A 72,089-nucleotide genomic window follows, 5' to 3' on the forward strand; every position below is an offset into this window, starting at 1 on the left:
TGTCATATAATGTGAGCTGCGGTTACTGCAGCAGATACTATTTTCACTTGGGGGAGGGTGTCTGAGGAAGGGGAGGCGGCTGAGAGGAAGGGACACAACAAGAAGCAGGCGGAAGCACGTCTGCCCTGATTACTTCCACCCAAGTGAGGCATCCCCTTGACCCTCAGACGGCGCCCCAGCAGGAACCACAGCTGAGAGCCACCCAGTTCTCTCCTGAGGAGAATCTCCACCACCTTGGGCAGATTTAGCACAAAATGAGAATCCCGGTTTGCCTCCTCAGGGATGACAGAGGCTTTTGCTCAAGGATGGGGAGAAGGCTGGAATGCTCTCAGCCAAAGACCTCAATTTATCTTCAGGACAGTTTTAATTGGAAACCTCGCCTCACTGCTGCCCACTTTTTCAAAAGTAATTAGAATGCTAATCTATAAGAAAGATGTCGATTAAAAATAAATTAATAATAGATAATACATTTTGGCTTACAATTTTGAATAATATGGCCATCCCATCTTCAAGTAAAAATTCATATATTTTTAATAAGCCTGAGACATGTTTTCCAATGAACCACAGATGTTTCATTTTTATTATCCTATAAAGAGACATTATGGGCAAATCTTTGAAAAAATGGTAAAACATAAGGGTGGTAACTAGCTGTGTCCCAGGACTGGTCATGGGGATACCGACTTACAACAGCCAAAGCTAAGTCGGCATTGTGAGGGCGCCGGTGGTTCAGTGGTAGAATTCTCACCTGCCGTGGGGAAGACCTGGGCTCACGTCCCAGCCAAGCAACTTCATGCGCAGCCACCACCTGCCTGTCACCGGAGGCTTGTGGGTTGCTATGATGTTGAACAAGTTTCAGCGGAGCTTCCAGACTAAGATGGACTAGGAAGAAAGGCCTACTTCCAAAAATCAGCCAGTGAAAACCCTGTGGCTCACAATAGTCCAATCTACAACTCATCACAGGGATGATGCTGGACCTGGCGGTGTTGTGTTTCATGATGCACAGGGTCACCATGAGTTGGGGGCTGACTGGATGACTGATTGGATGACAGCTAACAAGTCAGCATTAACCAAACCCATTCCCTGTAACATTGCTGGGGTCAGGGTACAGAGAGGAGAAAAGCAGGACACACCTCCCAGTCTGTCCATCCACCCAATTCCTCAAGCCTCCTGAAAAATCATCCTTGTCACTTCCTTCTCCCTTCCCCTCACAGCCCCGCCCAACATCAGCAAACGTGATGCAGTCTCTGCCAAACAAAATCAAAATCTGTCTCCTCGAAAGTTAATATCATCTCTCACCCAGACAGCTGCAACAACACCCTGCTAGCAGGTCTTTTTGCAACTACTTAAAATAAAATGAAGATTTTTATTGAATGTGTACTTTTAAGTAAAAAGCATGATGAATTTTCACAAAGTGAAACCAGCACCTATATGGCCAGCATCCAGATTTAAAAAAAAAAAAGAACATCACAGCATTCCAGAAGCCCACCTTCTGCTGCATCCCAGTCACGACTCCCCGAGGGTAGCCACTCTTTAACAAACAGCATAACATAGTTTGCCTGGTCTTGCACTCTCTCTTCATCCATATTGTCAGATGCTTTTGTACTCATTTCATGCTTACCCTGTGTAGTATGTTGCTTTGTGAATATGCTGACCATTTTTTTGTCCACTCTATTGTTGATGGACATTTAAGTAAGTTTCCAGTTTGGGGCAATTACAAACTTGATACTTCTGTACCCCCTTGCTTTAAAGATAGAAATCCAAACTCCTCGTAAGACAGTTGACTGATTGGCCAGTTACCATCCTATCTAGGTCATTCTATGCCACCACATTGACCTCCACTTTGTTTCTCAAAAGACCAACGTTCTCTCATCTCATAATTCTTGCACATGCTGTTCCCTCTCCCCAGAACTCTTTTCCTGCCACTCTTTATCACCTTTAAGCTTCAGCTTGTATGTCACTTCCCCACATTCTTCCTTCTCCTACTTTAGGTTCCTTCCAGTTTCTCTTACTCACACTGCCCTACTCTTTCCCTCCATGGTACTTAAGACAATGTGTAATTACAGATTCATTGGTATAATTATTTGTTTAATGTGTCATCCCTGCCAAATTTGCCTGCCCTATTTGTTGCTGTGTTCCTGGCACCTGAAACAGTGCCTGGCACAGAATAGGAGCTCCATGAATATTTGTTAAATGAGTGATTGAACTTACCATGCCCTGGTCTGGTGAGAGAAGACAGAAAAGCCTTTTGGTATTTGCCATGCCAGTGCCAGGGGCCCTGACACACTGATACTGTCTGCAGAAATCAGGAAGTAGCCCTCGAGAGCCTTGATAGAGGGCTGCTCATTGTACAACTCCAGGGGGCACCATTTGCATTGTTGTCATTAGCCATTGAGTTGACCCTCCACTCACAGTAATCCCATGCAAAACAGAATGAAACTCTGCCTGGTCCTGAGCCATGTCCATGATCAATTGTGGATCTGCCCATTGCTCTCCACAGGGTTTTTATCTCAGCTTTTATTGGCTGCATTTTGGAGCAGATTGCCAGGCCTTGCTTCCTAGTCCAGTTTAGTCTAGAAGCTCTGCTAAAACCGGTCCAACTTCATAGCAACATGCAAGCCTCCACTGACCGATGGGTTGTGACTGTACATGAGGTGCCTTGGCCTGGAATTGAACCTGGCTGCCCAGCATGGGGAAACCCTGGTAGCATAGTGGTCAAGATCTGCAGCTGCTAACCAAAAAGGTTGGCAGTTCTAATCCACCAGCCCTCCTTGGAAACCGCATGGGGCATTTCTACTCTGTCCTATAGGGTCACTATGAGTCGGACTGCATGGCAATGGGTTTGGTGGTTCTTTGTTTTTTTTTTTTTTTTCGTCCTGCATGGAAGGCCTTGAATTCTACCACTGAATCACCACTGTAGTCTGTGTAAATGGTGCCCCTGGAGGTGTGCAATGCAGTGGGACTAGACTAGAAGGAAACCCAGAAAATAAAGCTAGCAGAGAGAGAAAGAAATCAAGCACCAGACAGGGGCAGGCGTATGTGCAAAGGCATGGAAGTGTCACCCAGGAGGTCATGTTTAGGGAAACATCAAGTATTGCTAGAATGAGAGTGTATGTGTGCAGAGGGTGATGATAGGAAGGAAGGAGAGAAGCAACAGACAAGACCTGAAAGCTAAGCAGGGGACAGATCATCAAGAAACTTGAATGCCTTATTAAAGAGTGTGGCCTTTTCTTGCAGGCAATGGGGAGCCATTGAAGGCTTTAATGTAAGGGACATAGTCAGATGTATGCCCCTTGAATACACCTTGTTCCTCCTTTCCCGGATACCCTTTGCATAAGATATTCTTCAAAAGCACCTCCCTCCCCAGAATATCATACATACACACACACACACACACACACATGCCTTTTTCCCATCTAGTGACCTTCCACTCCTCCATCACTGCTCACGGAAACCTTCCCTGACTGCCTACACTATACCATGGCTCATGACTCCCTGCTACCCACCTCTTATAGCACCAAACCCCTCTCCTTTGCAGCACTGCTCACAATTGTAATTTTACATTTGTGTCTGTGATTCTTAGGTTAAGTCCCTTAGTCACAAAACATCACCTCACTGAGGACCAGAACCACACTTGTCTTTGCTCACCATTACAATCATACTACCTGTCGAAGTGCCTGGTATGTGTTAGTTGTTAGCTGCCGTTGAGTCAATTCTGACTCATGGCAACCTTATCTACAACAGAACAAAAAGTTGTCAGGTCCTGCATCATCCTCACAATTGCCAGCATGTTAGAGGCCATTGTTGTGGCTATTGTGCCAATCCATCCCATCAAGGGTCTCCCTCGCCCTTGCTGGTGCTCTACTTTACCAAACCTGATGTCTTTCTCCAGCAAATGATCCATCCTGATGATCTGTCCAAAGCGAATGAGTTGGACAATGTTCTGTTGTGATCCATAGGGTTCTCATTGGCTAATTTTCAGAAGTAGATCACCAGGCCTTTCTTCCTAGTCTGTCTTAGTCTTAGTCTTGAAATACTGGTAGCATAGCTTCCCGCATCATAGCAACACGCAAGCCACCACAGTACGACAAACTGACAGATATGTTAGGCACTTCATAATTATGTGCTATGTGAATTGCTGATTTAGAAAGGTCTTTTTAGTTGTTAACACAGAGAGCTTCTAGGTAGGGTTGAGCATTTAGATGGAGGCTGGAGATATGAAGTCATCCTGGGGAGAAACATGCTGAGTACTTGAAATTGAGTTCAAGGGAGGTAATGCCCAATGCTCCAGATTGTTGTTCTTGTTAGTTGCCATCTAGTTGATTCTGACTCCTGGCAACCTCATGTGTGCAAAGTAGAACTGCTTCATAGGTTTTTCAAAGTTGTGACCTTTCAGAAGCAGATCTCCAGGTCTGTCTTTCCAGGCACCTTTAGGTGGGTTCAAACTGGCAACCTTCTGGCTAGTAGTTTTACATTTAACCATTTGCACCACCAAGGGACTTCCTGTTCCACAGCTGGGAAAGGCAAAAGAGGCTTTTGAACCCAGGCCTGTCTGACCACAGAGTACAACCTTTTAACCTGCTTGGGTGTCCGAGAGTCCTAACTCCTTGAGGAAGTGACAGCACCCTGAATGTTATTCTAATCCTCAGGGCTCCCAGCCTGGCAGCCAGCACTTAGAAGGTGCTCAATGAATGTCTGCAGATAATGAAAAGGAAGCTCTCAGGAGCCTCTCACCTCCCACAAGTCTGCTTTAGCCCCACACCCAGGCTCAGGCATGAAGCTTCTCCAATGGCCTCAGGACCAACCAGTTTTACAAATTATCAACATCTCCCCATTAGCTGTTGCAATATTAAATTGTGTGACTGGAAATGAATGAATAATCCCACGGGCAAGTGAGGGAGACTGAGCAGCGGGGATTTAATAACAAGTCCTGCCCTCTCTCCAAGCGGAAGGTCTCTCTAATTAAATATTAAAAATCTATCCACACAGCTACAGCAAAAAAATTGCCTTTTCAGCAGCACAGTTTTGAGATGCTGCCTCAGAAGGCCCAGGAGCTGTGGGAATGCACTCTTGGGGACCAGGGCGAGGGACTAAGGGAACCAACATGTGATAAGCACTACGGGTACCACACGCAGGGTACACCCTGGGCTTTCATATGCCTTGTCACATTTTGTCCTCATGAGGACCACAGACTTGGGTGAGGTCACACTCACTTCTCCACTGGGAAGATGATGGCATAAACAAACCATCATTCTGACCCTCCCCCACAAATACAACAAGAAACACAAGGAAATGGTGCTTACCTTTGAGGGACTCTGAATAAGGGAGCAAGCAAAGCAGTAGGGAACTGCAGAGAGGCAAGAATTAACAAATCAACAAGCCATATACAGTAGGAAAATCACTTCTCCTAATGTCTCTGCCCCTCCCCCAGCCACATGGGCTGCTGGCTACTATAAGCTGGGGTAGTGGCCTCAGAAAAACAGCCTGCTTCCCCAGTTGCCACAGCCCCTGCCTGTTCAGAGACGGTACCCCAAGATTCTGCCCTAAAAGCAACCAGGAAGACCTCCCCAGGGGGTTGTTTGGAGTGTGTCCACACCTCCCCCACCCAGAAACTGTCAGCTGCAAGCCTTTTGTGACTTGCTAGAGAAGGCCCATGCATTGAAGTCTGCTGTCACAGTCAATATTCTACCTGCCTCCCTGCACACCCCATAGCTCAGGCATCTGAAACCCACAGAACAGACCTCCCGGGGAGTCAGTTCTGGTCTGCCTGCTCCCCCTTTTGGTCAGTACTGAGAATTGCTCATTGAGGCTGCTGTGTGCTAAGAAGCAAGCATCTTTTGTGGAGCCTACATCCACAACCAACATCCTCCAGCAAAGGGGGGGGGGCTCTGATAGTAACAAAGCAGACTTCCCTAGGGGTCCATTTGGAGTGTGCCAGCACCTTCCCAACCTGGACACCATTGCCTGCAAGCCTACTGCAAATTGCTACTGAAGACCCATGCAGTGGAGTCTGTTCCCATAGTAAACACTCTACCAGCCTCCCTGCACACCCCATAGCTCAGGCCTCTGAAATCAACAGTACAGACCTCCTGGGGAGTCTCTTCAGGTCTGTATGCTCCCCCTTTTGATCAGCGCTGAGGACTGTTAACTGAGGCTCTGTGAGCTAAGATGCAGGCATCTTCAGTGGAGGCTACACCCACAACCAACAATACTACAGGGAGGGCTCTGATAGCAAGAAGGCAGACCTCCCTGGGGGTATGTTTGGAGCATGACAGCCCCTCCCCCACCCATTTTTACCTGCAAGCCTGTTGTGAATTGTTACAGAAGGACCCCGCGGTGGAGTCTGCTCCCATGGTCAGCACTCTACCTGCCTCCCTGTGCACGCCATAGCTCTGACCTTTGAAATCAACAGGACAAACTCCCTAGGGGTCATTTAGGGTTAGTCTGTCCCCACTTCCAGTTGGCAATGAGGACTGCTGACTGAGGCTGCTGTGTGTTAGGAAGCAAGAGTCCTTATTGCAGGCTGCACTCACAGCCAACAATCTACCAGGGGGACTCTGATAGTAATAAGGCAGACCTCCATGGAGGTCTGACCAGAGTGTGACACCCCTCCCATACCTGGTAATTGTTGGTTGCCAGGCCTTTGCAAACTGCTACAGAAGGTCCCCTCAGTAGTGTCTACTCCCATAGTCAGCACTCTACCTTCTGAAACCAACAGGACAGACATTGCTAGGGATCAGTTTCAGTCTGTCTTCTCTCCCTTTCAGTCAGTGCTGAAGACCGCTGACTGAGGCTGCTACATGCTAGGAAGCAGACATCTTGAGTGGTGACTACACCCACAGGCAACATACTACGGTCTGGGATAGCAACAAGGCAGACCTTCCTGGGGGCCCATTCAGAGTGTGACTACTCCTCCCCAACTGGTAACTCTTGGCTGTTGGACTGATATGGACTCCTACATATGGTTCCCTACAGTGGAGTCAGGAGGTGGGTCACCTAAGGGGAGACTACTCCCTCAACCACCATGGAGCCACTGGGCTCTAAAACCAAAAATACAGATCTCTCAGAGGTCCTTCTGGAAAGTGCCAGCCTCTCCTCCTCCTGAAGAAAGCCTGCCTGTGCTTCCCCTGAATGCCAGCTCAGATACAAGCAGCACCCACAGAGCAGGGAAGGAAACCTCGGGCAAAAGAAGAAGGCAACACCCTGCCCTAAAAGGAGCTCACCGGGTGTGGGTTTTCTGACTAAAAATGTGATTGTGGAAACAGAGAAGAGAAGGGAGTAATAACCAGAAAGAGTAGACTGCACTCCCGGTGAACAAATTGATTAGTACAAGATATCTTGCCAGAGAGATGGTACCTACAGGTGGACAGATTGACCACAGCATGTTCTCTGGTGTGTTTGGGAGAGACTGAAAGTTGAAACATGAGATCTGGAACTTTTGAATCCCAATTAAACCAGGGAGGGAGAAGGAACTCTCACAGAGAGGGAGATGAAACAATAAGCAAAGGCCAAATGCTCTGCTCACCTAAGAGTTTCATGCAGAAAGCAGTGTAGTCAAAAACACCAAATACAGGGGAAAACTGAGAAAGTTAACACCCTTCAAAATCCCAATGCCCCAACAACAAAAATCCCAAGACACACAAAGAACAGAGACACAATGGCGCATCCAGATGAACATGACAAAGGGAGTAAAGCACATCTAGGGATGACCAAATAATGAAAGGAAAAACATGAAAGAATATACTCCAACAGCATAATTAAAGAACTAAGGGAAACATAGACAAAGAGGTACGAGAAATAAAAAGAACAATGCAAGAACAAAATGGCCATCTAAAAAAAGAAGATATTGCAATTGAAAGGGACAATAACTGAAATGAGAAACCCAATAGAAGGACTTACCAATAGATTTAATCAGGCAGAAGAAAGAATCAGCAAATTAGAGGATAAGATAGTTAGAATTACAGACACAGAGAAGCAACAAGAACAGAGCCTCAAGAAGGCTGAGCCTTCTTGAATTATGGAATTATGGTGCAATAAGAGATCTAATATATGCATCATGGGAATTCCAAAAGGAGATGAGGAAAAGAAAGGGACACAAAGAATATTTGAAGAAATAATGACAAAAATTTTCTCCAATCTAACAATGAAGGACATGGTCTACAAATCCAAGAACCTTGAAGAACCCCAAGCAGGATAAACCCAAAGAGATTTACACCAAAACACATTAAAATTAGGCTCTCAAAAGTTAAAAATAAATAGATAATCCTGAAAGCCTTGAGAAGCAGTCATATACAAAAGATACTCAGTAAGATTAAGTGCTGATTCTTCTTCAAAAATGTTAGAGGCCAGAAGGCAATGGAATGATATATTTAAAGTGCTGAAAGGAAAAAAAAAGCTGTCAACTAAGAATACTATACCCAGCAAAACTATCCTTTAAGAATGAGGGTGAGATTTAAACATTTCCAGACAAACAGAAGCTGAGAGTATTCATATCCACCAGACCAGCCCTACAAAAAATACAAATGAGAGTTCTGTAGATGGAAGGGAAAAGACACTAGAAATTCAAAATTATACCTAAAAAGAATGGTCTCTAATTAAGGGAAATGCATGGACAAGTATAAGGGCTAGTAATAAGGTATTCTCTCATGAGAATTCTAAATATTTTGTTATTTATGTTTTTTAATAACAAATATATAAAAGGCAAGGATAAAATTATGTTACGGGGCACAAGAAATATAAAGACGTAATTAGTGATAACAACAACAAAGCAGGAGAGAAACAGTATAGATATATATTTCCTGTATGTTACTGAAGTTAAGTTGGTACCCACTTACCCTAGAATGCTATAAATACAAGCTCCTAAATGTAATATTCATAGTAACCACTAAGAAAATATATTTAAAAAATACACAAAAGGAAAGGAGAAGGGAACAAAAAGGGCTCACTACAATAAACAAAACACAAAAGCAAGCAGTATTAAAGGACAAAGACAAAGAAGGCTTAAGACACACAAAAAGCGTATAACAAAAAGACAGAAGTAAGTCACCTCTTATCAGTAATTACAGTAAATATAAATTGATTAAATTCTCCAATCAAGAGGCAAGGTGTAGAAGAATGGATAAAAAAAACATGAGCCAACCATATGCTATTTACAAGAGACACACGTTAAACCCAATGATACAAATCCATTGAAAGTGAAAGGATGGAAAAACTATTCTATGCAAATAATAACCAAAAGACAGCTGGGGTGGCAATGTTAATATCAGACAAAGTAGACTTTAAAACAAAACCTGTCAGAAGAGTTAAAGATGGCATTATATAGTGATAAAAGGGTCAATTAATCAAGAAAATTTACCAGTTATGGATATATATGCAGCCAACATAAAAAAAAAAAAAAGGGACACCTAAATATATAAAGCAAACATTGATAGAATTGAAGGGAGAAATAGTGCTACAATAATAGTTGGAGACTTCAATACACCATTTTCAATATTGGACAGGACACCAAGAAAGAAGATCAACAAAGAACTTGAATGACCCTATAAACCAACTAGACTTAACAGACATAGATAGAACACTCTACCCAAAAACATTACAATATATATTCTACTCCAGTACATATGAATCATTCTCCCGGATAGACCACTTTTTAGGTCACAAAACAAGTCTTGATAAATTTTAAAAGATTAAAATCATATAAAGTATTTTCTCTGACCACAACAGAGTGAAGGTAGAAATCAATAACAGAAAAAAAACTGGAAAATATACAAACTTACAGAAATTAAACAACACACTATTAAATCAAAAGAGAAATCACAAATTTTTTAGAGTCAAATGAAAATGAAAGCACAACATACCAAAACTTATGGAATGCAGTGAAGGCAGTACTCAGAGGGAAAATTATAGCAATAAATACCTACATTAAAAAAAAGAAGAAGGAAGATCTCAAATTAATATCCTACTCAACAACTCCAGGAACTAGAAAGAGAAGAACAAACTAAGTAAGCCTAAATCTACTAGAAGAAAGGAAATAACAATGATCAGAGCAAAATTAAATAAAATCAGAAACAGAAAAATAATAGAGAGAATCAATAAAAGCAGAAGTTGTTTCTTTGAAAAGATCAATAAAATTGACAAACCTTTAGCTAGACTGACAAAGAAAAGAAAGATGCAAATAACCAAAATAAAAAATGAAAGAAGGGACATTCCAACTGACCCAACAGAGATACAGAGAATTATGACAGAATACTATGAACAACTGTATGGCAACCTAGATAGCCTAGATGAAATGGGCAAATTCTCAGATACACGCAAGCTAACCAAACTGACTCAAGAGGAAATAGAAAGTCTCAGCAGACCTATAACAAGTGAAGAGATTGAATCAGTGATCAAAAACATCCCAACGAAAAAAGTCCAGGACCAGAAAGCTTCACTGGAAAATTCTACCAAACTTATAGAGAAGAATGGACACCAATACTGTTTAAACTCCTCCAAAAGATGGAAAAGGAAGGAATACTCTCAAATTCATTTTATGAAGCAAACATAACCCTGATACTCAATCCAGACAAAGACACCAGAAGAAAAGAAAAGTACAGGCCAGTATCTCTTACTAATATAGATGCAAAAATCCTCAACAAAATACTAATGAACAGAATATAACAGCATATTAACATTGGCATAAACAGTATGTCAGCCACTTTTTATGCCTTGGAGCCCTGGTGGCACTGTGCTTAGGTGTGAGGCTGCTAACCAAAAGGTCAGCAGTTTGAATCCACAACTGCTTCTTGGAAACCCTACAGGGCATTATTGACTCAATGGCAATGGGATTTTTTTATGCGTCTGGACCTCAGAGGTAAGGTGTTATTCCAGTTCCAATGCACTTAGCATCAAGACAGGTCCCTTTTCAAAAGTGTGAAGCTCAACAGACTGGAGGTGGAGCCTCATTGTTGTATAGGTTAAGCATTCTATTAGGTGATGTTTCCTGGATGTGTTAGTTTTGTAAACTTTATCCTTTTTTTTTTTTTTTCATTTATTTCTGTGAGATAAGGCTTGCAAGCACAATTATGCTTTCTTGTGTGATAATTAGGGAGTCCTGATGGGTTTGTTTTGATTTTTCTGTGTCCAGAGGCTCCCCATGCAACCTAATGGAAAGGCACCTACAATGAATTACTTATCTAGCTCTCATTGGTATATTGTCATACCACAGATCAGTGGCACCAGAGTGCCACTTGCCTCATTGGTGGCTTGTATTACCAGATCATATTTCTCAAAATCCACGTTACCAACAAAAAATATAAAGACAATTAATTAGTAAGCATCCATTCCGATACTGAAAACACATGCCATCAAAAAAAGAAAAATACAGTAACAAAAGAGTTAAAAGACAGTCATACACCATGACCAAGTGGGATTTATTCCAGGAATGCAGGGATGGTTCAACATTAGAAAATCAATCAACAAAATACACCACATCAGTAGAACAAAGGACAAAAATCACATGATCATCTCTATAAAAGCAGAAAAAGCATTTAATAAAATCCAACACCCTTTCTTGATGAAAACTTTAAAGAAGTTTGGAATAGAAAGGAAATTCCACAATATGATTCAGGGCATATATGAAAAGCCAACAGCCAACATTATATCTAATGCAGTAAGACTGAAAGCTTTCTCCTTGAAATCGGAAACAAGACAAAGGTGCTTATTCTCACCATGGTCTGTTCAATATTGTATTAGAAGTCCTAGCCAGAACAATAAGACAAGAAAAAGAAATATACGGTATCCAGATTGGAAAAGAAGTAAAATTATCTCTGTTCAAGGATAATATGATCCCATATATACAAAATCCCACAAAGCCCACAAGAAAACTTGTAGAGCTAATTGAGGAATTAAGTTGGGTTTCTGTACACTAGCAATGAGAAACCTGAAAGTGAAATTGGGAAAATAATTCCATTTACAATAGCATTTAAGAGAATAATATAAACCAAAAAAAAAAAAAAAACCAAACTCATTGCTGTCAAGTTGATTCCGACCCATAGCAACCATATAGGACAGAACTGCCCCATAGGATTTCCAAGGAACAGCTGGTGGATTCGAACTACCAACCTTTTGGTTGGCAGCCAAGTTCTTGACTACTGCACCACCAGGGCCCCAAGGGAATAATATGCCTAGGAATAAATCAAACCAGGGACGTGAAGGACTTATACAATGAAAACTATAAAACTGCTGAAAGAGATTAAAGAAGACTTAAATAAATAGAAAGATGTTCCATGTTCATGAGTTGGAAGACTTAATATTGTTAAGATGTCAATACTACCCAAAGCATTCTACAGATTCAACACAATGCCAATCGAAATTCCAACAGCCTTCTTCATAGAAATAGAAGAACCAGTCCTCAGCTTTATATGGAATGGCAAGAGGTTCTGAATAGCTAAAACAAGGTTGAAAAAGTAGAAGGACTCACACTTCCTGATTTTAAGACATACTATAAAGCTAGGTACTGGTATAACAGTAGACACATAAACCAATGAAATAGAACTGAAAGTCCAGAAATAAACCCACACATTTATAGTCAACTGATTTTTGCAAGGGTGCTAAGTCTATTCAACACGGAAAGAAGAGTCTTTTCAATAAATGGTGTTGGGAAAATTGGATTTCCACATGCAGAAAAATGAAACAGGATTTATGCCTCATACCATATGCAAAAGCAAATTCAAAATGGATTAAGGACCTAAATATGCAAACTAAAACATAAAATTCTTAGAAGAACAAGCGGAGACAACACTGTCAGGTCTAGCTTTCAACAATGGATTATCTAATATGATAACAAAAGCACTAACAGCAAAAGAGGAAATAAATAAATGGAGTCTCATAAAAATAAAAAACTTTTGTTCATCAAAAGACTTTACTAAACAAGTGAAAAGACAAGCTACTGACTAGGAGAAATATCACTGAAAACCATATACCTGACAAGAATCTAATAACAAAAATATAACTTAACAAAAAGACAAATAACCCAATCATAAAATGGGCAAGGGAATAGACAGTTGAATAGACAGTTCACCAAAGAGGTATTCAAATGGTCACCAAACACATGAAAAGATGCTCAATATCATTAGCCATCAAAGAGATGCAAATGAAAATCACAATGAGATACAATTCCACTCCCACTAGGATGGCTAAGATTTAAAAAAAAAAAAAACAGAAAATACCAAATGTTAGTGAGGATGTGGGGAAATTGGAAACCTTGTCCATTGCTGGTGGGAATACAAAATGGTACAACTATTGTGGAAAACATTGTGGTGGTTCCTCAAAAAACTAAAAATAGAACCCCTGAGGGAGCAGGAGAGCAGTGGGATAGAGACCCCAAATTCTCATAAGACCAGACTTCATGGTCTGACTGAGACTAGAAGGACCCCCGTGGTCATGGCCCCCAGACCTTCTGTTGGCCCAGGACAGGAACCATTCCCAAAGCCAACTCTTCAGACATGGATTGGACTGGACAATGGGTTGGAGGGGGATGCTGGTGAGGAGTGAGCTTCTTGGATCAGGTGGACACTTGAGACTATGTTGGCATCTCCTGCCTGGAGGGGAGATGAGAGGGTGGAGGGGGTTAGAAGCTGGCAAAATGGACACGAAAAGAGAGAGTGGAGGGAGAGAGCGGGCTGTCTTATTAGGGGGAGAGTAATTGGGAGTGTGTAGCAAGGTGTATATGGGTTTTTGTGTGAGAGACTGACTTGATTTGTAAACTTTCACTTAAAGCACAATAAAAATTACATAGAAAAAAACCTAAAAATAGAATTACCATATGACCCAGCAATTACATTCCTAGGTATATAACCAAAAGACTTGAAAGCAGATACTCAAAAAAGACTTGTACAACAATGTTCATTGCAGCATTATTCACAATAGCCAAAAGGTGGAAAAAACTTAAATATCCATCAACAGACGGATGTATAAACAAAATGTGGTACAAACGTACATACAGCCAGCAGGAGAAATAAAGTCTTGATACATGCCACAGTATGACTGGAGCTTGAAGATATTATCCTGGGCTAAATAAGCCAATCATAAAAGGACAAACATCGTATAATCTCACATAAAAAGACAAGAAAAGTCAAATTTATAAAGGCCAACATTTATTGGTGGTTACCAGTGCTGGGAGAGAAAATTGCATTGATTAAGGGTAAGGTTGCTCAGCCAATTATCTTAATTGTTGTCAATAAGTTGTACACCTATAAAAAGTTGAATTGGTAGAAGTTGTGTGATATATTTACAACAACAATGACATAAGAGTAGCTGCTGAGGCTGCTTATGTACAACCAAACACCTCATGGGATTTGGTTCCTTGGTTTGGAGATTTAGGGTCATGGTCTCACAGGACATCCTAGTTAATTGGCCTAATAATGTGTTTAGTGCTTCTCTTCTACCTCCTAGGACCTGGGGTATTAAAAGCTTGTAAAAGTCCATCCAAAGAACAACACTTAGCCTGTATTCTGGAGCAACAGAGGAAGAAGGAGAGTCAGGAATAAGAGGAAGATATGGAATGTGTGAATAACTGCCTCCATCAAAAACTGCCTCCTTTGCCGTGAGACCAGAAGAACTGGATGGTGCCCAGCTGCCCCTACTGAACATTTTGATCAAAGATTTCATAGAAGAATCTGGATCAAAAGAGGGGAAATGCAGGACAGAATTTCAAATTCTCATTGACTAGCCTTTCTGGTACTATGGATTGTAGATGAACCCATGAAACTATTGCCCTGAGATAATCTTTAAACCTTAAACCAAAAATATCCTCTGGAAAAAAAAAAAAAATTTTTTTTTTTATCCTCTGAAGGCTTCTTAAAACCAAACAATAGTTTAACCTAACTAGTAAAAAAGGTCTGCCTTGAGCATTAAGCTCTTTTGAGAACTATCTGTATGGGATAAAATTGACAACAGCAACTTGAAAGATTAGATAACAATCTTAGGGGGCAGTGAGTTTATGCTAATAAGGGAGGAACAACTCAAGAAAGATGAAAATGGTTGCACAACTCGAATTATGTAAACAAATTCACTAAATTGTACATGTAGAAACTGTTGAATTGATATATGTTTTGCTGTGTATATTCTCAACAACAACAACAAAATAAAATTTGGAAAAAATCTAACGAAAGGGTTAAATGACAGAGTAGATATGGCTAAAGAGAGAATTAGTGAACTGGAAGACAATAATAACAGTTAACATTTATTAAATGCTTAGTTTGTGCCAAAAAAAGATCACACCTACAGTATGAATGAGCAAACTGAGGCTCAGAGATATGGAGCAGAGGTCCCTTATCAGCTAACGAAGCATAGATTTGCCATCTGGACTCCAGTCAGAGATTGGCAGACAGGGAGTATGGGAAAGCAGCTTCCCAGCGCTCCCAGCAGGAGACAGAGCACCCAGTAACCAGTGATATGTGCTTCCCACCCCCCGACCCTTCTTACCTGTGCTCAGCCTCTGCCACTTCCCAGCAGGCTGAGGTCGTTTGGCTGGGAGGCTTGGGCTCTGTGCCATGTGGATTCACCCCATTCATACCAGCCGGCTCCTTCAGTGCCATTTCTTTGTTGCTGGTATTGCTTTTTTTTTTTTTTCTTTCTTCCCTGTCTCTCACCTCCTCCCCCTCCTTTCTCTCGAACACCTGACTCTGTGTGCCAATTTTCCTTCTTCTTGACAGGCCATGAAATGCCACTCAGCTAAGGAACTGCTTCCCCAGTCAATGCCACCACACTGGGATCCCTGGGGCCTTTTGTTTGTTTGTTTTCTTTTTCTTTTTTGTTTTTCTTCATTGCTCAGTTTCTCATCTCTCTCTACTTTCCTTCTTTTCCCGTCTCCTGAATACCTGGCTCTGTGTGCCATCTTTGCCCCTTCTAGACAGGCTGTGCTGTAAGACCTGGGAGCCACTTCCCTGATCGCCAGTGGAATCACTGGGGGCATTTCTTTCTTTTTTTTTTTTTTGTATGTTTTTCTCTTTTTCTTTTTTTCCCTTTTGTTTTTCTTCATTTCTCAGTTCCTCATCTCTCCACTCCAATGTCAGGCTCCCTCAGCACTTTTTTTTGTGGGGGGGGGGCTGCTGTTTCTCTATCATCTCTCTAATCTTTTCCGTACCCAACATAGCTCCATCACAACCTCCCCCCTGCCTATCTGCACCGTGGACTGAACATAGCACCTCTAAGCAGCATAGTCAGCCTACTGGAACCTGCCCCGCACTGACCCCTGGCCCACCCAGTCAGCCCCAGTACATGCCACCAAAAAAAAATCCCAGCCCCCCCCCTTCAGCTGAATCTGCCATGCACAAGTCCTCCCCTTCAGCTGGACCACCATAGCTACATGACTGGCCTTGCCTATTGGACAAGGTGATGAAAATATCATGCCCACAAACGAGAAAACAACAAAGACCACACAGCCTGCCTGCTCAGACATAAACAAATAAAACAAAAAAGCAGGGTGAACAAACAAATCTACAATCAATAAACAAAGAAAATAACTATTAAATATCCCTAAGACAGCAGACAATATTAAAACATATTTTTTTTAAAAAAGGACAGGATGGTTCGGTAGGCATCCAAAATAAAACACCAGATGATTTTCCAGTAGAAGAAAAGGCACTAGAACTAACTGATAGAGAATTCAAATCTCATATATTAAAAGAGCTATCCAAGTGTTGAAGCAAAAAGCAGAAAAAAATGAGGAAAAAATAGACAAATTAATGGAAAAGGCAGACAAAATCATGAAAAAGACACACAAAACAATGGAAGAATTCAGGAAAATAATACAAGAACAAAATGTCAACATAAATTCACACCTAGAAATTATACAAACCCCATATAGGATAGACCCCAAAAGAAAATCACCAAGGCATATCATAGTCACACTCACTAAAACCAAAGACAAAGAAAGAATACTGAGAGCAGCTTCAGAAAAACAAACAGTCACATACAGAGGGGAAACAATAAGGCTAAGCTCTGATTACTTGGCAGAAACCATGCAGGCAAGAAGGCAATGGGATGACATGTATAAAACCTTGAAAGAAAAATTTTGCCAACCGAGAATAATATATCCTGCAAAACTCTCATTCAAATATGATGATAAAATTAGGACATTTCCAGATAAACAGAAATTAAGGGAATATGTAAAAACCAAACCAGACTTACAAGAATTATTAAAGGGAGTCCTTTGGTTTGAGAACAAACAACATCAGACAACAGCCTGAATCTAGGATGCAAGATGACACCAGCCAGATACCAACCCAGGAAATGAACTCTCAAGGGTTTTTCAAAACTAAGAGATTTACAGCAGGGAACCAGAGAGGTTAATCTGTAAATGACAACAACGTCAGAACAATAAAAGAGGGAATAAATGGTGTAGGAATAGAAATTTCTAATGGAGAGGAAGGCAAGGTGGTACCAAGTAATAAAAGACTGGTTCAAACCTAGGAAGATAAAAGTAAATTTCAAGGTAACCACAAAGAAAGTTAACAAACCTACTCATCAAGATAAAGAAGAAAAATATATATTCTCAGTAAAAACAAAATTTACTGAAAAAAAAACTACAAACAAAAGGAATTCAGCACAGAAGAGTAAGAGGAACAAAGAAAATGTCAGCACCACAAAAAAAAAAAACACTACAAAATGACAGCAGTAAGCTCACACTTATCAATAATTACACTAAGTGTAAATGGCCAAAATGTACCTATAAAGAGACAGAGAGTGACAGAATGGATTAAAAAAAAAAAAAGAAACAGAACCCATCAATTTCCTGTCTACAAGAGATACACCTTAGAAACAAAGACAGAAATTTATTAAAAACCAAAGGACGGAAAAAAATATATCAAGCAAATGGCAACCAAAAAAGAGCAGGAGTGGCAATATTAATCTCTGATAAAATAGACTTTAAAACAAAATCCACCGTAAAAGACAAAGAAGGGCATTATAATGATTAAAGGGATTATTCATCATGAAGACATAAGCATAATAAATATCTAGGCACCCAATGACAGGACTCTAGAATACATAAAAACAAACTCTAACAGCACTGAAAAAAATTAATTGACAGTTCCTCAACATAGTAAAGGGCATCTATACAAAACCAACAACCAATATCATTCTTAATAGAGAGAGGCTGAAAACATTCCCCTTGTGCACAGGAACAAGACAAGGATGTCCTTTATCACCACTCATATTTAATATTTTGCTGGAAGTCCTAGCTAGAGCAATAAGGCAAAAAATAAATAAATAAACAAAGGGCATCCAAATTGGCAATGAAAAAGTAAAACTGTCCCTATTTGCAGATGATATGATACTGTACATAGAAAACCAAAAGACTCCATGAGAAAACTACTGCAACTAACAGAAAGACTCAGCAGAGTAGCAAGATACAAGACAAACATACTAAAATCAGTTGGATTCCTATACACCAATAAAGAGAACAATGAAAAGGAAATCACAAAAACAATACCATTTGTAATAGCCCCTAAAAATATAAAATACTTGGGAATGAATCTAACCAGGGATGTAAAAGACCTATACAAAGAAAACTATAAAACACTACTGAAAGAAACCAAAAAAGATCTACATAAATGAAAAAAACATACCATGCTCATGGATAGGTAGACTCAACATTGTGAAAATGGCAATTCTACCCAAAGCAAACCACAAATACAGTGCAATCCCGATCCAAATACCAACAACATTCTTTAAAGAGACGGAAAAACTTATCATTAACTTTATATGGAAAGGGAAGAAGCCCTGGATTAGTAAAGCACTACTGAAGAAGAAGAATAAAGTAGGAGGACTCGCACCACCTGACCTCAGAACCTACTATACGGCTACAGTAGTCAAAACAGCCTGGTGCTGGTACAACAACAGACACATTGACCAATGGAACAGAATTGAGAACCCAGATGTAAATCCATTTACCTATGGTCACCTGATCTTTAACTAGGTCCCAAAATCCATCAAATAGAAAAGACAGTCTTTTTAACAAATGATGCTGGCAAAACTGGATGTCCATCTGCAAAAAAAAAATGAAACAGGCACATACCTCACACCATACACAAAAACTAATTCAAAATGGATCAAAGACCTAAATATAAAACCAAAAACTATAAAGATCACAGAAAAAAAAAAATAGGATCAACACTAGAGGCTCAAATACGCGGCATTAACAGAATACAAACCATAACTTAAGAACACACCAACTCCAGAAGATAAGATAGATAACTGGGATCTTCTAAAAATTAAACACTTATGCTTATCAAAAGACTTCACCAAAAGAGTAAAAAGAGAAGCTACAGACTGGGGGAAAAAATTTGGCTACGACAAATCCCAAAAAGTTCTAATCTCTAAAATCTATGGGAAAACCCAACACCTCTACAACAAAAAGACAAATAATCCAATTAAAAAATGGGCAAAGAAAATGAATAGGCATTGTGCCAAAGAAGATATTAAAGCGGCTAACAGACACATGGGAAATGTTTGTGATCACTCGCCATTAGAGAAATGCAAATCAAAACCACCGTGAGATACCATCTTACCCCAGTATTACTGGCACGAATCAAAAAAACAGAAAATAGCAAATATTGGAGAGGCTGTGGGGAGATTGGAACTTTTATGTCCTGCTGGTGGGAATGCAAAATGGCGTGACCATTTTGAAAAACAATATGGCGCTTCCTTAGAAAGCTAGAAATAGAAATACTATATGATCCAGCAATATCACTCCTAGGAATATATCCTAGAGAAATAAGTCATCACACTAATAGACATATGCACGCCCATATCCATTCCAGCATTGTTCACAATAGCAAAAAGATGGAAACAACCTAGGCCATCAACAGATGAATGGATAAACAAACATACACACAATGGAGTACTATGCAAGGATAAAGAACAATGATAACTCTGCGAAGTATCTCACAACATGGATGAATCTGGATGGCATTATGCTGAATAAAATAAGTCAATCACAAAAGGACACATACTGCATGAGACCACTACTATAAAAACCCATGAAAAGGTTTACACACCAAAAGAAACAATCTTTGATGATTATGAGGGAGGGGAGGGGTGGGATTGGAAAAACACCAAATAGGCAATTGATAAGTAGTAACTTTGGTGAAGGGTACGACAGTACACAATACTGGGGAAGCCAGCACAGCTTGTACGAAGCAAGGTCATGGAAGCTCCAGAGACACATCCAAACTCCCTTAGGGACTAAATTACTGCTGTGGGGACCAAGTTCTCGAGGAACATCTAGCTCAATTGGCCTAACATAGTTCATAAAGAAAATATTCTACTTTGGTGAGTAGCATTGGAGGTCTTAAAAGCCTGTGAGCATGTGACCATCCATTTAAGTTATTCCACTGGTCTCACCCCTTTGGGAGCAAGGGAGAATAATGAAAACTAAACACACAAGGGAAAGATTCGTCCAAAGGACTAATGGACCACAACTACCATGGCCTCCATCAGACTGAGTCCAGTACAACTAGATGGTGCCTGGCTACCACCACTGATTGCTCTGACAGGGATCACAATAGAGGGTCCCAGACAGAGCTGGAGAAAAACGTAGAACGAAATCCTAATTCACAAAAAAAGACCAGGCTTACTGGCCTGACAGAGACTGGAGAAACCCTGAGAGTACGGACCCTGGAAACCCTTTTAGCTCAGTAAAGAAGTTACTCCTGAGGTTCTCTCATTAGCCAAAGATTAGACAGGCCCACGAAACAAACAAAAAAAAGACTAAAGGGGCACACCAGCCCAGGGGTAAGGACTAAAGGCAGGAAAGCTGGTAATAGGGAACCCAAGGTCAAGAAGGGAGAGTGTTAGCATGTTGTGGGGTTGTTAACCAGTGTTTAAAACAGTATGTGTACTAACTTTTAATGAGAAGCTAGTTTGTTCTGTAATCCCTCATCTGAAGTACAATAAAAACTTCTTTAAAAATAAACAAATAAATGAAACAGTTGCCACAACAACAAAATGCTGATTACACAAGACTAGACTCGCCAAGATCATTCACTTGGAAACAAATGGAATCTACCTGTCTTAGTCATCTAGTGCTGCTATAACAGAAATGCCACAAGTGGATGGCTTTACCAAAGAGAAATTTATTCTCTCACAGTCTAGGAGGCTAGAAGTCTAAATTCAGGGTCCTAGCTCCAAATGCTTTCTGTCTCTGTAGGTGCTGGGGGAAGGTCCTTGTAGTCAATCCTTCCCTGGTGGAGGAGTTTCTCAGGGCAGGGACCCCGGGTCCAAAGGATATGCTATTCTCCTGGCTCTTGTTTCTTGGTGGTGTGAGGTCTCCATGTCTCTCTGCTTGCTTATCTCTTTTATATCTCAAAAGCAACAGACTGAAGACACAACCTAAGCTTGTAGAATGAGTCTTGCCTCATTAACGTAACTGCCACTAATCCCACCTCATTAACGTCATAGAGATAGGATTTACAACACATAGGAAAATTACATCAGATGACAAAATGGTAGACAATCACACAATACTGACAGTCATGGACTAGCCAAGTTGACATACATTTTGGGGGGGACACAATTCAATCCATAACACTACCATCATCCCACTCAAGTTGTAATATTTTTAACCACTTTTTTTTAAATTATAAAAGCAGTTCCTACTCATTGTATTAGCTTCCTAGGACTACTATAATGAAGCACCACAAAGTGTGTGGCTTAAGGCAACAGAAATGTATTGTCTCACAGTTCTGGAGGCTAGAAATCTGAACTCAGGGTGTCAGCACGACCATGTTCTCTCTGAAGTCTCTAAGGGAAGATTCTTTCTTGTCTCTTCCAGCTTCTGGTTCCTTGGCTTGTGGCACCATAGCTCCAATCTCTGCCTCCATCTTCCCATGGTCATCTTCCCTCTGTGTCTCTTCTCCTTTTTTTATAAAGACACCGCTTGTATTGGATTAGGGCCCATCCTACTCTAGTGTGACCTCATATTAATAATGGATAACTCAGAGGCCCTATTTCCAAATAAGGTCACCTTCACAGGGTCGCTGTGCATTGGAACCGACTCAACGGCAACGAGTTTGGTTTGGTTTTTTCACAGATACCAAGGATTGGGACTTCAACATATCTTTTGGGGGGATATAATTCAATATATCCCCCACCCCATAATTCCAAAGAAGTGATTGTTGTAGACAAAAAAGTGTTGCAGAACTTGAAATGAAGCTTGGGAGGTCTGGGAAAGCCTCACCTCGAAGGCATGACTTGAAAGTGTTTGCATTTCTTGTCTGCGAGATTTAATTTTGAAAGATCCCTCTGATCCAGCTTAAGCTTTATGGTAAGCCACTTTGAGACTTAACAGATGATGAGAAGCACAGCTACCTCACAGCAAAGTCTCTGAAAAGGCCAGGAATTCCAAGCCAGAGCTCCAATCTGGAAATTTCCATCAAAACCTCACTCCAGGTTCAGCAGTCACTGCCCAACACTCCACAGATTATACAGCTTCAGAGCCCTGCGACCCACTAATGTATTCACAAACTAACTTGGCTAATGAATCCTGGCTCGTTCATCCTCTTAAACTACAAACGTCTCCCAGCTGGCCCTCCGGCTTGCTGCCCTGGCTAACAGAGTGCTGTGTGGGTTCTCCATGGGTTGCGCCCCACTCACAGCCAAGCAGAAACACTCATTAGGAAGCTGAGCCCCAGGGCTCCCTCTCCACCAAGTGGAGAGAGAATTTTTTTGAGTGTCTTTTGCCACTGCCCTTTCTATGAAATGGTTCCTTTGATCCTAATAGACTGAGAAATGGGTGTTATTGCTAATGAGGGAGCCCCTGGGTGGTGCAAACAGTTAAGAACCAAGAGATTGGCAGTTCAGTCTTACCCACAGATGCCTCGAAAGACAGGTCTGGCAATCTGTTCCAAAAAAATCACCACTGACACACGTGGGGTCTACTTCCTCTGAGACACGTGGAGTTGCCATGAGTTGGAGCTGCCTGGTTTACTATTGAAAGCAGTGTGCCTTGAAGGGTGGGAGTGACTTGCTCAGGCTCACAAGCTGTTAAGAAGCAGGGCTGGGATTCAAGCCTATGTCTGACTGCACAGCTCACCATCTTTCCCTTCCTGCTGATGCTCTTGCCTTCCCTGATGACCATGTATGAAATAGGGGTCTTCCCCACCCCATTTCTCTCTGATCCTCTAACCCTGCTTTATTTTCATTCTTAGCCCACATCACCACAGCTTTATCCCCAGTGCCTGGAAAAGTGTCTGGCAGCTAGTGGGCTCTCAATACAGGTCGTCCCTGACTTACAACAGGTTCTATTCTGAGGACTCGATCATAAGTCGGTTCCTACATAAGTTGAATGCCTCTTTTTTGTTGTTCTCATTATCATTGCCTTTTATTATGGTGTCTGTATAAAAAGTAAATTATAACCGTGAACATCTGAGAATGATAACATCAGCAAATTACACACTGCCACGTTGTAGGTAGTACATATTACTAATGATAAGATGTACCAAAAAAAAAAAAAGGTCATAAGTGCGGTTTGTCGTAACTCAAATACATAACTTGGGGACTACCTATAATTATTTGTTGAACGAATGAATGGTGTGGAAAGAACACTGGACTGCCAAAAGAACTGACCTGAGTTTAATTCCACTCTGCCATTAGCCCAGTGGATGACCATGGACCAGTCTGGTTCCCTCTTGGGCCTTAGTAGTCACGTCTGTAAAATGAGAGAGCAATATAAAAGCCACTCCCTGCAACTCCCAGGTCTTCATGAGATGCTCTGTGACTTATAAAACTTGTCACCTGGAGTGTTCTCATGTTGAGAAAAGGTATACAAAACTGGAAATGCTAAGCAGGTGGTAGAGAACTTGAGGCACAGGACTCCTGAAACTATTTGGCATCTCTCCTCCTGCCACCTCAAACTGGTCTGTGCAAACTCACAAGTGCACAAAGTGTAGAAGGCTTGATGGAGGAATGTGGCCTCTGACATACTCAGACAAAGACACAACCACAAAGGCACAGGACTGAGCCCTGAGTAAACCCATAGGATGGTCCTTTAAGGCCCTAAAGCATCTGCCCATCAGTCTAAAGATAAGTCCTCACTCTTCCTCTCACCATCATTGTGGCCTCAGGGGTGTCACATAACATCTCTGATTCCATTTCTTCTCGTAAAATGGGAATCATAATATTTAACTTATAAATCTTTAATATTTAAAAGCTCTGAGAGGATTAAATGAGATGACTTAAGTAAAGTACCTATCAGAGTGTCGGCACACAGGTAGTGCTCAGAAATGTCACCTCTTCTCTTTCTTCTCGGAGCCTCAGTTTTCTAGAACTCTGTAAACACATACCTCACAGGAACTAAGAGATGTGAAAAGTGCTTTGTAAATCCTAAGGCTCAAGTGTGCTGAGCTCTGACCCTGTGAGCTAACCCCATTCTGGACATGTGTGATGTTAGCAGTACAGAAACGCACACTTATGGACACAGCCTGATTCTGGACAGAGGTTCTCTCTAATTGCAGGGCATACTGTCTGTTCCATGATGCCTGAGATCCAGAAAATTGAAATTCTATCATGTTTCTAGACCATCACAATATGCACAAAAGTCATTCGGCAACACACAGGATGAGGCAAGAGAGTGTCTGTTAAACAGGGATCTCAAACTCAGGCAGATAATGTAAATAAGTGATGACAAATAACAACTGTCTTTGGTCTTGGTGTGGGGGAGGTAATAGGGAGTAGTGGGGACTGTGGTTCACTAGAGAGCATATGTCCTCTTTAAAGCATGCAGCTGCTCTTAAGCTCCAATCATATGTTGTCATTTGGGAATGTGGGCCCAGGGTAGCCATAACTTTAGATTTCTAAAGAGAAACCAAAAATCTATATTCTTGTGTGGTGTAATCTGACTTCTAAATGTTAGCAAAATTCACATTTAAAAGACATGAGACAACACTCTTCTCTGTGGGCTGCCAGATTGTGATTTCTGAACTAAACTGTCAAACAATGAAATTAGTCACTGAATTAGCCAAATACTTTCCAGATATTTCCTTGGCTGCTGTCTCAGGACTTTCAATTATTAGCTATGTAGCTCCTTGTAGCTCTATATACTTTTAGTAAATAGTGAGCATTTACTAAGCCATCTACTGAGGGCAAAGTGGGTATTAGACATCATGGAAGGAGTTGGACTCCAAAAATAAAAACAAAACAAACAGAGGTCACTGCAACTGGACTAAACCAAAAGCAAAGAAGTTTCCTGAATAAACTGAATGCTTCAAAGGCCAGAGTAGCAGGGGCAGGGATTTGGGGACCATGGTTGCAGGGGACATCTAGGTCAATTGGCATAATCGAATCTATTAAGAAAACATTCTGCATCCCACTTTGGAGAGTGGGGTCTGGGGCCTTAAACACTAGCCAACAGCCATCTAAGATGCATCAATTCGTCTCAACCCACCTGAAGAAAAGGAGAATGAAAAACACCAAAGACACAAGGTAATTATGATCCCGAGAGACAGAAAGGGCCACATAAATCAGAGACTACATCAGCCTGAGATCAGAAGAACTAGATGGTGCCCAGCTACAACCAATGACTGCCCTGACAGAGAACACAACAGAGAATCCCTGATGCAGCAGGAGAGCAGTGGAATGCAGACCTCAAATTCTGGTAAAAAGACCAGACTTAATGGTCTGACTGAGACTAGAAGGATCCCAGAGGTCATGGTCCCCAGACCTTCTATTAGCCCAAGATTGGAACCATTCCCAAAGCCAACTCTTCAGACAGGGATTGGCCTGGACTATAAGATAGAGAATGGTACTGTTGATGAGTGAGCTTCTTGGCTCAAGCAGACACATGAGGCTAAGTGGGCAGCTCCTGTCTGGAGGGGAGATGAGAAGGCGGAGGGGGACAGAAGCTGGCTGAATGGACACAGGGATACAGGGCGGAGAGAAGGAGTGTGCTGTCTCATTAGGGGGAGAGCAACTAGGAGTACATAGCAAGGTGTGCATAAGATTTTGTATGAGAGACTGACTTGATTTGTGAACTTTCACTTAAAGCACAATAAAAATAAAATAAGCACAAGACACAGTATATGTATATGAAAACTGCAACACCAAAAGGTTGATTTTGAAACTCGCTGAGAGACTGTTAGAGTCAATAAATGCTTCACGAGTTTGGACAGAGAGAGAGCCTTCAGTGTGGTAGCCTGGGAGAGCTGCACAGAGGAGATGGCACTTAAGCCAGGTTTAAAGGATGCCCAGGATTGGGGTCAATGGAGCACACACTGTGGCAGAGATGGGGTCCCCCTACGAATAGATCCTGTGTTATTGCTGAGGACTCATGCAAGGAGTTATGGGAAATCATGCTGGAGAGACAGACTGGTCCCCAAGGGTAGACCCTTCAATGCCAATTGGGGAATCTAGGCTTTATCCTGAAGGTTCCTCAGCAGCACTGTGATTGTTGTTAGCTGCCGTCAAGTCAGCTCAGACTCATGGTGACCCCATGCACAACAGAGCAAAACATTGCCCAGTTCTGGGCTGTCTTCATGATCTTTGGTATGCTCAAGTTCATTGTTGTGGCCGCGTGTATTTTGAGTGCCCTCCAACCTTGGGGGGCTCATATTCCAACACCATACAGACAATATTATGTTGTTATCCACAGAGTTTTCATTGGCAAATTTTTAGAAATAGATCACCAGCCCTTTCTTCCTAGTCTGTCTTAGTCTGAGAGATCTGCTAAAACCTGTGTTTTAGCAGGTGACCCTCCTGGTATTTGAAATACCAGTGGCATAGCTTCCAGCAATATAGCAGCATGCAAGTTATCACAGTACAACAAACTGAAAGACAGGTGACGTTCCTCAGCACAGAGGTGGCGGGTTTTAGTGGGGTGAATCTGATATAGGGCAATCTTCTATCCTCACACTTTTTCCAGGATTCGGAGTCTGGACACTGTCCCCAGGGGCCCCTCCAGCTCCCGCTCTTCATCTCCTGTTTTTTATTTCAGTCCACAAGGGATAAGCTTCAGTAGGACAGTGCCCCCCTGCCCTCCCAAGCACAGCCTCCTTGTACAGGCAGCATTTCCTTGGGGGTGGGGGGGGGTGCCTCCATGGTAATGATGTGGATCCTGAAACAATTGAGAGACAGCAGGGCTTTGGAACAGGCAGTATTTCCCTTTTTTTTTTTATGATGGTTTCATTTTACATTTTTATTGGCCCTCCACTGATTTCCCCGGGCTCTTTGACGGGATGTGAGATGTGCTGACATTTATAGAAATCAATACATTAATAAATCACGAAGTTCATAATGTCTGATTTGCTTCTAAATGAGACAGAACTATTATCACTATAAAGTTGCACATAAAATATGCCCAATTGTGATGTATCATATCGTCTAATCAAAGGCATTTGAGTGAATAACCTTTCCCCAAAAGAAGGAAACAATCAAAGTGGAATAACGTCATTAATAATTCAAGGTGTGTCTGCCAAGGTTTCATTTATTAAGTGCACAGTTAAGAGGCTTCCAAGCTGAGTCCTGGAGAGGAGGCCACCTTGCCATCCTCTCCCCGCCACAGGGCAGGCAGACACATATTCTTAGATGAACTGGCTGCAGTCCTTGCGTTTGGCAGTTCGTGCTGCAGGAGAGGGTAATGTCCAATTCCATTCTACAGCTAAGAAATGGACCAAAGCAATACATGCATTCACTGACTGCATTATTGAGGGCAGAGGACATGGAGCCATGTATAATAACTCTAGGGGAGGAGAGGCAGGAAATGGTTTCCATGACTGCCCATTGTTATGTGGGTTACCAATGAGCCAGGTCCTGGGTTTCCAGAGCCCACCACCCACCACCCTGTTCCACAGCAATCTGCAGACTAAGGTGCTGGATACTTTCATCCGGGTCTTACGTTTGCATATGTCATTGAAACCAATACAGAATGATTAATGTTCACTTTAACCAGTTTACGTCCAACTGAACTGGCCACTGGATGCCTCTCTGCCAGAGACACTCACAGAACAAAAAAATCTTCCTCTGTTCAAAGAGAAGCACACTTAATTAACTAGACTCATCAGAAGCAGCAGCATCGGGACCTAGAAAGTAACAAAAGTGATGATTGCATTCTGCTTTTGAACATGACCTTAAAGTCACAGTCCTAACCTGCCAGAAGATGGGAATAATATCGCTGAGCACCTACCATGTGCCTAGTGCTTTGCGTATCTGATCTTATTTAGACTCAGAGCTACCCTACAGGTGGCTATGACTATAGCTCAAATTAGTCTAATAACCATTTACCTCCTAGGGACTGTGGGATGATCAGATCAATTCTAAAACCATTACCATGCTCTCTGAGCTCACCAAGACAGGCTCTTAATACTGAGATGCATTAATACCAAATCCAGAGAAAGCTCACTGGGCCAATCCCCATTATTTCCCTGTTTGTGATGACGGTCTTCGATGAACCATACAGAAGTGTGTGTTCACACAACAACAAAGAAAAGATTCATTAGATCAGATCCCAAGGGCTAAACCTACCCTTTGAGATTGGTTTTAGGACCCTTAGCATACAAATTTGGGATAAACATATACCAAAAACCAAAACCAGATGCCATCAAATTGATTCTGACTCATGGCAACCCCATGTGTGTCAGAGTAGAACCATGCTTCATGGGGTTTCCAATGGCTGATTTTTGGGAAATAGATCACCAGGTCTTTCTTCCAAGGTACCTCTGGGTGGATTCGAACCTCCAACCTTTCAGTTAACAGTGAGCATATTAAACTTTTGCACCACCCAGGGACTCCAAACATATACCAGTTATTCTAAAATAGCAGCAATATGATGGAGCTGAGTTATAGTGGCTGATCGGATACTGAGCACCACTTCCTAAATCCGTATTCAGGGACGCCACGTGGTTAGCTTGAACTCTGCCGTGGTGGGAGTATTTATACCAAGGAAATTGGAAAAAACGGTATCAGTCAGAATCCCCAAGCCCCTCCTTGATAGCCAGTTGGGGAATGTTTACCAGCCCACCAAAGCAAGCTCTCTACTTGGAAACCATCACTTAGCAAGTTGTCAGGTTATCTGGATAGCAGTGAACTACTCTTATTCAAAAAGCAGGCCATTCATACCTTACCCCGAACTTGATCCAATGTGTTTGCAACTACAAGGCTCTTTGTGTAGAATATCTAGGGATAGAATTACAAGAAAAATCCCTGCAGACCTGAGATATCCTACTCACGTGGCAATTTTACTCCCCCCCCCCCTTTTTTTCCAGCCTTTCTTTGCGCTATCATCATTCCATCTTAAAACTAAAAGTGCCCTTTCACCCTGAACACTACCATACCCTCCTCCTCCTCCTGGTTTGCAATCAATTGTCATCTTAGTTCCTCAGTAAAACCAACCAACAAACAAGCAAACAAACAAACAAACAAACAAAAAACAGTTCCCTTTGAGTCATCTCTGACTCATGGGGACCCCATATGGGTCAGAGTAGAACTGTGCTCCAGAGAGTTTTCAGTGTCTGATTTTTTGGAAGTAGATCACCAGGCTTTTTTTCCAAAGTGCCTCTGGGTAGACTTGAACCTCCTCCAACCTTTCAGTTAGCAGTTGAGGGTGTTAACAGTTCACACCACCCAGGGATTCCTCCTCAGTCAGAAGGAGTAAGAAATCCCACCTATGTTACCCTGTTATTTCGTGCAGAGAGATTCTAGACCTGTCCATCTTGAGCAGCAGTGACCTATCTTCCCAGCCACAGGTCAGCACCTGCTCATTAGCTGGCTATTTCCGCATCCTGGTACTTCAGGGCAGCATCCAGCTGAGTTCAAAGGAGAAATGGCAGGAGATTTTCCCACTGCTCCTGATTGCTGCCTAGTGACAGGATTTGGGCTTCTTTTGACTAACTGTCCCCTAGATCTGTGAAGACTACTGGGGCCACCTAAGTAAATCATCAGAAGTTCCATTCCCAGGGCACTCTTTCTGGACATAAAGGTCTGCTTAAAACGTCCTCTAGGAATTGCTCCCTGCACCTGAGAAGCTACAAAGAACCTGGCAGTTCAACTTTGCACTCTGGCTTCCGACTAAATTAACTGGACATAAATTTTAAGAGAGGAGGGATCACAGGAGTCCCTAGTGTAGGTGGGTTTGCTCCTTACCCTGAAACACCATTTAGGGCTCCTTCTTTCCTCCAGCCTTAGCACCTGAATGACTCACAGCTACTTTGCCCAGAGTTGCTTTGGTTTTTCAGTCTTTATGGAAAATGTATGAATGTTATACTGTCACAGAAGGAGTACCTGGGTGGTGCTCAACCACTGGCTGAAAAGTTGATGGTTCGAACCCACCCAAAGGAAGGACAGGCCTGATGGTCAGCTTCAGAAAGATCACAGCCTTTAAAAACCCTATGGAGCACAGTTCTACTCTACATACACGGGGTCGCCATGAGTCAGAGTCAACTTGACGGCAACAACTAACAACAACCAACACACTGTCACAGAACAAGCCGAATCATGACTGATGTCCCAATCTGGGTAGCTGGCTTTGTGAACTTTTATTTTTAATTATGTAAGTAAATATGTAGAATTCAGTGACATTAATTACGTTCATCTGTTGTGCATAATAGTTGCATTACATTTCTGACAGTTAATTTCCACCACCACCATCCCTCCCAAGAAATTACAAGGGGTGCTTGACACTCCCTTACCCACCCACCCAAACCAACATGCTCATCTGCAGCCCACGTTAAAAAACACCCTCATTCTGGAAGAAAGGTCAGAGGACAAAAATACACTGTATAGTGAAGAATTTTCTAGTCATTTGGTTTTGAAAATCTTCCCTCTAATGGAAGTAGCCACACGCAGAGATTTTTGTGTGGTTTTTTGTTTTTTTCAGAACATTTTCAGGACTGAGGTGTAAATGAATGAGAAATGTATAAATTCAATTTTGCTTAAAAGGGGCAGGAGGGCTTCAAGATTAAGAGAACAAACGCTTGGAGCAAAACATGATTTGAGTTTTATTGAACCGAGAAGGCTGAAAAAAAAAATGTCTAGAACACTTAGAAAATCTTTATCAAGGCTCAGTTCAGCACTCCTGGGACTCATTGTTAAGTTTATAAAATTCAGAGCTGATGAGCTAGTGTGCTGAGTGGGTTTATGACTCACCTCCAAGCTTGTCTCTAAGATCTTAGCCTGCAGGGTTATACTTAACAGCCAAATGGGACTTTCTTTTTCACTTCTGCTCCAGACAAGAATCTTCACCTCTGGGGGACATTGTCAATCAGAAAGATGGTGCTAAATCCACCCAGAAGAAACCAAATCAACCACGTCCCAAAGGAGAGAAAAGATTACATTTTCAGATGTCAGCACGCCATCACTAATACAGTCTCTAATATAGCCCCCAAAAAATTTAGGCAACATTAAAAATGAACCATTGGAAATACTAAAAATATGATTGCAAGAGGAAGCCTGGCATTCAGTGCTGTAGACGCTGTCAGGTAAGTTGTCTGCAGCTCAAGTATGTCACGCTGTTTTAAGTTTCCCTCTGGGTACAGCTTTAACGACATCCCTCCCACGCGTTTTGATATGTCAGATTTTCATTATCACTTTGTTCAAAATACTTTCTAATTTCCATAGGGATTTCTTCTTTGATGTACGGGTTACTTAGAAACCGATTGCTTAATTTCCAAACCACTGGGGGAGTTTCTGGTTTTCTTTTTGCTATTGATTTCTTGCTGAATTCCACTCTGAACAGAAAACATTCTGAATAATTGCAATTCTTTTAGTTTTGTTGAGACTGGTTTTATGGCTCAGAAACTGATCCATTTCGGTAAATGTTCTATGTGTGTTGAAAAGAATGTGTGGTATTCTAGGATTATCGGGTAAAGATCAGTTGCCATGGAGTTGACTCCAGCTGATGACAACCCTGTGTGTGTCAGGGCAGAACTGTGCTCCATACGGTTTTCAATGGCTGATTTTTTAAAGTAGATCACCAGGCCTTTTTTCTGAGGTGCCTCTGGGTGGAACTTGAACCTCCAACCTTTCAATTAGCAGCTGAACTCATTAGCCATTTATGCCACCCAAGAATTCCGTGATTGTTGAGTACAGAGCTGTGTGTGTGTCAACGAGGCCACGTTTGTGAACTTCGTTGTGCAGATCTTCTATACCCTTACCGATTTTGTCTGCTCATTTTATCAGTTACTGAGAAAGGAGTTTTAAAATCTCCAACTATGATTGTGAATTTGCCTATTTCTCCCTTTAGTTCTGTCAGCCTTTGCTTTTTATATATTTTGAAGCTATATTATTTAAAAAAATAATATATTAGTGCACACTAATTTAGAATTGTTTTGTCTTCCTAGTGAATGGAACCTTTTGTTATGAAAACTCCCTCTTTACCTCTAGCAAAGCTTCTTACCTACTTTATCTGATGTTAAAATAGCCATGCCAGCTTTTCTTGGTTTGTGTTTTCATGGTGTATCATTTCCCATCCTTTAACTTTTTCTGTGCGTTTCTGCTTGCAAGCAGCATTTAGTTTGGTTTTCATCTAATGATTGTTGCCTCTTATGGAAACTTTTTTATTTGTATTTCAGCAGTTTTATGATGATGTTCCCTAGGTGTGGTTTTCTTTGTATTTACACTACTTGGGGTTTGTAGTGATTCTTGAATCTGTGGCTTGATATAGTTCACCCATTTTTTCTTTAAATCTCATTTATTTTCCCTTCAATTGTTACCTCAGGGTCTTTCTTTATATCCTCTCTTTTTGGGGCTCCAATTACACATATTTTAGAACATTTCTTCAGTCCTGTATTTCTCTTCTGCTCTTCCCTGTATTGTCCATTTTTTTCTTCTCCCTGTGTATTGGACGGTATATTTTTCTATTGACCTATATACCAAATCATTAATTCTCTCTTCGCCTGTGTTTAACCTACTGTTAAGTTCGAGTTGATAATTTCACATAATACATATTTCAATTCTAGCATTTTTTTTATTGATGTTTTTGTGTGTAGATTCTAGTTCTATGGTGGTATTCTCTCTCTCTGTCTTTTTTCCCCCCTATTTCCTTAATTGGTAAAATAATGTTCACCATTATTTTAAAGCCCATGCTTTAATATTTGGATCACTTGTGGATCTGTTACTATAGTCTATTTTTTCTCTTGATCCCGTCTCTTAATATACCTGGACAATTTTCACTGAATGGTGGACATTAGTATAAAAAATTGGTAAACTATCTTGTTGAGTTTTCAACTTCTGGAAATTAATAGAGTCAGGGCAGATGAACTTAATCCAAATAGGGATTCAGCTGTTTTGGGTCTGGATTTCAATCTTTGTAAAGCCTAATCTATTTCTAAATTGTCCTTGGCCTTAGAATGTAGTCATTTAGAGGTCAAATTGAAATCCTGTAGTATTTACCAGGAATTCTTCTCCTAGGCAGACCCTGAACTCTACAGTTACCTCCCCAACTCTGTGAGCCTGCCGAAATCTCCGTTTAGCTCTGCAACCTTTTGGCTGTGGCTTTTGCTTAGTTTCTCTTGACCTCTGTCACTTAGGAATTAGTCAATGCCTTAAAGAAATAAGCGTCCTGTGCTATCAGGCTCACTTCTCTGTGCTTCCCTTTCTTTGTAGGAATCTTGGCCCCTCAAGACCTGGATGTCTTAGCAGGACTGATGTCCAACTTTTGTCTCCCTGGCCCCGTAAGATTGCCAAAAGTTCTGCTGACATCCTTTGCTTGTAGAAGAACGTTTTTGCTCAGCTTCCCAACCTCTCCACCCATGCCATGTATGAGTCAGGATACGCTTTGTGTTGACAGGCAGCATTGACTGTCAAAATCGTCTTAGTGAGCTTACCTCCTCTCCAGGATCATGGATTCTCAGGTGCTGGCTACCTTGGTTGCTTTTCCATGACTTCAGACAGATGTAATTTGTTTTATCCCCCTTTTCTAGTTGTTCTCAGTGGCAAGTCAGCTCTGCTAAAGAGAGGTCACCAGTCCTCGAAGCAGAGCTCCTGTCACAGTCCTTTCAGCTTCTGTGCCTTTGTGTATGCCCTGTCTTTGTACCCTATTTCTTCAGAACTCAGATTATCACCTTCCCTTGAAGCCTTCCTGACATCCCTTCCAGCCTGCTGCCATCCAGGCAGCATTCATTAAGAGCTTCTTCGTCTCAGCATCTTAGCCGTGTTCATGCTGCTTTGGGGTAATTTGTCAAGGCAGAGTTCCAAACCTGCAGCTGACATATGCTCTATACTTGGCCAGTACCAAGTATAAATACCAGGACAAACTTTTAATTTTAGCTTCTCTTGAAAAATAAAAAGATCTGGCCTTATTGGTCATAAATTTCTGCTTGACAACAACTGGCTGTGTAACAGCTGCTCCCCTTTCATGGGCATTTGTTTTCCAGTTCCAGTCCCCACCACTCTATATACTTGAATACCCCATCACCTGCACTAATTAAAATGCTGCCAATGACTCTAGGCATCTGAGTTTTTAGCCGCTGGTCTGCGTGAGGAGCCCTAGTGGCACAGTAGTTAAGAGCCCGGCTGCTAACCAAAAGGCTGGCAATTCAAATCTACCAACTGCTTCTTGTAAATCCTATAGAGCAGTTCTACTCTCTCCTACAGGCTCACTATGCTTCAGAATCAACTCATTGGTGCAGGCTTGGTTTCGGTTTGGTCTATGTGAGTACATCCCTGCCAACCTGTGAACTCCAGGTGAACAGAGACCATGTCTTTTAATCTCTATTCCAGTACCTACCATCACAACTCTAGCATGCCAGAGAAGGTCAATTCAAACTTGTAGAAATGCATTTATGAAAATACTACCTAATCAGGGAGTTCAATGGGGCAATTAAATCTTATTTATAGTTGTTGTTGTTAGTTGCCATCAAGCCATCTCCAACTCATAGTGATCTTATCCATCACAGAATGAAATGTTGCCTGGTCCTGTGCCATCTTCATGATCACTGGTTGTGTTGGTGTCCATTGTTGCAGCTATGGTGTCAGTCCAGCTCATTGATGGTTTCCCTCATTTTTGCTGAGTATAATAAATTCTTCCCATAGAATTTAGTTCAGGAGTCAAGAGCAGAAACACTTACCAGTGGATACCACCTATACCACCACTTTAAGGAGCAACTGGAAAATAAGGCCCTCCTGTCCAGGGTTGGGGAAGAATTACTAAAACACATGTAAAATGGTGGCTGGGCTGCCTTATACAGCCTTGGTCAGGGGCACTAGTAAGGACAAGAGGAGGCTCAAATGACTGCATACAGAGGAAAACCAGGCTGACAGCAAATAGCCTTGAAAAGGCCCAGCAGTAGAGCAGCAAATAGAGCTTCCATTTCCTGCTCTCTGGGACTTGGGATCCACCCCAGGGCACCATGTCCTGGATGATTTTCCAGGTCTGATGTTTCATCTTATGTTTTATAGTAGGTATAACAGGGGACCTAGCCTGTGCCCTCTCTGCCCACATGTCCTAATATGCTAATCATTTTGTTCAACAGTCCTTTTCCTTTTCTGCATCTGTGTTATTTACCAAGCTTAAGAAGCGAAGAGAGAAACAAACACTTGTAGATCTTATGAACCACCAGATTGTAAGCTCCACGAGAGCAGGGAATAGAATTGTTTTATCCACCAATATGTGCAAGTTGTTGTTATTCTTAGCTACTGTCAGTTGGCTCCAACTCATAGCAACCCACATACAACAGAATGAAACATTGTCCCATCCTGTGTTATCTTCACGATCGTTGGTATGCTTGAGTCCTTTGTAGTGGCCACTGTATATTTTGGTGCCTTCCAAAGTAGGGGTTCATCTTCCAGCACTGTATCAGATAATACTCTATTGTGATCCATAGGGTATTCCTTGGCTAATTTTTGGAAGTAGAACACCAGGCCTTTCTTCCTAGTCTGTCTCAATGTCAAAGCTCCCCTGAAACCTGTCCACCATGGGTGACCCTGCTAGCATTTGAAATACTGGTGGAATAGCTTCCAGCATTATACGTACAAGTCACCATGTTATGACAAACTGTCAGGTGTGTGGTGGGATATATGCATAGTAGATACTTTACTCGATACCTGGTTGAGTGAGTAAATAAATCATCCTGAAGATACTCAGCTTCCAATTGCTAAGTAGCAGAGAAGGGTCATGGGGCCTCCTCATGGCAGAGGGTATCCTATAAGCTATACTTCAAATCAAGCATCTGGTATTCCCAAGGTCCCATCCATATTGAGCATCCGCTGCCATGCGCCATCCCATCTCTCCTCCAGCTGCATGGCTGCATGGCTGAGGCATGCTCAGTGAGCTGCTGCTGGGAGCCATAGACCTTGGGAGGCCACCATCGCTCTTGCCTGTTCTGGCCGTGGGAAGAGGACAGGGAGACGGTCAGCCCCAGCTCTGCTCACAAGAGCAGCAAAGGCCCCTTCACTATGTAGAGCTGGACAGTGACCTGGACAGACTCCACCCTCAGAGCAGCACTTCCATGGAAAGTAAAAGTGTGTTTTGCTTATTTGATGAATGGATTTGGTAAAATGTTTTCTTACTCTTTCCTAGACATCGCCTGGTGGTATTACCAGTATCAGAGAGGTAAAAAAGTTTAAACTCACTTGACTACTTTGGTCACGTTACATTCAAAGGAAGAGCTTCTTAACTATGTATTTTGTAATTTATCTTCCCACTCACCGACTTTCTGTGCCCCTTGATAGCAAACGTCTCTTATATAGAAACAATCAAAAATGTTCTTTTAGTGATGTTATAGGATAAGCTTTGTTCCCCCAAAGAAACTGATATGTTTTCTCCTCATGGGCAATAAGATATATGTAACAGCTCAAAGTCAATTTGTGGCACAAGCGTCGCAACTTTTTAGAACAAATGACCTGAATTTCAGTGTTCTCTTTTTCCCGACCGTCTTGATTTCCTAACGTAATCTATAATCTATATTCTCTAAGGTAGTTTTTCTCATTATTTTATCCCTTTTTCTCTTATTGTGTTTATTTCCTATAATCAGTTTCGAGTGCTTGCTGAAACAAGTGGAATGTATTTAAATAAATAGATGGTGAGAGAGAGTGAGAGGTAGATGGCTGCTTGGCAGGTGTGCAGCAGGAGAAAAGTAGGTGGGTAGGAGGGTAAGTAGACATAGAGCAGGAACCAAAACCTCAAATGCCCATGAGGCCAGCCAGGCAGCATGAATTAACTAAGTGAGCCAAATGTGAATGACAGAGAGTACTAGAGACTACGGCTGCCCAAAAGGAGCAACCACTGCTCAGCTCTAGTAGACTGTTACCTTGTGAGAAATTGAGACCAGAGTTGCCAGATAATCCCATTTCCCCAGAGAAATCAGAATCCAAATTTGTATGTAAATTTCTCGTGTTTAAACATTAGCAACTAAGTCCCCCAAAATTAAAAGACGTTGTATAGGCCAAGCAATACCTATCTTTGGCACGCATTCAGGCTGCCATTTTGTAACCTCAAAACTAGATGGGTGGTTACAAAGTCCAAACTAAAGAGCCCATGCAAATGCTATTTTCCAGTCACGGGGCAGTAGAAGGAGATGGTCATGGATCTAATAGAAGAGACACCGTCACCAGGGAAGAGCCCAAAGTCTTGGGCTCTCCTACCTCTTATAGTCTAAGACACAGAACTTATTAGGGGCAAGACTTCTGCAAGGCTGGTCACAAACCAATTTACAGTTTGTGCTCAAGAAAAGCAGAATCCATTATGGAGCACATGGAAGCCAGATCTGATGAAAAGAGGATAGCACTGACTGGATTCTAGGCCCAGCTCTGACACTGACTGGCTGTGTGACCTGGCACTCAGCCAGAGCCAGTTAGTGGCAGAGTGTGGAAGAGATGGCTTGAGCCAGAAGGCCTTCACGTGGGCTCCATGTGTTCAAAAGCTACAGGAACTCTCTGAAAGTATGGACAATCTATCAGAATTAGGGGCATTTGTTTTTCTGAGAGGGGCTAAAGCTTTTTTTACACACTTGGGAGAGTCTGTGACTCCAAAACATTAAGAACCCCTTGATCTGAATCACCTGCTCCAACCTCCTGTTTAGTCTGGGAATTTCTTGCCCACAATTTCCTCTACAATTGACCATCATTTCTCACCTTAGCTACCCCCAGTGACAGGACTCCATTACTTTCTGAGGTACTTCTAATTAGAAAATCACTTCATCTCTTAGGGCTCCCTTCTTCCTAATGGATGTGATGCCACCACCCACCATACACAAGGTTGTGACAAAACAACAAACATAAAAACACCACAGATTAAAAGTACCTTACAAAGAGAAGGTAGTCTAATGTATTCATATCATGTAGTTATCACATAGTATTAAACCTCTAGGTTCATTCTGATCCCTGTCATCCAAATTCAGTCTGACCTAGTATCTGGCTCATCACTGTTTTTAACAACAAAAATAATAACAACAAGTAACATTTGGCCTTGGCAGCTCTTGACAAAAACCTCAGAAGAAACTGTCAGCCCCAGTAGTTAATTCTGGTTCCTTCTCCTCCAACCAGGCATGTGGGCTACCCTCCTTCCTTTTCTGTGACCTCCACAGCAGCACCCAGGAAACCCCTGAGGGAAAACAGTAGGGATGCAAAAACCCCTACAGCCCTGTCCAAAGTTCCTTCAGAAAATATTTACTATGGCCAGAACCATGAGGCATAGAAGGAAGGGAAGCAAGAGCTGGAGAGGGAGAAGGAACACTTAGATGTGCACTCCCCACCCTGTAAGATTACCACAGCTGCCCACAGTTTAAATCAGTGTTTCAAAGAGCAAGCCATGACACATGAGGGTCACAACCAGCATGTTTACAAAAAGGAATCATTTAAAATTAAGAATAAAATACATCTCATGTTAGCAAGGGAAAGTATTATTTCAGGAAGCTTTTATGTCAAAATATTTTACACAAATTTTTGAATATATATACGTGTACACTGGATTGTGATATAAACTGTAGTTCTTAATGTGAAACAGTGGGGCCAAAAATGTTGGAGAACCACTAGTATAAGCCCCCAACACTCACATGGAGGCCATTTCCCAGCATTGTGAGCTCCTAAGAGTTGAGTTTCCTTCCATGACTGATGCTACCAGAGCCTGAGAACTGGAGGGTGATGAGAAAAACAAAACACAACAAAAGCTTGCCAGTCGATACTCACTCAGCTATTATAGAATCTGTGTGATATGGAAATTGATCCTGACGCCCAGACAGCAAACAAATCATTTATTAATAAAGTCCAGTTCTACCTTAATGAAGTGGGTTTAATATTTGATATGTCAATAATTACTTAGTACATTTTTAACAAAGGCTATAGCAAGCATTGTTTCTGAATCAAAAAGATTTTCTCAAATGTCTGCAAAGAGATTTCCCTGGGCTTGTGAGTAATTCAACCACAGGAAGATTAAGGGAAATAAGATGCTACTACAAAAAAATCTTTTAAGTTTCTGGATAAGACCTAGAAAGGTATAATGGACACCTTAAAAAATATGTCTTTGCTTTTGAAAATACATTTCCGTCTTTCTCATCTACATTTTAATGTTACCAGCTCTCCTCACACAGTAAAATATCTGTGCCTTTTTTTTTTTGTAAAAGTGCTATTAAATCTAATAGTTGGAGATTTAAACCAACAACTGATTTCTATTTTTAAACAAGTTAAAAATTCATGTGTACTCTCTGAATTAGACTTTTGTGGATTTTTTTTTTTTTTAGACCAGGCCCTTTAATTCACATGGGAACACTGCAGTTTAGGTAATTTAGATAATTGCTGCTTGTTAGCAACAAACTTAACAATAATTAAAGGCTCTGGAAGAAATATGAGGACATTGGCCACTTGCAGCTACATTGTATAAACAGAGTATCTTGTTTACCTTGAATCATCTGCCTTACGTCCACCGGGATAAGGTGATATGTGTTACCTAGTACATAAGAAGGATGACAATGGGGAATTGTTGCCAAGTTATTCTGCCTCACCCTTGGAGCCTTGCCTGAATGTCCACTACCTTCGAGGATATATAGAAGATACAAACTTAGTTTGATGAATTCCTTTTGCATTGGGATCAGAGTCTCCAAAGGAAAAGTAACAATGGCAGAGGAAATCTGGCACAAAGAGACCAACAGGCACTGATGAGGGAAATGACAATGCACCGTACCCACCTCACCCGGCTCTCAGCTGTGGAACTAAGCCCGCCCTCACTCTCTGTCTCATGGGATGTGACACGGTGTGTGTGGTTCCCAGCAGCACCCATCTCCTCACTCTTCTCGTCAGCCTAGACTGACAGCCCTTTTCAATATATGGATTTGGGCATGTCTGCATGACAACAACAGGCAGAGGAGGTTAGACAGCAATTGATCCTTGATTGGAGTAAATTTATAAAAAGCATTCTGGTAGGGCCCAGAGGCAAACACCCACAGATTCCTCTGTGCGAGAGAAATGTGGAAAGTTCCCCTTATTTGGATTTTGTGATTCTTCAATAGGAGATGGGCAGATATCTCACTTTATTTGACTGACACTTGCCATCTAGTGCAAAATTCTATTACATCGTGGCACATACAGGAGGAATAGTTAAACTACAACTTAAGGCAACTCTTTCTAGAGCTTCCCGGTGCTCTAGAGTACATAGTGCTCCCTTTTAAGTCATCCCCCTATTATTTAAGAATTTCTAGTAGATATTACAAAATGATACATGGTAAAATATATTCATATTTTTTAATTAATATTTAATATTTTATAACTTGAACTTTTTACTAAATCATGCTAGCCTTCCTCTAGTTGGCCCGAAAGGTGAGAGTTTATGTTTTCTACCAGATTTGTTTCCCTTTGCTGTTTAGACGGTGCTCATCATTCCACTCACTTACCTGGGTCTCTGGAATACTCAGAAGATTCAGTGGGCAGCAATTTGAATGCTCAATGAAGTTATGTTGAAAGGAAGGGGAATGCTTTCCTATGAACTTATTTTCGGCACTTGTGCCCTCATCTCCACTTGGAACATATTTGTCCCCAACTCTAAAGCTCCCTCCCTATATGGTACCTGATACACTGAGAGTTATAGGGTGGGCTGGCTGTGAGACAGGAAGTGGCTGGCAGGGAGGTGGAGCTTGGGGCAGGAAAGTCATCTGCAGTTTGACCCCAGCCCACAGCCCCATGTCCCAGGTCATGACAATACCCTTTTGACAGCCCAGACTGTGGTCTGACAAGAGTGACCACTGAGGCCATCCATTCCAATGCCATCTTCTCTGGTTTCAGATAAGATTGAAGATGAGCTGGAGATGACTATGGTTTGCCATCGGCCTGAGGGACTGGAGCAACTTGAGGCCCAGACCAACTTCACCAAGAGGGAGCTGCAAGTCCTTTATCGAGGCTTCAAAAATGTAAGACCTGTGTGGTCTTGGGAGGCCTGGGTGGGATCTCCCACTTGGGGCTAAGCTTTCTCAAATGCCAAAAACCTGTTGCTGTGGAGCCATTTCCAACTCATGGTGACCCCATACATGTCAAAATAGAACTGTGCTCCATAGGGTTTTCAGTGATTGAGTTTTTCAGAAGTAGATCACCAGGCCTTCTTCTGAGACACCTCGGGGTGGACTCAGAACTCCAGTGTTTCAGTTAGCAGCTAAGCCCTAACCATTTGCATCAACCAGAGACTCCCCCAAATGCCAAGGGGGCCCATCAGGGTAATTTCCCATACACACAGTTGTACAAGGAAGGGTAGATCTATAGGGGGGCCGTGAGAGCAATATCACCTAATTAGAAAGAAAAGCTTGGGCAAGGAAGAGGCTATCTCAGTAGATGTAAACTGGACAGCTGCCCAGAAACTTCACAGAGTGGTACAACCTTGGAGAATTCACCCTGGCTCAGGCTCTAGCCTTAGCATAACATGGTCACACTCTCATTCTCCTTGGTGCACCCAAAATGATGGGGTTAGGTCTTCTGACTTATGCTAACCAAGCTCACAGAGACTGAAATGTGAGCTGACTGCCAATGTATTAACTTACCACGGGAAAGAGAGCTGACAGCAGAACCAGACCCTCCTCTCCACTTGCCAGCACCTTTCCCTTTCTCTGAGCTACATGGGAAGCCAAGTTTTAATCAAAGATGTAATCAGAGGACAGGCAATTAGTTGGCCCATTGTTTCTTCATATATGTTAATACATTTCTGTCTTCTCAGGACAACTTTCAAGCTCTCAGATCCAATCCTGAGTATTGACTTTTTTTTTTTTTTAATTTAGCTCTCAGGAAAAAAAAAACCCACTGCTGTCAAGTCGATTCCGACTCACAGCAACCCGTTAGGACAGAGTAGAATGGCCCCATAGGGTTTCCAAGGTTGTAAATATTTACAGAAGCAGACTGCCACATCTTTCTCATGGAGCAGCTGTGGGTTTGAACCACCAAGCTTTCGGTTAGCAGCCGAGCGCTTTAACCACTGCTCCACCAAATCCTAGGTGGGCAGAGTAGAAGAAGATGCTCATCATCTCCCTCTCTCCCTATAGGCCAAGCTTGATGAAGTTCAAACTGCCTACAGTCTCAATGCTCTCCAAGGTGCTGACCAGTAAGGATTTCAACACCTGGAAGTTATCTGACAAGCACAGGGATCCCTGTGCCCTCCCACAATAGCCTTGATCACATTTGTCTTGCACCTAGTTTCCTACCGCCAGGACCTCTTTTCTTCCAATTGTGCAGAGGCAGTGTTATCAGCTGGCCACTGGATTGGAATGGGGTCCAGAAAAGGGAGGAAACTGACATTGATCGGCATCCACCATGCACTCACCACCACATCAGTTTGCATATAAAACCTCATGATACCCTTGTAGGGAAAGCACTGTAGCCCCATTTTACAGGTAAGGACACTGAGGATCAGAGACTGACTTGCCAAAAGCCGCACAGCTTGGAAGTGGCTCAGCCAGAATCCAAACCCAGGCCTTTCTAATCCCAAAACCCAAACTCTCCACCTCATGGTGTCTATTCTCTGATGATGTCTCTTAATTTTCCAAAGCAGCACCCATCCTACGATGGTGCCACCTCCTGACCACTCATCTGGAGATATGGGAAATTCACAGGTTGTTGCCCAGCCCCTGCCCGCCTGGGATCACAAGGAACCCTAGACCCCAAGGATGGGCACAGCCCACTCTGGCTAGAACAGGTCCTCAGATATTTCCATTGACTCTGTCTCTCCATCACACAGGAGTGCCCCAGCGGCGTGGTCAATGAAGAAACATTCAAACAGATCTACGCTCAGTTTTTCCCTCATGGAGGTGAGTCTGACCTGTTAAAAGACTTGTCCCGCTCCCTCTCTGGTGGGCAGCCTTCCCTGCCTCCAGCACCAAGTCCACTCTTCTTGCTGTCTACCTCCACCTCGTGGTAGGGGAGAATGTGGAGCGGGATACCTTTCTTATTACAACAAGATGTGAATTTCTTTAAAGCTTTAGGAGAAAAGAGCTCTGAAAAGGGATCCTCTCCAAGAGAGGGAGAAAGATAGATAAAGCCATATCATAAACTCTCAGAAGATGTCAATACAGCAGGTACTGATATCCCTGGTGGGGCAACTGAGTTTCAGAGAGGCTAAGCAATTTACTCCAGATCACATGGCTAGTGAGGATGAGACCCCATAAGCATGGGATGTGCAATGCAAAGTTTTGACATGTTAGCTCCACCATTGTGCCAGATACTTCCCGTTCTTTTCCTTAAAACAGCTGAGACAAACTGAATTAAAAAAAAAAAAAAACTTTAGTAAGTAGCCAAAATTAAAAACCGGCTGCTGTTGAGCCATACTCAGAGAACAGAGTAGAGCTACCCCACAGGGTTTCCAAGGAGGAGCTGGTGGATTCGAACTGCCAACCTTTTGGTTAGCAGCCATGCTCTTAACCACTGTGCCACCAGGACTTCTTAGTCAGTAGCAGAAACTATAAAAATAACTGAATCCAAAAAGATGCAGGAAGTATAAAACTGTGCTTATAAAGCCAGACTAGTGAGGGCACGAGACCCTGCAGCACCTGCTCTGTGCTCTGCCTGGCTCCTGCAGGAATCTGCTCTGGCCCCATGGGGCAGGAACACATCAGTGGCTCCTCCTGTGGCCTCCATGTGTCACATGCCACCTCCCATCCTGCCCCAGGTGCTACCTCCTGTACACCCAGAGCTTCTCCCTGGGCCCTGACAAAATGGAGATTCAGTCCTCTCAAACACTTCTTGGGCCCTGTTTCTCCTGGGCCCCCAGCAGCAGCAGATGGCCTCCCCAGGCGTGTGACCTAGTACATGGTCCCTAGGGAAGAGACAGGGGAGGAGGGGGGCAGAGTTCTTTGAGTTCCCTTGAGTGGCTGCTTATTGAATTTTAATGATGTGTTAAGCACTGCTGTAGTTTAAAATTCTCTTTTAAAAAATTTCAAGGGATACGTCTTGCTCCATCCCCTTTTACCGAGAAGAGAAAGTAAAACTCAGAGAGGTTAAGTAAGATGCCTGCGGTCACACAACTATGTAGTGACGGAGCTGTGACCCAGCCAGGTCTGTCCATTCCCACATGAGTGCTCATTCCATGGTGGCACCCTGCCTCTCAGAAGAACATCTTATCCAGTCAATCACCAAACCCTCTGTCCCCCAAGAACTCCATACGTGGAGAGGCAGGAGAGGCTTTCTCCCTGGACAATTGGATGGAGGGAGGAACAAGGATTTGTCTTGGCTCTTGCTAGAACTTCCCATCTAGACCCCAGAAGAGCCAGACAAAGCCGAGTTCACACCAGTAGATTCTCCCAGCGCCTGATTTTCTCCTTTCTACCATCCCGGTATCACCCTCCTCTTTTTCTTACTGGGACCAGGCCTCTGTTGTTAAATGATCTCTTCCCTCTGGGAGCCCCTGCTTCCATCACCTGCCCACCCTCTCTCCCTACAGATGCCAGCACCTATGCCCATTACCTCTTCAACGCCTTCGACACCACCCAGACAGGCTCCGTGAAGTTTGAGGTAGGCTTGTCTCCTGGGCCCACTCAGAGGAGTCTCCAGGTTCCTCGTCACTTCTCCCTCTGAACTGTGGGGCAACATGGGAAGGATTGGATCATCAAATGCTCTCAGTCAAGACAAGGAAACCTCTATCATTTAGTAAACACTTCCCAAAGCTACAGAGAAGAAGCAACTGCCTCCTCACTTCCAGGAATTCAGGAACTCAAGGGGCTAATAATAACAGTTGAATAGCTCACATGTCCACTGAGCTTACCATGGGGCAGGCTCTGTACTCAGTGCTTTGCATATATTAACTCTATTAATTCTCACAATAACCCTACAATGTAGCATTCTATATTTGTTACCATTTTACAGAAGGGGAAAGTAAGGCAAAGAGAGATTGAGTGGCTTCCCCGAGGTCAAACAGTAACTGGCAACGAAGGGATCTGAACTCAGTCCATATGTTTCCAGAGCCCACGTTCTTAGATACGAGACTCTACTGCCACTCACATGAATAAAGCAAAAAGTAATTGCAGCAATGGGACAAGGCCGTAGCAGAGGAGGCTGCATTTACCTATGTCTGGAGGTGTCAGCACACACACACACACACACACACACACTCACACACACACACCCCTTCGTTCTTCCTCAAGGGGGCACCTGCCAAAAATGTGGCAGCAGAGGGAATGGAAGGGGGTAGCTCTTCACTGAGCTGGGCCATATCCTTCAGGGGACAAGAGGATGTGGGTGATGCCATTCTGGTAAAAGCTGTCATGAAGTCGGCCTCAAGGACAGAGCTTACCCTACCTGATGACTGTGTGGTTAATGTCCCTCGTGCCTTTTTCACTTCTCAGGACTTTGTGACTGCTCTTTCAATCCTACTGCGAGGAACTGTCCATGAGAAGCTCAGGTGGACATTTAATTTGTATGACATCAATAAAGACGGATACATAAATAAAGAGGTAAATGCATGGAGGCTGGGAGCCACAGTTCAAAGAGAAAACAGCCCAGATATGAGCACAGAAATGTCTGAATGAAGATGGATCTGCTCTGGGGCTAGCAGAGCTGGTTCCTGGCAAAATGAAGAAGGCCACCTTTGGCCACCCCCACTGTCGTACCCTGCTCTGGTCCCAGGCTCTTAAGAGAGGATTAAGCATATTCATTCTCACTGGGGTGTAAAAAACTGGTTTTAGTGGAAAGAATTACCCTTCCCAGGGAAGCCAGCAGCTTAACAAACAACCACAATTTGAAGCTCAAAGTTGGAATTGCAGTCCTCACCCAGAAGAGAAAAAGGAGATTTTTGAGGAGACTTGCCACATGCAGTCGAGTTGACCCTGACTCATGGTGACCCCACGTGCATCAGAGTAGAACTATGCTCTGTAGGGTTTTCAATGACCGGTTTTTAGGAAGTAGGTCACCAGGCCTTTCTTCTGAGGTGCCCCTGGGTGAACTTGAATGTTCAACCTTTCGGTTAGCAGCAGATTTCATTAATCGTTTGTGCCACCCAGGGACTCTTTTTTATTTTTTTTCATTTTTATTGTGCTTTAAGTAAAAGTTTACAAATAAGTCAGTCTCTCATATAAAAATTTATATACACCTTGCTATATACTCCTAGTTGCTCTCCCCCTAATGAGACAGCACACTCCTTCCCTCCACTCTCTATTTTCATGTCCATTCAGCCAGCTTCTGACCCCCTCTGCCCTCTCATCTCCCCTCCAGACAGGAGCTGCCCACATAGCCTCACATGTCTACTTGATCCAAGAAGCTCACTCTTCATCTGTATCATTTTCTATCCCATAAAGTCCAGTCCAATTCTGGTCTGAAGAGTTGGCTTTGGGAATGGTTCCTGTCTTGGGCTAACAGAAAGTCTGGGGACCATGACCTCTGGGGTCCTTCTAGTCTCTGTCAGACCATTAAGTCTGGTCTTTTTACCAGAATTTGAGGTCTGCATCCCACTGCTCTCCTGCTCCCTCAGGGGCTCTCTGTTGTGTTCCCTGTCAGCGCAGTCATCAGTGGTAGCCGGGCCCTATCTAGTTCTTCCGGTCTCAGGCTGATGTAGTCTTTGTTTATGTGGCCCTTTCTATCGCTTGTGTTCATAATTACCTTGTGTCTTTGGTGTTTATCATTCTCCTTTGCTCCAGGTGGGTTGAGACCAATTGATGCACCTTAGATGGCCACTTGCTAGCGTTTAAGACCCCAGATGCCACTTTCCAAGGAGGGATGCGGAATGTTTTCTTAATAGATTTTATTATGCCAATTGACTTAGATGTCCCCTGAAACCATGGTCCCCAAACCCCCGCCCCTGCTATGCTGGCCTTCAAAGGATTCAGTTTATTCAGTAAACTTCTTTACTTTTGGTTTAGTCCAGTTGTGCTGACCTCGCCTGTATTGTGTGTTGTCTTTCCCTTCACCTAAAATAGTTCTTGTCTACTATCTAATTAGTGAAAACCCCTGTCCCTCCCTCCCTCCCTGCTCTCATAACCATCAAAGAATATTTTCTTCTCTGTTTAAACTATTTCTTGAGTTCTTGTAATAGTGGTCTCATACAATATTTGTCCTTTTGCAACTGACTAATTTCACTCAGCATAATGCCTTCCAGATTCCTCCACGTTACGAAATGTTTCACGGATTCATCACTGTTCTTTATTGATGTGTAGTATTCCATTGTGTGAATATACCATAATTTATTTATCCATTCATCTGTCGATGGGTACCTTGGTTGCTTCCATCTTTTCACTATTGTAAACAGTGCTGCAATGAACATAGGTGTGCACATATCGGTTCGTGTAAAGCCTCTTATTTCGCTAGGATATATTCCAAGGAGTGGAATTGCTGGATCATGTGGTAGTTCTATTTCTAGCTTTTTAAGGAAGCACCAAATCGATTTCCAAAGTGGTTGTGCCATTTTACATTCCCACCAGCAGTGTATAAGTGTTCCAGACTCTCCACAACCTCTTCAAGTTTTATGATTTTGTGTTTTTTGGATTAATGCCAGCCTTGTTGGAGTGAGGTGGAATCTCATTCTAGTTTTGATTTGCATTTCTCTAATGGCTAGTGATCGTGAGCATTTCCTCATGTACCTGTTAGCTACCTGAATGTCTTCTTTAGTGAAGTGCCTGTTCATATCCTTTGCCCATTTTTTAATTGGGTTATTTGCCTTTTCGCAGTTGAGTTTTTGCAGTATCGTGTAGATTTTAGAGATCAGGCGCTGATGAGAAATGTCATAGCTAAAAACTTTTTCTCAGTCTGTAGGTAGTCTTTTTATTCTTTTGGTGAAGTCTTTGGATGAGCATAGGTGTTTGATTTTAGGAGCTCCCAGTTACGTAGTTTCCCTTCTGCATTGTTAGTAATGTTTTGTATACTGTTTATGCCATGTATTAGGTCTCCTAGCATTGTCCCTATTTTTTCTTCTATGATTTATCGTTTTAGATTTTATCTTTAGGTCTTTGATTCACTTTGAGTTAGTTTTTGTGCATGGTATAAGGTATGGGTCTTGTTTCATTTTTTTGCAAATGGATAGCCAGTTATGCCAGCACCATTTGTTAAAGAGACTGTCTTTACCCCCATTTAACTGACTTTGGGCCTTTGTCAAATATCAGCTGCTCATAAGTCTGCATTCTAAATCCTGTTCCACTGGTCTATGTGTCTGCTGTTGTACCAGTACCAGGCTGTTTTGACTACTGTGGCAGTATAATAGGTTCTAAAATCAGGTAGAGTGAGGCCTCCCACTTTGTTCTTCTTTTTCAGTAATGGTTTTCTTATCCGGGGCCCCTTTCCCTTCCATATGAAGTTGGTGATTTGTTTCTCCATCTCATTAAAAAATGTCTTTGGAATTTGGATCGGAATTGCATTGTATCTATAGATCGTTTTTGGTAGAATAGACATTTTTACAATGTTAAGGCTTCCTATCCATGAGCAAGGCATGTTTTTCCACTTATGTAGGTCTCTTTTGGTTTCTTGCAGAAGTGTCTTATAGTTTTCTTTGTATAGGTCTTTTACATCTCTGGTAAGATTTATTTCTAAGTATTTTATCTTCTTGGGGGGTTACTGTAAATGGTATTGATTTGGTGATTTCCTTTTCAATGTTCTTTTTGTTGTTGGTGTAGAGGAATCCAACTGATTTTTGTATGTTTATCTTATATCCTGACACTCTGTTGAACTCTTCTATTAGTTTCAGTAGTTTTCTTGAGGATTTTTTAGGGTTTTCTGTGTGTAAGATCATGTCATCTACAAATAGGGATACTTTTACTTCTTCCTTACCAATCTAAACAAAAAATTACCAATCTGGATTCCCTTTATTTCTTTATCTAGCCTAATTGCTCTGGCTAGGACCTCCAGCACAATGTTGAATAAGAGCAGTGATAAAGGGAATTCTTGTCTGGTTCCCATTCTCAAGGGGAATGCTTTCAGACTCTCTCCACTTAGGATGATGTTGGCTGTTGGCTTTGTATAAATGCCCTTTATTATGTTGAGGAATTTTCCTTCTATTCCTATTTTGCTGAGAGTTTTTATAATGAATAGGTGTCGAACTTTGTCAAATGCCTTTTCTGCATCAATGATAAGGTCATGTGGTTCTTGCCTTTTGTTTTATTTATGTGATGGATTACATTAATTGTTTTTCTAATGTTGAACCATCCCTGCATACCTGGTATGAATCCCACTTGGTCATGGTGAATTATTTTTTTGATATGTTGTTGAATTCTATTGGCTAGAATTTTGTTGAGGATTTTTGCATCTAAGTCCATGAGGGATATAGGTCTATAATTTTCTTTTTTTGTGGTGTCTTTACCTGGTTTGGTATCAGGGATATGCTGCCTTCATAGAATGGGTTTGGGAGTATTCCATCCTTTTCTGTGCTCTGAAATACCTTTAGTAGTAGTGGTGTTAACTCTTCTCTGAAAGTCTGGTAGAACTCTGCAGTGAAGCCATCTGGGCCAGGGCTTTTTTGTTGTTGTTGTTGGGAGTTTTTTTTTTTTTTTCTCTCCTCTTTTGTTATGGGTTTATTTAGTTGTTCAACCTCTTTGTGTTAGTTTAGGTAGGTAGTGTGTTTGTAGAAATTCATCCATTTCTTCTAGGTTTTCAAATTTGTTAGTGTATAATTTTTCATAGTAATCTGATATGATTCTTTTAATTTCAGTTGGGTATGTTGTAACATCACCCATCTCGTTTCTTATTCAGGTTATTTGCTTCCTCTCCCTTTTTCTTTTGTCGGTTTGGTCAATGGTTTATCAATTTGGTTAATTTTTTCAAAGCACCAGCTTTTGGTCTTATTAACTCTTTCAATTGTTTTTCTGTTCTCTATTTCATTTAATTCTGCTCTATTTTTTATTACTTGCTTTCTTCTGGTGCCTGAGGATTTCTTTTGTTGCTGGGACTCCTTTTTTTGAGGAGGCCACTAAAAATGTATCAGACTGGTCCCATTTATTTTGCCTACTAAAAAACCACAGAAAAGAGCCACCTTTAAAGAAATCCTCACAAATCATTTCTGAGTCTTCATACCTTGATGGTTTTAGAATATAAAAGTACCTGTGGTGTCTAACCAATAAAATACCTGCAGGTCTACCTTGAAACTCCCTTTGGTGTCTACTGCCTCCATGGAGGCTTGAGCTCAATATCCTGAACACTCCCACAGGAGCCCTGGTGGTGCAGTGGTTAAGCACTTGGCTACTAACTGAAAGGTCAGAAGTTCGAACCCACCAGCTGCTCCACGGGATAAAGATGTGGCAATCTGCTTCCCATAAGATTAGAGCCTTGAAAACCCAAAGGGGCGGTTCTACCCTGTCTTATAGGGTCACTATTTTTTGGTTTTATGAGTCAGAATCAATTAACAGCAATGGGTTTGGGTTTGGAACCCTCCCATTTATGAGCTCTTATGTGCCAAGCCCAGTGCTGAGCATTACAAGCAAATGTCAGCTCTAATGTTAACTCAGCCCTGACAGGTTCTTGCCTTACAGAGAGAAAAGTAAAGCTCAGAGATCTTACCCAACTTTGAGTCCTCATTCATCCAGTCATGGATTTGTTTGACACATATTTGAGGGCTTTTGAGGTATTCTGGGTGCTGGAGATAAAATGGTGAACAGTCAGACAAGGCCCCAAGCTCAGGGACTAGGGTAGAGAGATGGACAATAAACTGACAAATGTAAATCAACAGGTAGAGGGCATTTTGTCAGGAAGGTGAGCAAAGGCCTCTCTCAGAAGGTGTTACTATACTGAAACACCTTGCCAGTGTGATCTGGCAACCACTACTGTCTCGCTCAGCCATTACTGGACTCCTACCCTTTGGTAGGCACTGTGCCCAATGCAGGGACCAGAGCAAGGACAGAGCCAACAGGTATCCTCACCGAGATCACAGTCATGGAAAACAGGTCTATAAACCAATCATAAAAACAACTTAATTGTTTTAATAGATATGTTCTGAGCACCTACTCCATGTTAGGAAGCTTTGAAAGACTGGAAAGAAAACACAGCAGAATTTGGAGCTTCTGTAGGGTCGCTATGAGTCGGAATCGACTCGACGGCAGTGGGTTTGTTTTTTTTTTATATGCCCCCATCAGCCAAGAAATAGTAATTATTCTCTTTATAGTAAGGGGTCTTTTGGCTACAAAGAAGAGAAAATAATCAACATAAAGTAGCTTAAGTTGAGAGATTTCTTATAAAGATATAGAAACATATTTCTAACGGACATATTTAATCCCATTGAAACAGGAAAGTTGTTAGTCTCTTCTCTCCTTTTCTCTCTCTCTCCCTCTCCTTCTCTCTTTACTCCCCCTCCTCCAGCAAAGTCTGGGATCAAGATGACCATACCCTTCCCAGCAGGGACGGCAGGTTCGTTTCCAGCAACATGGTGGTGATGGGGGAGCCCAAGAGGAGGTTTTGGTTTGTAGGGCAACCATTCTCGGACACTGGCTTCTCTTGGTCTCTGTATGTTACAATCTCTGTCTCTGTCTTCCTCAGTTGCTCTTCTCTCCCCGTGTGTGTGTGTGTGTGTGTGTGTGTGTGTGTTCCTGTTTCTTCCCCACCCCTCATCTCCCTTCTCCTCTTTCTTCTCTTCTCCCTTCCTCCCAGCATTGCTCTCATCTCCTCTACTCTCCTTTCACCTGCTACATCCTACTGTTTGCACACAAGATTCCCCTGCTGAAGTTTTTGATTTCTGCCCTCCTTTAACCTCAGCTAAAACTGAAACTGGCTTGCTCACAGCACCGATTCTGGTCCCAACTGCACTTGACTTTAGATTTCCAGGGTTCTACCCCTTCTGATTATAGGGTCTGTGTGTCTTCACTCAAACTTCCCAAAAGGGAAACATTGAGTAGCTCAGCTTTGGTCAGATGTCCACCTTTGTAACAATCAGTTGTGGCCACAGGGACAGGTCACCTGGTAAAAACAGCCACACAGGCCCAACCACTCAAAGGAATTATGGAGTAGGGAGACGGTCTTTCAAAAAGAGGGGTGTGAGCTGATCAGGAATAAATATGCTTGCTTTATCCATTTATGGAAACCTTGGTGGCATAGTGGTTAAGTGCTACAGCTGCTAACCAAGAGGTTGGCAGTTTGAATCCACCAGGTGCTCCTTTGAAACTCTATGGGGCAGTTCTACTCTGTCCTGTAGGATCGCTATGAGTCAGAATTGACTCGACGGCAGTGGGTTTGGTTTTTTTTTTTTTTTTTTAATCCATCTGTGGTGTCCACATAATAACACAAAACCCACAGAGTGTAATTCTTACATCTCATGGTCATAAAATAAGGTTAAAAAGTGGATGAGAAATGAAGCTAAGAAGATGGATTGAGAAGGTGAGACTAAGAGAATGGTTCCAGGAATGTCAAGATGATCTAGGATATACAGTGAGCCATCAGGCTGACAGAGAGAAGGAAGCTGCATAATTCATGTAATTCGAAAACAACAAAGGCTACCCTGGCCCAAATATCACCTTCGTTGCCCTAAAGTTGAAATTTTACCCTTACATATTACCCTTTATTTTTCTCTTAATTAAAATTCAGTATTATGTAGGCTGTTCTGCTAATATGCATTTACCTTCTGGGATGATATAACATTATCCTCATCAGCTAAAAATGTTGAGAATAACCATTCTTAGTATACTTTGGTAAATATAGAGATCCTTAGACCCTAGTCCTAGGAGTTTCTGATTCGGTGTGTTTGGCTTGGACCTGAGTACTGACCTTTTTAACAAGTGCCCCAGTCTGTGGAACCATTGACCTAGAGGGCTCTAAGGATAATCCTGGCTGTCCATCATTTTTCTTAGCTGAAAACAACAACAGAACCTGTCAGGATTTTTAAATCTCTAAGTTAGAACATTGGCTAGAGATAGATAGCTGCCCTCAAGTCCTCACCAACTCATGGTGACCTTATATGCAACAGAACAAAATGCTGCCTGGTCCTGTGTCATCCTTATGATCATTGGCATGTTCGAGTCCATTGTTGCAGCTATGTACAAATCCATCTCACTGAGGGTCTCGCTTGCCCTTGTTCATCCTCTTCTTCACCAAACACCATGTCTTCCTCCTCATGATGGATCCCTCCTAATGATGTCTTCCTCTAACGATTGATCCCTCCAAAGCAAGAGAGTTAGACAATGTTCTGTTGTGATCCTTAAGGTTTTCACTGGCTAATTTTCAGAAGTAGATTACTGGGTATTTCTTCCTAGTCTGTCTTAGTCTGGAAGCTTTGTTGAAACATGTCCACCATGGGTGACCCTGTTGGTATTTGAAATACTGGTGGCACAGCTTCCAGCATCACAGCAGCACACAAGCCACTACAGTATGACAAACTAAAAGATGATGGTGGTTAACCAGAACATTAACATTTCTCTAATTCAGAATAACCCTTCTTTTGCCTCAATTCCATGGAATAGGGATCCCAAACATAACTCGTCTCAGAAGGTGGCCCAAGAAAAGTATCATACCCAAGAACTTCTGCAGGCAATGAGAATTTCCACTGTCCTCTCTCTAGGAGTAAACTCCCAGTAAGAACAGAAAATAGCCCCTTCAACTTGCTTTCTAAGCTCTTTTTCATCAACCTTCTCTTTGGCAAAGGGGACAAGGAGCTCCAACCTATCATTTAAGAAGAGCTTGAGCTCATGGTCCTCATACTGTGTGCTTCCATGTCCCCTCTCCAGGAGATGATGGACATTGTCAAGGCCATCTATGACATGATGGGGAAATACACATATCCTGTGCTCAAAGAGGACACCCCAAGGCAGCATGTGGACGTCTTCTTCCAGGTACGTGTGCCCACCCTGTGCACAAGAGCTGTAAGCCCAATTTAGACCAACTAGTCCACAAGCATCTGAACAAGTGGCTTGTGTCCAACACCATGCTAAGTACTGCAGGAAACAGAAAAGAATTAGAAGATACGTTGTCCTCAAGGAACAGCTCATCTAGTTCAGCAGACAAATACACACTATAGAAGAGAACAAGGGGGGAACTATGTAAGTAGTATAGTGTGGTCTCTGAGTTCCGTAGAAATTCTTGAGGATTAAGAGTAAACAAAGAAGACTTCATCAAGCACATCTGTGGAGGTGTTAAGCATTTATGCCTGGGGAGTAGAAAGAAATAAGGTTGGAAACTAGGGCGAAGCCAGATTGTGAGATCTTTAAAGTTGAAGTTGAGGATTTCTCTGGCAAATGATGGATGGCTACTACTAGTCTTTGAGTAGAGGAATAGAATAATCGGAGTGGTGTTTTAGTAAAAAAAAAAAAAAAAAGTCTAGCAGTATAGAATCAAAGAATGTCAGAGCTCATTCCAGTACAATCCTCCCACTATACAGGTGGGAAAACAGAGGCCCAGAAAGGCTTAAAAACTTGTTCTAGGTCACATAGTGTAACCAAGATAGAGCTAGAACCTCTCATGTCTAGAGATCTTTCTGCCAGATGGACAAGATAGGAGAGACTGGGGAAGACATGTTAGGAAATCAGCAGAATAATCTAGTCAAAGTGTCTAGAGCAAGTCTTTTAATTTTAGGGATGCTCATAGAGGTCAAAGAGCTTTAACCAGGGCCTGAATGGAGTAGTCTGGTGGATGAAAAACCATGCTGATTCTCAGGGCAAAATTGGTTAATAGAAAGCAAGTTTTGGGATATAGATTAACAGGTTCCTTCAAGTGCTTCCTGTTGTGTCTTTCAGAAAATGGACAAAAATAAAGATGGCATCGTGACTTTAGATGAATTTCTTGAATCCTGCCAGGAGGTAAGGAGAGATCAGGACATAATGCCTCTAAATCTGGGAAAGGAAATCTTGCAGTTGGGAGCCTACAAAAGGAAAGGATTGAGAACCCCGCACATACCTGCTACCAGCACTAACACCATCACGAACAACAAAAATAGCAACAATGCAGAGTCCAGCAATCTCCACTCCTCAATCTGGCCTGCAGTTGATCTTGCTTTTTTTTTTTAAGCACAGGCCTGAGCCAGGCAGCCTATGTAGAGGTCTGAGGGACTTGAAGCTATAGACTTCCCAAGTGGACAAGACAGTCATTTTTCAACCTGCCTCTGGCTCGATGGCACACTCCCCAGACTACATGGGAGTAGCTTGAAAAGAGATCTAAAGCTGTGATTCTTAAACCACGGCATGCATAAAAGTGCCTGTAAATTTCTAGGCCTCAATACCAGAGACTCTTAATTCCATAGATATGGGATGGGGTCTAGAAATCTTCATTTTTAATCAAATGCCCTGGACCAATGCTTCTAAAATTTTCATGTGCAAACCAGTCTCCCCTACGATTATGTTAAAATATAGATTCTAATTCAGCAGGCCCGGGGTGGAGCCTGAGAACATGCATTCCTACCACATTCCTGGGTGAAGCTGAAGCTGTTGGTCCTTGGACCATACGTTCATTACTCTAAAGAATAGGCTGGCCCCAGAGTGTCTGCAGTACAGCCTGAACCAGAATAATTCCTCTCATCTACTTTAGAAAAGTGTTTTTATACCCCCACCTTATTTCAGAAAGGCACAAAGTTATTCTGAGATCTGCCAAATAAGAACTGTTACAAATGCAAGAAAGCAGGAGAGAAGGTATTAATGCATACTGAGCAGCAACCAAGTTTTGGGCACATTACACAAACCTCACAACAACCCTGTGAGGTAGATGTGCTATGTCCAGGGTGAGAGTCAGAGTCTTTCACAACTAGACTGGCCTGAGCATTGACAGTCATTACTGACCTAGACCAATGCCCTGGAGCAGTGCCCTGGAGGATCCCTGCTAAACTTGGTATTAACTTATTGGTTGATGGATCTTTGGGTGGTCCAGGGGTCCTTTGCCAGTTATCTGGTAGCCAGAAGGGTAGAAGATGCTGGGGGTGGGGGGAAGTGGTTCAGATCAGCAGCTATTTACCAACACAGTTAAAAGTATTTCAGCATTTTGACCATTAAGAACTGGCTGAGCTGCAGTATTGATCATACCCATTTTAAAGAAGAAAAAACTGAGGCAGCACAAGGTTAAGATAATTGCCTAAAGTCACAATAAATTGTAGAGATGGAACATGAACTCCTGTCTCTGTGATTTTAAGTACCATGCTCTGCTCAAGTGTGTTTTTTTGACTTTACTTATCAGTTGAGAAAGGTTTTTAATAGTTTCTCACATTAGCAACTTCTTCTGTAGCTATTCATTAGTGAAATTGTTTCTTTTTCACAACCCACACTATAGGTAAATACTGTGATCAATCCTGCCTTACACATGAAGAAACTGAGGCACAGAGAGATTAAGTAACTTGCCCAAGGTCACACAGCTAGTAAGTGACAGAGCCAGAATTTGAATGCAGGCAGCCTGACTCCAGAACTCATATACTTAAGCACTAGGCAATGATACCTCTCTGTTCCAGCAACTTTTAAAAAATTCCAAGTACCCAGAATCAACTTTGTCTCTGTCAGTTTTCTCTATGGTAGGTCTGCTTTCCATTAATTTGTGCTCTAATTTATTTCCCCCCTTTGATTTTTGTTTTGTTTTGTTTTTTATTCAATCTGCTGAGGTGGGGAGAGGTTTCTGGGTCTTGAGATGGAAGCTTAGGTCACTGGTTTTTAACCACTTTTTTCTAATATAAGCATTTAAAGGTATAAATTTCCTTGAGTACTGCTTTAAAAAATAAATAAATAAATTTCCTTGAGTACTGCTTTAGGTCCCATAAAATGTGATATGTCATACTTTCATTATCTTTTAATTCAAAATATTTTCTTCTCTGACTTAGGGATTATTTAGAAGTGTGTTGTTTAACATCCAAATATTTGAGGATTTTCCACATTCAATACTTGTAAGTTAGAGAAAATATGATAGAAAAATGCAAAATAGAGAACATGGAATAGACACATACAGTAAGAAAATTAACAAAGCCAAAAGTTGCCTTTTTGAAAAGATTAATACACTTGATAAATTCTTAGCAAGATTGATCAAGTTAAAAAAAAGAGAGGAGAAAACTCAAATTATCAGTATGAGGAATGAAAAGGGGAGCATCAGTACAGACTTTTCAGGTATTAGAAAGATAAGAGTTAATTATTCAATAAATTTGACAACTTATCTGAGATCTATAAATCTCTTGCCAAATACAACTTATCAAAACTAACACAAAAAGAAATAGAAAATATGAATAGCCCTATGTCTGTTAAAAAAATAATTAATCTGTAATATAAAACTTCCCTACAGAGAAAATGCCAAGCTCAGATGGCTTCGTTGGTAAACTCTTCCAAACATTTAAGGAAGAAATAATACTTGTCTTACACAATCTCAGAGAATAGAAAAAGAGGGACAACTTCTCAACTTGAGTTATGGGCTAGCATAATCATAATACAGAAACTTGATAAGGCCATTACTTGTAATAAATTAAAAACAAAAAAATTCAGGCTAATAGTTTCCTTTTGAAAAAAAAAATCAAATCCAGCAATATATCAAAAATATAATACATTATAAATAAATGGCATTTATTACAAGAATGCAAGGTTGCTTGAACATTCGAGAATTAACCTGCATAATTAGTCATATTAATAGAATAAATGAAAAACCAAATGACCATCTCAGTAGATGCAGCAAAATTATTTGATAAAATACCTTTGCCCAGAGCTTCTTAAAAGAAGCGACATTCACTATTTTACTGGATGATTTGCTTCTTCTGAATTCCTCTTTAAGGCCAGAGAAGATGCTTCTTGCTTCGAGTTGCTCACTTTCTAGGTCTCCACCTCCTATCCTTTGTTTTCATAGCCTTGCAGAGTTCTGTCTGCACAGGAAACCCAAGCTGGAGGTTTGCTCCCCAGAATTACAGAGCTTGAGGAGACTCAGAGAGTTCTAACCATCCTATTTTTTCCCCTCTTCCCTTCCCAGGATGACAACATCATGAGGTCCCTCCAGCTGTTCCAAAATGTCATGTAACTGGGGACACTCAACCATCCAGCTCTCAGAGACTTTGTACTAAACAACCACTTTAACACCCTGATCTGCCCTTATTCTGACTTTACACACCGACTCTTGGGACAGAAACACCTTTTAAACACTTTGAAAGCATTCTCTGCTGAAGACTTTCTTTGGAACCCAGCGTTGCCTGGCTGAGTCTCTGATTGCCAATCCTTCCTCCTCCCTCTTCTTGAGAGAGGCAAGATGAAATCTGAGTTTGTTTTGGAAGCATGCTCATCTCATCAAACCGTTGCCCCATGGAAGGTCCCTCTGCTTGAGCTTAAACAGTAGTGCACGATGTTCCGCTTGCACGCTCCCAGCCCACTGCCTCCAAGTCCAGAAGACCTTGATGTCTGGAAGCAAGAAGACCTGTGGCTAATGCACACTGCCCTCTGATGGCCTCCCAAACCAATGTGCCTGTTTCTCTTCCTTTGCTGGGAAGAATGAGTATTCTGCAGAACAATTAAGATCAACCATGGCTAGATCGGGAGACCCAGTACCTTACACAAGCAGGATAAGACTGATTTATTAAGCATGGCATTGTCTGATGACCCAAAGTGCCCACGTCCTTTGTTTCCAGAGGCAAGGGCCAAAATCTCTCTTCCACTAGCATCTGTGCTGTTAGCACAAGTCCCTTAATATGCCCAGGAAGGGAGTCATTGTCCAGTATGGTCCATACCTCCACCCATCCCCTGCTAAAGCCTGGCACTGCATGTCCTTCCCAGAAAACCCAGGATGCCCGCAGATTGCTGTAATTTTATACCATCTTCTAATCAAATAAACAGAACTATTTCTTACACTTGTAATCTTCATTTCTTCCATCACCTCATTGGGCAAGGAGATAAGTCATGAAAAGGGAAGGTTAGTCCATTCATTTAGCATTCAGTTATTAGCACTTACTGTGTGCCAGGTACCGTGCCAAGCAGGGGAATCATCCTCCTCAGCCCCCAAACCACCCCAAGCAAGCATGTAATTCAAATACAAATAGTACGACTATATGCAAATGCTGCTTCAAGACAAGCCCCTTACAACACCTCCAAAAAAAAAGCAACTCCTAAGACCCTCCAATGGAGAAAGTCTGGAGCCTCAAGTGGTAGGGTTAGAAATACAGAGATGAAGAGGAGGGAAGGCCCTCCTGCTGAGTTGAATACCTTGGGTCTTGTTTACTCCATTTGACATCAAATTTTAAAAAATTAAGAGCATTCTTAGAAGGAAAGCAAATTACTAAACCGTTATTATGTACCAACTGCTGTGCTAGGAGCATTGTATACATTATCTCATTTAATGCTCATGGTAGAGCATTCTGGAAGGTAGAGTCCCCATTTTACTGCTGAGGACACAGAAGCTCAGAGAGGTGAGGCGAACTGGGTAAGGTACCACTATACACACCATAGATACAAAAAATCAAATCCAGCAATACATAAAAAGCATAATACGTCATAAACAAATGTGTTTATTCCAGGAATGCAAGGTTGGTTTAACACTCAAGAATTAATCTATGTGATTAATCACATTAATAGAATAAAAAGAAAAACCATATGATCATTTCAGTAGATGCAAAAAAAATTATTTGATAAAATGCAATCGCCCAGAGCTTCTTAAAAGAAACAAGGCTCACTATTTTACTATATTTCTTTTTTCTTCTAAATTCCTCTTTAAGGCTAGAGAAGCATAGACAGTAGCTCCTAGAGGAGATTAAACTCTTCCCACTCTAACACAGAGGCTACTTAGCAGGGGATTCTGGCTCACCCCAGGCAACTGAGGGTGCCTCACACAAATATCACCCATCTTTAGCCAATTCAGAGAGGCACAGGTATTCTTTGAGCCCATGTCACAGATGAAGAAACAGGCACAGAGAAGGAAATACCTTGAGTAACTGTGGATCAGGCCACCACATCTCATGCATGAATGAAATAGTCCCAATCGATTGCCATTGGCTGCTGCCTCTCTTGGTTGGGAAATCCTAGGAGCCACAACTCTGTCCCTCTATTTGGGCTTCCTGAATGCAACCATGGGGTCACCTAATGCAGCTGGACATGTAGTCTACCCCCATTAAGGCATAAAAAAAAAAAAAGTTGCCATCTGGCCTCCAACTTATGGTAACCCCATGTATGTCAGAGTAGAACTGTGCACCGTAGAATTTGTAATGGCTGATTTTTTTCAAAGTAGATCGCGAGGCCTTTCTTCTGAGGTGCCTCTGGGTGGATTTGATCCTCCAACCTTTTAGTTAGCTGCCAAGCACATTAACCACTTGTGCAAGCTAGGAACTTCAAGCAAGGCATACAGAGGACCTGTACTCATGAAACTTCCCATGTGGGTTCTGAGCCTGTATCCCAAGGCTGTGTGATGTCTAGGCCAGTTGTTTTCCACCCTGACTGCCCAGCAAGATCACTTGGGTAGCTCTGAAAAATGCCAATGCCTTAGCCCCACTCCAGACCAACTGATGGAGAATCTCTGAGGGTGAGGCCCAGGCAACAGAATTCTTTAAAAGCTGCCCAGCTGATTCCAATGTGCATCAAGGACTGAGATGCTGGAAGATGACCACACCCAGCTCTAGGAATGGAGCACATATCTGAGCTAAGTCAGTCCCTCCATTCCATTCCCCCAGGCCACACGATTGTTCCAGGGGTAGATCTGAGACCTAAGCCAGTCTAAACCACAGGCATCTCAAGACTTTTGCAGGGAATATTGGGACAAAGATGTTGTCTCTTCTACTGTACGTGAATGAGAAAGCATGTAGTCCTACAACATACTGGCAGCTATTTAGGGATTCTGAGAGCTTATCTGCCAACCAAAGGGAAGAAAAAGTTGACACCACAGAAGGCATGGTACCACCATCAGACACCGGTTGCCATCAAGTCTATTCCAACTCATGATGACCCCATGTTTGTTAGAGTAGAACTGTGCTCCATAGTGTTTTTATGGCTGTGACCTTTCAGAAGCAGATTGCCAGGCCTTTCTTCCAAGGTGCTTCTGAGTGAGTTCAAACTGCCAATCTTTAGGTTTGTAGTCAAGAGCTCAACTGTTTGCACCACCCAAGAACTCCTGGGTGGCATGGCAGAGAGATAAAAGACAGAAAATGAGCCCTTGATGATATCACTGAGCTGCTGAATCAAGCTGTACCTGAAGCTAGACATACCTCTGCCCTTTTCAGATACCTGTATCAGATGCCTATATAAAGTCTAGGTCAGTGTTTCTCTGCCTTGGCTGCATCTCAGTATCATGTGGGGAGTAGGGAAGTGAAAATTTTCTGATGTGACAAGTGCCCGGACCCCATCCCAGATGTACTGAATCAGAATCTCTAGAGGTGGGGCTCTGAGCATCAGTAGGCTTTAAAAGCTAGTCCGGTGATTCCAATCAACGCCCAGGGCTGAGAACCCCTGCTCTAGAACCATGCAAGGGCTGATAGATACCCTTTGATTCTGAGCACCCGATGCTGACAGAAACATCAGTAACTGGGGATATTCAGAGAGAACTCTGAGAATGGAAGGAAGATTCCAAACTGGTCCTAAAATGAATATGGTCCTAAAATGAATAATCCAAAGAACAGGAGATGGCTGTGCTGGTTGGGATGAGGGGAAAGGACAGCACACTACAGCAACTGAGAGAGTATTGGCCGCCATTCATCAACACTTTTAATCAAGGAACAAGAAAAAAATAAAAGCTGCAGTTTCCACAGCAGGACTAAAGCAAGACAAAGAGAGACCCGTGCTTGTGTGAATCTATGTATCTCTCAGCAACTGGAGTATTAGGGATACAAGGTGCTCTACGTGGAACGCCTTCTCCAACCTGGCCTCCTGGAGGGATCCTACTCCCCCTGAATACTTCCAACAAATCATCCCCGGTTGCCAGTCACCATGCCCGCTAATGGGGATTCAGGTGTGCTGTAGATGCGATAGCTGCCTCAGCCGCATCCCCTTGGCACTCACCACCACCGTCCAGGTGGGCTCAGCTGCTGCCTGTGACTCGTTGTCTGCAACTCTGACTGTCACGGTCAGAGTCTAGCCATGAGATCGTTCTGCCTGCATTCAGGGCTGGCCATAGGAATCCAGGAGCTAACACTTCCCAGGAGCGGCCGTTAACCAATGACTGGTGAGTGTTGGTGGGTAAATACCCCAGATCCCTCTTCTCTCAGTAAGAAGAACTCTGAGGTATATTCTATCCTGTCTTCTATACGTCCTCATAGTTTTGAGCCTCTATTGCCCACAGCAGTAACCTGCTCAAAAGTTTACCCTTTACGTACCTCCTTCCCTTCCCTGTCTCACACCCACACTCCCCTACCAGTGCTGCCTGGGATCACCTCCCAAATAAACTACTTGACTTCACATCCTGTTGCAGGGTCTGCTTCTGGAGGAACCCAACCTAAAACAAACAAGGAATAAGACAGGTATGTGTCCTGCTCTCATTAACCTTATATTCTCATGGGAGGACGAAACAACAAATACATACAGTGATTTTAAATAAATTGACATGGAGACAAAAAGCATGTGACATGATAGTGACTGGGGTGGCTGAGGGAAGCTACTTTAGACAGTATATCAGTTTTCTAGGGCTGCTGTAACAAAACACCACAAAGTGGGTGGATTATAAGAACAAAAATATATTGTCTCACAGCTCTGGAGGCTAGAGCTCCAAATCAGGGTATGAGCTGTGTTGATTCCTTCTGAGGGATCTGACAGAGAAACCGCTCCATGGCTCTCTCCTACTTCTGGGGGTTCCCAGCAATCCATGGCATTCCTTGGGCAGCAGTGTCACGTGACATCCTTTCTCTGTCTCCCTGTCTCTGTGTGTCTTCTCCTTTTTTTATAAGGACACCAGTCATACAGGATTAGAACCTGCCCTACTCCCGTATGACCTCGTGTTAACCTAACTGACATCTTCAAGGACTCTTATTTCCAAACAGGGTCACATTCACAGGGACACAGTTCAATCCATAGCAAGCAAGGTGGCTAGGGAAGGCTTCTATGAGGAGGGAACAGCTGAGCTAGGACATGAACAGTGAGAAGCCAGTCATGCAGACATGGGGCAAGGAGGGGGTAGGTGGGTAGAAGGCAGGAAGAAGAAATGAGCAGGTATTGATAGAAAATCTAGACCTCCTGTCACCTTTTGTTCAGCATTTGAGATTCTATTCGTTGTTCCAATAAGAAAATCACATTTTGGCCTCTCCCTATGGCTCTCTAATATCGCATCTCTGAATAACTCCTCTGAGCAGGGGCCACTAAGGCCCATTTGTGAAGCTCTCAGGAGGAAGTACAGATGGAACTAAGGGCCCGTGCTAGGTGCCAGGCTCTCTATGGGCATTATATTACTTCATCTTCTTAACAATGCTGTGTGATAGATATCCTAGGCACCTATTTTTCAGATGAAAAACAATGCCCAGAGACACGTAGAGACTTGCCCACACAGCTGGAAATGGGGTTAAAAGTCTGCCAAGTTCCAAAATCCATGCCCTGCTCTATATGAGCCTGAAGACGAGTTTTCACCTAGTCCTAAAAGTACCTCTAATGATACACAAACACCAGAAGGTGTTGGAAAGCAGCTGCCGTGAAAACTGTTAGTAAAAAAGCAATGAAAACAAATCAAGAATTCAAGCCAAATTACTCTCCTTCTAAAGGAAATAATGCCAAGTACATGTGCAAAGATGCCCATATGGTTTTCTTACCAAAAAAGAACAAGTTGCTGTGGACTCGATTCTGACTCATGGAGATTCCATGTGTGACAGAGTAGAATTAGCTTCATAGGGCTTTCAATGGCTTTTTTTTGTTTTTTTTTTTTTTAAGTACACTGCCAGGTGTTTCTTCTGAGGTAACTCTGGGTGGGTTCAAACTTCCAACCTTTTGATTAGCAGTCGATCCCTTAACTGTTTGGACCACCCAGGGACTCCATATGGATTTCCTAGAGCAATGGAAATACATATGTCCCTCCACATCAAAATAAGGGCCAACTTCATTAGCACACCTCAACAAATTCTATACTGCAGCCCAGTGATTGACTGGAGGCCAACAAAACTCAGAGCCTGAGGTGTGGGGAAAAAAAAATAGAAACAGGCACCTCGCTGGGTGGATGTTTGAAGGCCCATGAGATGCTGGGGGCTGACTGCACTCCCACTTCTAGAAATAGAACACATGCCATAGGCTAAGTCAGTCATGGCCTTCCATGCCTCTGGCCACAGTGTCTGGTTCAGGGGTAGGCTTAAGACCTAAGCCAATCCAAACAGCATGAATTTAAGGGCTTTTACTGAGATTGATGAAACAAGGTTACTCATTTTCCTGCTGGATATGGATGAGAAAGCAATTAGTGCTGGCAATCATTTTGGAACCTGGAAGGAAGCCAACTTACAGGTAAACATAATACCACAGAAGTCAAGGCAGAGGGATGAAAGAGATTAACTCCTTAATAGCTTCATTGAACTGCTGGATCAAGCTGTACCTGAATCTGCTTTTACCTCTAGTGTCTTTGGTTGCATATTTCAATAAATTCTTCTTTTACCACTTAAGACTGTTTGAGTTGAACTTTCTGTAACCTGCAAATTAACACATGCTGACTAGCCTCTTCCACCCCTCATGTGACAGATGGGTAACCAAGGCACACAGCTACACAGTTGATTAGTAACAAGTCTGATACCAGAAACTCAGTTTACTGCCATATACTCCACAATGCTCTGCCACTGACTTTACAACCATGATATATTAATAATAGCAAATATCATGTATTGAGCAGCTATTATGTGTTAAATAATCCACATGCATTCACCTCATTCAATTCTCACTACCCTGAGGTCGGCTCAACTGCTAACCTAAAGGTTGGCAGTTCAAACCCACCCAGTGGTACTGTGGAAGATAGGCCTGGTGATCTCTGCTTCTGTTAAGATTACAGCCAAGAAAATTTTATGGAGCAGTTCTACTCTGTAGCACATGTCCTATTCCACATTTCCCTCCACTGTGAACCAAATTCAGGTGGTATTTTCATGGGAACACTTGAAAGGGTCAAGGATCTTGTGGCAGCAGATCGGTTGGTTATTTATTTTGACATTTTATTCCTGCATTATTTTCCTGAATTCTTCCATTGCTTTGTCTGTGTTTTCCCTGATTTTCTCTGTTTTTTCCATGATTTTGTCTGTTTTTTCCCTATCTTTGTATTTTCTCTCATCTCTTTCCTAATCTCTTGGAGACCCCTGGATATTAGACTTTTGAATTCCCTATCAGGTAGTTCCAGTGCCTTTTCTTCTACTGGGAGGTGATCTGGTATTTTATGTTGGTCACTTACTGGAGCCATCCTGTCCTGTTTTTTTTAATATGTTTTGATATTGTCTGCTGTTACCAGGAATTATTTTCTTCATTTATTGATTGTAGATTTGTTTGTTTCATCTTGCATGTTTGTTTTATTTGGTTATGTCTGGGCAGGCGGGCTGGGCATGTTTTATTGCTTGCCCATCTGGGGGCATGATACTTCTCACCACCTTGTCCAGATAGGCAGGGCTGGTTGCTCAGTTATGGTGCAGCAGGGCAGGTCCAGCAGAAGGGGAAGGGCGAGATGGGTCATTTGTGGCACGAACTGAGGCTGGTAGTGAGGGGCCGGGGGCAGTGTGGGGCAGGGTCTGGGGGTCCATGCAGGTACCACTTGGGGGTGTGGCACTCAGCATGTCGTGCAGATAGGTAGAAGGGAAGGAAGAGGATGTGATGTGCAGAGCTAAGTGGATGAGAGAAAGAACAGAGAGAAAAAGAAGTGAAAAAACAGCACAAAAAAAGGAAAAGTAAATAAAATGGTAATGTGATGGGATTGGGCTAGTGGGGGTGGGGCAGATCCAGGACAGCCATGTGCTGGTGGCTCTCTAGCTGAGCAGTGGAGCTCAACCTGTCAAAAGAATCATGAGCAATGCACAGGGATATGTGGGTGGGAGAAAAGAAGGGAAAGAAAGAGAAGAAACAAATAAAAAACAATAGCAACAAAAAATAAATAAATATGATGCTGAGGGAGCCAGCCATTGGGGACTAGGCAGAATCGGGGTGGCAGTGAGCTGTGAGCTGTAGTCTGTCTTACTGCGTGGCATGACATGGTCCCTCAGAAAGGGGTGGAGACAGTGCAGGGCCTAATGGGGAGGGAGAAGGAAAAGAAAGAAAGCAAAAGATAAAGAAAAACAACAAATATGGTGCTGAGGGAGTGGGCCTGTGGGGGCAGCGCAGACCCATGAAGGCCACGTCCCAGTGGCTCTCTAGCCTAGTTGTGCAGCATGGCTTGTTGAGGCAGCACATGGGCCTAGAAGGACAGGAGAAAGGAAAGGAAGGAAGGGAGAGAGAGAAGAAACAAAAAACAAACAAAATAATAATATGGCACTAAAGGAGCCAGCTGGTGGGGGTAGCACAGATCCCGGAAAGCCATGTACCAATGGCTCTGTAGCCGAGAGGTGCAACACAAGTAGCAGCAGATTGGGAACTAAGAGTATCCAATTCTCCCACAACCCCACTCCATGACCAGCTCAAAGGGCCCAAGAATCTCACTGTTAATGCCAACAGCGAATAGGAAAATGCTTTGGGAGATAAGAAAAGAGACAAACTATTGTGGATTCTATCAAAGAGAGTAGTAGAGGACCTTAAAGTTGCTACTCATGCAGAAAATAGTAAAAGAGGGAGAGAAGAAAGCAGAGAGGTATAAAGGGAGGCAGAGGAGGAATGAAATAAATGAGCTTATAAAGTCCTTACATGACAAATGTTGTTGTTACCTGCTGTGGAATCAGCCCCTGACTCATGGCAACCCCATGCACAAGAAAAAGATCCCTACACCATCCCCATGATGAGCTGTGGGTCAGACCTTTGTGATCCATAGGGTTCTTATTGGCTGATTTTCAGAAGTAGCTTGTCAGGACTTTCTTCCTAGTCCACCTTAATCTAGAAGCTCCACTGAAACCTGTTCAGCATCATAGCAGCATGCAAGCCTCCAATGACAGACGGCAGTAGTGGCTCATGAGGTGCATTGGCCAGAAATCAAAAACAGGTCTCCTTCATAGAAGATGAGAATTCTGTCACTGAGCCACCACTGCCCCCATGATAAATGTTGGTCCATTAAAACCAATTTCTGTCCTTCAGGTTAATGTTTCTTTGGAGAAACACAGAGAGAGGTTAAATAACTCTGTACCAGAATCAAATAACTTTGGAAAACAAGGAACTGAGAAAGGGGACTATCTGATGAGCGGCCACAGCAAAGAATGAGGGAGGGAACTAGCATCTCTTGAACAGCTCTGACATGCCGGGCACCTCACTGAGTATCACAGATATCCTCTGGGGTTGTTGTTGTTAGGTGCCGTCCAGTCAGTTCCGACTCATAGTGACCCTACGTACAACAGAATGAAACATCGTCCAGTCCTGTGCCATCCTCATAATCATTGTTATGCTTGAACCCATTGTTGCAGCCACTGTGTCAATCCATTTCACTGAAGGTCTTTCTCTTTTTCACTGACCCTCTACTTTACCATACATGATGGCCTTCTCCAGGGACTGGTCCCTCCTCACAACATGTCCAAAGTATGTGAGATGAAGTCTAGCCATCCTCACTTCTTAAGGAGCATTCTGGCTATACTTCTTCCAAGACAGATTTGTTTGTTCTTCTGGAAGTCACTGGGTTTTTGGTTTTTTTTTTTTTTTCTGGAAGTCCATAGTATATTCAATATTCTTCACCAACACCATAAATCAAAGGCATCAAGTCTTCTTCAGTCTTCCTTATTCATGGTCCAGCTTTCACATGTATAGGAGGCAATTGAAAACACCAGGGCTTGGGTCAGGCTCACCTTAGTTCTCAAGGTAACATCTTTGCTTTTCAACACTTTAAAGAGTTCTTTTGCAGCTGATCTGTCCAATCCAATGCATTCTTTGATTTCTTCACTGCTGCTTGCATGGGCATTGATTGTGGATCCAAGTAAAATGAAATCCTTTACAGCCTCAATATTTTCTCCATTTATCATGATATTGCTTATTTGTCCAGTTGTGAGGATTTTTGTTTTCTTTATGTTGAGGTTTAATCCATACTGAAGGCTACAGTCTTTTATCTTCATGAGTAAGTGCTTCAAGTTCTCTTCACTTTCAGCAAGCAAGGTTGTGTCACTTGCATATTGCAGGTTGTTAATGAGGCTTCCTCCAGTCTTGATGCCCCGTTCTTCTTCATATAGTTCAGCTTCTTGGATTATTTGCCCAGCATACAGATTGAGTAAGTATGGTGAAAGGACACAACCCTGATACACATCTTTCTTGACTTTAAACCATGCAGTATCGCAGTATCCCTTTGTTCTGTTCAAACAACTGCCTCTTGGTCTATATACAGATTCCTCATGAGCACAATTAAGTGTTCTGGAATTCCCATTCTTCACAACATTATCCATAATTTGGTATGATCCACACAGTGGAATAACTTTGCATAGTCAATAAAACATCAAAAAACCAAACCAAACCCATTGCCATCGAGTCGATTCCAACTCAGTAAAACACAGGTAAACATATTGCTTTCAGCCAGGAACCACCTGACATCAGCAATGATATCTCTGGTTCCACATCCTCTTCTGAATCTGGCTCAAATTTCTGGCAGTTCCCTGCTGATGTCTTGCTGCAACCGTTTTCGAAAGATCTTCAGCAATCATGGGGTAGGAATATGAACAATATCCCCCATTTTCTAGATAGGAAGGCTCAATGAAGTGAAATCACTTTCCCAAGACCACACTGCTAGTATTAATAGATTAATAAATTAATTTAATAATAATATAATAATTACCATAACATTTATTCAGTGCTTATCATGAACCGGAAACCCTGGTGGCATAGTGGTTAAGTCAGCTGTTAACCAAGAGGTCGGCAGTTCAAATCCTCCAGGCACTCCTTGGAAACTCCATGGGGCAGTTCTACTCTGTCCTATAGGGTCGCTATGAGTTGGAATAGACTCGACGGCAGTGGGTTTTTTGGTTTTGGTTTATCATGAACCAGACACCATTCTGAATGCCAAATATAAATTATTTCATTTAATCCTCACAAAAATCCTATTTCATTTTATTCCTACTTATTGACAAAGGAAGGCAACCCTGAGTGGAGCAAACAGTTAAAGACTAGGCTACTAACCAAAAGGTTGGTGGTTTGAGCCCACCCAGAGGCACACCTCAGAAGAAAGGCCTGGCGATCTGCTTCCAAAAGGTAACAGCCATTGCCTCTGTTCTACTCTGGAACACATGGGGTCGCCATGAGTCCAAATCGACTTGATGGCAACTAGTGGTGGTGGACTGACAAAGGAACTGACTCAGAAGAGAAGGAGGCAGGTTGCAAGCCCACAATCGTCTAATCCCATCTCCCACATCACTAACCTGGTTACCTCTGACTCCAAGTCCGTGTTTTGTCTCCCACCGCACCTCCATACTGCTGTTCCCCCCACAGAGGATGGGTTCCCTGAGGATTCTAGTAGCCCTAGAAGCCTTCCTGTCAAAGGTAGGACCTGGAGTGGCTCACAGGCAGAGGACCCCAAAAGGGAAGTGATGTCTTCCAGAGGCAGGAAGAAGCTGTGTGTTTCAAAGACAATGGGTAAACCAGGACAGTGAAGATGAAGATGAAGGTGGAGAGGCACACTGGGCTACAAGGTGACAAGTCTTAGATGCCAGACTAAGGAAATGAGTTTTCTTCTGGAGGTGGCAGAGCCCCAGAACGGCTTTTAGGAGGTGGAGATGGAAGCAGGGCTCTCGGATGCAGGCTGCGATGGAGCTGGTGGGATGGTGCATGGAGAGCACCAAGAGGGAATAGTTCTGGATAGGCTGGTGGGGATTGCGGTGAACCACATGGCAAGGGGGGCCCAAGGAGGTATTCACCAAAAATTTGGGGAGGCGAGTGAGCGGGTGAGGGGGCCAAGGAACTAACGACTGGAGGTGGGGGAGCAATGTGAGAAACCCTGGAAGGACAACGTGGTGACTAATTGGAGATAATAATGAAAACAGAGGTGGCAAGTATGACTTGGCAGCACGCTATCTACGCCCACCCTTGGGATGGCGGGGACGGTAGCAATCCTGGCTAAGGAGGCCTCGGCCAAAGGAATGTGAAAGGCGGGCGCTGTTCACCATTACGCCGCTAGATGGCGCAGACGCCTTGCTGAATGCGCGGGGGCTTCCGTGGCATTGGTTTCCTTACTGGGCCAGGTAGTCAGAGGAGGAAAGCAGCCCCTACCGGGGAGAAGGAGAAAAACGGGCTCCACTGCTCCTAACCCCAGGGCCAGGGCCAGGACCAGGGACAACTGCAGCCACAAGGTCCCACGTTTAGAAGGGCCGGCACTTGGTTTAATGCCGTGCAGTCACCACCTTGAAATTCCAACTAATTTGTGAACAAGGGAGCCTACATTTTCATTTTTGCACTGAGCTGTGCAGGGGCTACCTGCGGCTTTCAGTTTGGAGCACTTTCACACTGTGACTCATTGATCCCTCCTCATACCACAGTGAAGGAGTTCCTGGGTGGTGCAAATGGCTAACACGCTCAGCTATTAATGAAACGGTTCCGAGCTTGAGCCTACTTCCAAAAAATCAGCCATTTGTAAACCTCATGGAGCACAGTTTTACTCTGATACGGAGTTGCCATGAATTGTGGCGTTAATGGCAGCTGGTATACCATTGTGAGGTGAGTCTACGATCCCATTTTATAGACGAAGAAACAGGTTCAGAGAGGTGAAGATCTTTGTTCAGGATCACATGCTGGTCACTGGTGGAGCCAGGCTTTTGACTCCAAAAGCAGTGTTCTTTCCTGCCCACCTAGGCAGCTGCCTCTCCTGCAAAGACCTCTGTCCACGCCCAGCAGGAATCCTCCTTCAGGACCACCTGTTCTGGTGGCAACTCAGGGCTGGCCAGGTGGGCACTGTGCGTGCGGCAGGACTCCTGTTACTCCGAGGCTGGGGTGGGGCTGGGGGTGAAGGTGCCAATGGCACAGCTATTCCCAGAGTCTCAATTTCTTCTGATAGTTGGAAAATTCTAGGCAGCTGGAAGTAGAGGAGACAGCACTCCCAGTCCAAGTTGTCAGTCCTGGCTTCTGTCTCCTGGACAATCAGCCACAGACACGCAGACACTGGCCTTCTGAAGGACCTGCCCCAAATGGAGCCCAGGTGTGCAGTGTGGGAAGAAGGAAAGGGGTCTGGCTTGGGGTGACTGAGACAGACCAGAGCTGGTATCCTGGCCCCCTTCTTCCCAGCTATGTGCCCTTAGGCAGGCAGCCCCTCTGAGCCTGACCTTCAGCATCAGAAAACAAGATAAAATTCTCACAGTTGCTGCGAAGATGAAAGAGTTAAAGTGCCTGGTGAGTTACTGGTAATCAGTAAATAGGCCTTTATTTACCTGCGGTTTTTGTCACAAAGGCAGCTGGGTTGTCTGCCACAGAATCTCAGACTCCAGGAATGAGGCTCTGAAGCCAGCTTGTTATGCAGACTAGGGGCGGAGGTCTCAGGAGAAGGTTGGAGGGCTGGTGGGCAGAAAAATGAAGGAATGTGGTCCAACAGGCCAGAGCAGCCCACCTGAGGGGTAGCTACACTGAGACCTGCACAGTGGCCTTCTGTGCTGATAGCGGCTGCAAAGGAGGCAGGTAGACAGGCTAGGCACCTTGGAAAAAAGACCAGGTTTTCTACTTCCAAAACATCAGCCACCGAAAACCTTATGAGGAGGGGAGGAGGAAAACAACAAAAAGATAATAATATTCACACTGCCCCTGTGTGGTTATACAGCCTGAGCTGTTTTCAAAGCCATTTCACGTTCTTCCCCTTATTTGATTCTCTTCCCAGCTCATCACCCGACTTTACAAACAAACGCAGTGAGTGACTTGCCCAAGGTCAAGAGGGTGACACAGGCTGGCACTAGG

General features: G+C 42.7%; 1 protein-coding gene across 1 annotated transcript; it reads left to right on the top strand.

The window, feature by feature from the left end:
• The first annotated feature begins 41,168 nt into the window (after positions 1 to 41,168).
• Positions 41,169 to 59,016, top strand: KCNIP1 (potassium voltage-gated channel interacting protein 1). The gene is made up of 7 exons (XM_049874308.1): positions 41,169 to 41,300; positions 43,109 to 43,178; positions 44,807 to 44,877; positions 45,708 to 45,815; positions 53,985 to 54,089; positions 54,990 to 55,052; positions 58,171 to 59,016. The coding sequence occupies exons 1-7, from the start codon at positions 41,199 to 41,201 to the stop codon at positions 58,216 to 58,218; spliced, it is 567 nt and encodes a 188-aa protein (XP_049730265.1). The 5' UTR covers positions 41,169 to 41,198; the 3' UTR covers positions 58,219 to 59,016.
• The last annotated feature ends 13,073 nt before the right edge of the window (positions 59,017 to 72,089 follow it).

This window comes from Elephas maximus, chromosome 2, assembly GCF_024166365.1.
Source record: "Elephas maximus indicus isolate mEleMax1 chromosome 2, mEleMax1 primary haplotype, whole genome shotgun sequence".
NCBI classification, from domain to species: Eukaryota; Metazoa; Chordata; class Mammalia; order Proboscidea; family Elephantidae; genus Elephas; species Elephas maximus.

Bases quoted from the DNA above. Each gene is read 5' to 3' on its own strand.
- KCNIP1 (XM_049874308.1), top strand. From the start codon at position 41,199: ATGACTATGGTTTGCCATCGGCCTGAGGGACTGGAGCAACTTGAGGCC. The intron at 43,179-44,806 runs GTGAGTCTGACC...CTCTCCCTACAG, and splicing joins TCAGTTTTTCCCTCATGGAG to ATGCCAGCACCTATGCCCAT. The intron at 44,878-45,707 runs GTAGGCTTGTCT...TTCACTTCTCAG, and splicing joins CAGGCTCCGTGAAGTTTGAG to GACTTTGTGACTGCTCTTTC.